We start from the raw sequence: 72,089 nt of genomic DNA, 5'->3' as shown, positions 1-72,089 counted from the left end.
CGCATGGAGCATTGGAAATGGTTTTCTAGTCTTGGTACTCAAACCTGTGCCACCTCAGCTTACACCGAGGTATGCGTAGTCTGAAGAGGATTTCCTCAGGAGGGGTTTTTATTTATAACAATAGAAAGGCGGTTCCATGACGCCAGTTCATGTCTTTGCTCACAGGGGCGTTTCCGCTGACTAGTTAAACTTTACAGGGAATACAATTCTCTCAAAATTAAAGGTTTACATCACATTACATAATTTCACAAATAGTTTCATCTTTACTCATTCATTTTATACAATAACTAGATGCAAACACCATAATTGAGAAATCTACACATTCAGAGATTTGGCTATGTGTGTTTCCTGTCCTTCGTGAGATTACCAAATGAAACACACTCAACATAACTGTCCGTTAAGTGTCCATGGACCCTTCCCACATTCTCACAAGTGGAAATATAGTTTCATTTTCCCCATTTTGGGGATTTAGGAGTTCGGCCACGTGAAATCCTTTGTTCACTCTGTGGTCTCTCTCTCTGCATGAAAAGGAGAAGAGAGTCTCCGCCAGGAATTTAACACCTGAGATAACAGAACCTGGAATGTAGGAGAGAGTGAGAGAGGGGGAAGCGACGATCTACACCAGAAAGGGCCACGTTATGACACATGCATTCTCAAAACTAGGGTTATATTCATTAATAATGGAGGTTTATAAGCCCACAAAGCTCACCATAGTGGAGACGGCTTCCGTCTTTCCTTTAAAGATCTAGCAGTATTATCTCATTACTATGTATCTCATGTGTCGACCGTCCAGAGTTTCTTTTAGCAATTACAAACTGAGAATTAGCAGTGTTCAACATTACCTCATCTCGTGTTGATAATGTCAGAGTGTATCACAATGAGCTGGAGTAGTGTGTTATGATTGGCTGACCATCATGGAGAATATGCCAATGAATCCCCTCGCTGACAAGCGGTTGATGGATGCCATTAGAAAATGATATAATTGCAGTGACATTCATCTCCTCACAGTAATTTGTCCACATGTTCATTTTAATATGTTTCCCCACGGAGTCAAACGACAAGATGCCAAATTATATAGATTATCGAAAACATGACGTCCAGCTAGAATATAACCCTGAAACCAATAAGGACATGACTTAAACTCATCATCAACTAAATTAGTGAGAGAAGGTTGACATTACCATCCTAAGCCTATTACTTCTTTCCTCAAACCTAGAAAAAGTCCCCACAGGAGGTTTTGAAGAGAAAAACATTAATAGACAGAGTGAAGATTTTTCTATTTTAGGAATGTGGTCCTAAGTGGCCAGGACACAATGTTCATGAGCCATTTAGTTGTAAACACATCACTTCTGATGCCATCTGTTTTCCTTCAGGATGAAATAAAATCCCCCGCATCGCTCTGGTTTGTGAAAAATAATAACATTTAAGATATCCACGGGAGTCCCGTACTCACATGGTAAGGGTTCTCATGTCATCGTGACAAACTTGATCTAAAGGACAAATGTTGTCAACAAGTCGTTTTGACAACTTTCAAATCCGACCTACTTCAAATCTGTTGAACAAATCTAGTTTTCCCTAAATCATCCGTGGCAGATCAGCCAGTTGTCAAGTTAATTAGTAACCTGAATAAGCAGTTTATTTTTCATAGTCAGAGTTTCAATTCACAATACCAACTATGAATGGTGAAACATGGGGGGAAAATAAACGCTGAAAAACCCCACGGGGGCCAAGGGTTAAAGCTCTGACAAGCAAGAACGATCATTTCTGGAGCCAAAGAATGTGAATAATAGTCATTGTTGCAGTGAAAGATGAGGAGGAATCATCATCAGAAAGTGAAAACAAGTGGAGAGAGGGGAGACGGAAGTGGAGCAGGTGATGGGATGGAGGGAACAGGGGAGGGAGGAGACGGTTGGAGAGATGAGAGAGAAGAGAACAAATTGGATTGCGCCTTCGACGGGTATTGATGGTTGCAAATTGTGTAATAGTTGGGAGAAAATGTGAGGATTTAAGGGTTGAGGTGTTGAAGTGTGTGATGAAGGAGGGATGATGAGGAAAGCTGGAGTGATGGCAATCAGAAGTGAAGAAACTTGTTTGGATCTCCCTCGTCTCTCGTTTTCAGAGGGAATGCAGCCCTCTGCACGATCCGGCTTTCAACCGGCCAGTGGGATCCTGAGAGTGGGAGCTGGAAAAGCAAAAGAAGTCTGTTGAGGATACAGAGAGACCACATTGGCTATGACAAAAGTGTGAGAACACCAGCTAAATCACAATGATGAGGATATGATAGGAGCGGATAGAGAGAGAGAGAGTGAGCCGGGGTTTAAGATTGTTGCCTGGATAGGACTAGAGTGTTGTTAGAAGTGAAGAAGGATACTGTGAGGCAAGAAAGTCAATAAATGTGTTTTGACATTAGAAAAATGTGATGTAACATTGTCTTGCTCTTTTGGATGGAGAAGGTACTGAAGGAATCAATTAACTTGTTGAAATGGGTTACTGTTTTTCCAAGGCTTATTGTGCTGTTAAAACAGTATATTACAGTCGATTAATAGATATTCTATTAATAAACAGGCCTTTTTTAAATAATAAATGATACACTCATCAGCCATTGAATGCCGTCACCATATGACACCCATAGATTTTAATTCACAATACATTTTCAGTCCTCTCATCTCCTTTGTACAACCACAACGTATAGTGCTCTTACACACGGAGAGAGAGAGAGTCTTGGGTCTCAGCAGTTGTAACATGAAAGTAGTTTTTGTGAATGTAATGGATTCATTAATGCTCTACTCACATTCAAGCCCAAGGCAATGTTTAGTCACTTCATTAAAATGGGACACAAACGGACAGTCCTGTAGTTTCTGCTCCATTTGATTCTGAGAAGTTCAGCTGGAATTGTCCTACTAGAGCTACACTAAACATCCAGTGTCTTTGAGATTCTCTACTGGAGAACAAGGGTGATGTGAAATTATTACAACTCGTGAGAGATATGAAGCTAAACAGTTAATATCTATGTGTAGAGATAGATATGTTGTTTTCAAAATTCTCAACTTAATAACATAACTATGCTAATATAATAAATATATGAGTAAAGAGCAATACAGGGGCTTCCTTGAAGATTCTTTACTCAAGAACTCTGATTATGCAAAATGATCACAACCCTCAACTTATGAAAGATTGAGAATGACATGAAAAATCTGTGTACCGAGAGTTCACGATTCCACTTTTTCCAATATGACAGGGAAAACAGAATGCATTGATCTTTTCATTTACAACCCCTTGGTAAATGGCACACACCATCTGTTCCCAAATCCAATGAATTACCTTTCAGGGGAATGCGTGTTGAAATGCCATGGCTCCCAGTTTCCCAGAGGCACGGAGCATCCAAAGCCTTTCTCCCCATGTTCCTGGCATGGTTTGGGCAGGAAGTCGCCAGTGCCAGAAAGTTGGTGTATGGAAGTGGCGTGGTTTCATCTCTCTCTCAGATTGGATTATAGAATTGATTTGGGAGTGTAAGGCTGTGTAAGACCATAGACGTGCTAGATAACCTCACCCTTGATGTTGTCTTGGTGTTGTCTCCAAAGTCTACATTTAATCCATTAAGTTTATCTTTCTCTGAATCTTCTGATCATTAAAACAAACATATACTGTATGCTGGCAAGACGCATCTCAAGAACCTCAAATGTGTCTGAGCTTGTAAAGAGACTTCCAAGAATCTGTATTGTGTGTTTTTCATATCAGAGTGTAGCACTGGAGAAATATAGAGTGGGTTTAAGGTCATTTTTAACTCTGGATGGAGGTAGTATTTTGTGATATATACTGCTCAAAAAATAAAGGGAACACTTAAACAACACAATGTAACTCCAAGTCAATCATACTTCTGTGAAATCAAACTGTCCACTTAGGAAGCAACACTGATTGACAATACATTTCACATGCTGTTGTGCAAATGGAATAGACAACAGGTGGAAATTATAGGTAATAAGCAAGACACCCCCAATAAAGGAGTGGTTCTGCAGGTGGAGACCACAGACCACTTCTCAGTTCCTATGCTTCCTGGCTCATGTTTTGGTCACTTTTGAATGCTGGCGGTGCTTTCACTCTAGTGGTAGCATGAGACGGAGTCTACAACCCACACAAGTGGCTCAGGTAGTGCAGCTCATCCAGGATGGCACATCAATGCGAGCTGTGGCAAGAAGGTTTGCTGTGTCTGTCAGCGTAGTATCCAGAGCATGGAGGCGCTACCAGGAGACAGGCCAGTACATCAGGAGACGTGGAGGAGGCCGTAGTAGGGCAACAACCCAGCAGCAGGACCGCTACCTCCGCCTTTGTGCAAGGAGGAGCAGGAGAAGCACTGCCAGAGCCCTGCAAAATGACCTCCACCAGGCCACAAATGTGCATGTGTCTGCTCAAACGGTCAGAAACAGACTCCATGAGGGTGGTATGAGGGCCCGACGTCCACAGGTGGGGGTTGTGCTTACAGCCCAACACCGTGCAGGACGTTTGGCATTTGCCAGAGAACACCAAGATTGGCAAATTCGCCACTGGCGCCCTGTGCTCTTCACAGATGAAAGCAGGTTCACACTGAGCACATGTGACAGACGTGACAGAGTCTGGAGACGCCGTGGAGAACGTTCTGCTGCATGCAACATCCTCCAGCATGACCGGCTTGGCGGTGGGTCAGTCATGGTGTGGGGTGGCATTTCTTTGGGGGTCCGCACAGCCCTCCATGTGCTCGCCAGAGGTAGCCTGACTGCCATTAGGTACCGAGATGAGATCCTCAGACCCCTTGTGAGACCATATGCTGGTGCGGTTGGCCCTGGGTTCCTCCTAATGCAAGACAATGCTAGACCTCATGTGGCTGGAGTGTGTCAGCAGTTCCTGCAAGAGGAAGGCATTGATGCTATGGACTGGCCCGCCCGTTCCCCAGACCTGAATCCAATTGAGCACATCTGGGACATCATGTCTCGCTCCATCCACCAACGCCACGTTGCACCACAGACTGTCCAGGAGTTGGCGGATGCTTTAGTCCAGGTCTGGGAGGAGATCCCTCAGGAGACCATCCGCCACCTCATCAGGAGCATGCCCAGGCGTTGTAGGGAGGTCATACAGGCACGTGGAGGCCACACACACTACTGAGCCTCATTTTGACTTGTTTTAAGGACATTACATCAAAGTTGGATCAGCCTGTAGTGTGGTTTTCCACTTTAATTTTGAGTGTGACTCCAAATCCAGACCTCCATGGGTTGATACATTGGATTTCCATTGATTATTTTTGTGTGATTTTGTTGTCAGCACATTCAACTATGTAAAGAAAAAAGTATTTAATAAGATTATTTCATTCATTCAGATCTAGGATGTGTTATCTTAGTGTTCCATTTATTTTTTGAGCAGTGTATAATGCATTTACACAATATTCACTCTTTGAAATTGACAAAGGAGTAGAGGGGAAGGGAGAAACTACTCAGAGAGGAGGTAAATATGGTTTAATGTGAGAGAAGACAGCAAGGAGGTGGAGGTCACCCTTAGGTGGTTGGCAGAGACAAACAGGAGGAGAGTCTGTGACCAGCATGATAGAACGGCAGACAGAAAAAAAAGAGCGGAAAATGAAACAACAAGTTGAAGAAGTACACAAGTATCAACTGCATAGGAGTGATATGAGGCAACTGGGAAAGGCAGTGAGATGGACCAGTGAGTGGGCATCGACTGAGAAAAAACAGAGGGCCGAGAGCGGAGCCCAGGGGTACAACGGTGCACTGAAGGTAATGAGCAGAGTGATACTCTCCAGGAACCCAGAGGAAGTGAATGCCATTGGAAGAGTGGAGAGGAGAGGAGGCCTGCATTTAGCCTACTGGCAGGTTCAGAGATCTGCACCACAGTGAGAAATTGAGAGCAAAGACCAAAAATAGTAATTTATGGCGGTTTTCAAAAGGAAAGGTAAAATGATTGTACTGCACACCCCTATATTTTGAAGGACATAGGGGTCCATCTCACTCTTGGATATTCCCCCCCCCCAGTATTAAAGTGATGAATGGCAATTAAATCACTGAGATTTGATGACACTGCATGTAAGTTCACGCAGTGCAAAACGGTCTCTTTGTACAAAGCATTAAAATAGCAGTAGAAAAGCTCTATTGAGCATTCCCCAGAGTGCTTCCACAACAACAACAAGAGTAACAACAAAGGCATGCAAACATTAATTATATTAATGTTTCACACACACAGTCGTGAGTAGGACCTAGTTGCCACAGTTCCGGACAGTTGGTGACTTCTCGTGTGGGGATTTGCTGCTGTAATATACGCGCACTGAATATGTGAAGAAATTATGGAGCATTTGTAAATGAGCCCTGTTAGTCGTTTGTTGCATTTAGTCTGCATGTTCACACAGTGAGTTCATATTGTCATGCTGACATTCAAGTTACATTTAATTTTGCGGTGATTGAATGTGAGATCAAGTCACCCAGGGTGAGCCATATGAATTGGGTCCCTGTTGTGGCCCTGGAACTGCTCCATGTTCTCATTTCCTCTCTCTTTCATTCACATTTAACTCATTTAGCAGTAGAATGGGAAACTAAATAATACAAAAAACACAGTCCTGCAAAATGGACAATGTTTTCTCACCCCTTCTTCTGCTAGGTTGCCAAAACAAAGATAGTTACCAAATTGTTGAAGCACGAAGTACTAACAACGTCGCTCATGGCTAAGTTCAACCTTTTCCCTCTAGAAGGGGGAGAGATGTCTGTTGAGTTCTTCATTGTTTATAGGCCTAGTTGTTGAGGAGATTAACTGGGAGCAATCTTGCTTGGTAGAACAAGAGAGAGCCTGAGGGGTGAGAATATATTTTATCTTTATTCAAATTGCCCCCTTGTTCCTACCAGCAAAATATTCTGCACAAATAGACCTACTTTTTAGAAAAGAAATAGGTAATCAAATGGTCATAAAGACATTATATTTGTTCAAGTTAACATTACTATCAGGACATATTATATTATTGTACATAATCTTCATAATCTTAAAATGACATTCATTATTCATTCCCCATTGTTTTTCTTTTAACCAGGCACTGATGCAAAGTTAGGGAGGGTGCACTGAGGTGTGATAGCACCATCAAGGTCCACATTGAGGTGAGAAAATGATCAATGCAATTGACTAAATGACAGAGCGGAACATATCCCTTAAACCTCCTGTGGGACAGGTGTTAGCTTGAGTGACAAGTCACAATTATACCCCGACTAACAACGGACACTAATTAATTCCTCTGAGATTTCAGATCAGGTAAAAAGGAATAAAAACCAACCCCAAACTATGTTTTAACCTGTGAAAGTCGGTCACTGTGTAGATGTAAATCACAGTGTTGAATGTGTTTTAGTGACAACAGAACCTAGAAGTTACTCTAAGACTCTTCAATCTAATTGAAATACCTGCAGCCTTCATCACACTTTTGTTGCTGACATCAAAACATAGTTCTGAACTTCTGAATTCTACAAAAAACAGAAAGGTTGTCTCAGGTTGCGATCGTACTCGTTGTGATGCAACATATCCCTATTGATGTCAGCTGCTTTGGAAGTGTCGCAGTCTCGCAGTCACACCGACTGGTTGCACTTGACCTCTTAAGGCGCTCCTGTCCATCTGTCTCTGTCTAGCAGACATGGAAAGCAGGTGGTTGACAGATGATGGGTCTAGCTAAATTGGGTAAAGAATGCTCCAGATCCCAGTAATGAGGTACATGAGAGGGATTGTGTCTTTCTCCTTCATTTGACTTTAACACAAAAGTATTTTAACAAAGCTGTTTGGATTTTATCTGGGTTTTTCTTTGTTTCTTCTACTTTGAGGCTAAAGAGAAGGAAGTGTCTCAGAAAGGTCTCATAAGGTGTTTTCAATTATTATTTTTCATTGCCTTTCATCCATTTCCCCAGCTGGTTAAATGTACACAACAGTGTTTTTCAGTGTAGCTTTTTTTTGCTTTGTTTCCAGACTAGAAAACCAGTAACATTTAAATTAGGCGATCATGTGATATTGAATGGCTGTTTTGTGGATAGTATGGGTTTATGGGTAATGCCATTTGACATAAATCTCTGATCCACATCAAAAAGAGAATAATCTATCCTTCATACTGCATAATACACCCTTAGTATTGTGATGTAATGGACATTTAAATAACTAAACAAACTCCATCCTCATCACCACATCTGTCATTACGAAACCCTAATTATTCAAATAATTACATCACGCATCCTCACACTTCGTAATTGGAATCCAACTAGACATCTACAGTACAACAGGTTTTGCTTTGAAGAAGTAAAAAAAAACAGTATAACATTTATTTAAAAAACGGTGGCAGATTACTGTATCTTGACAGATCCTCGTTGGACCCTGGTTAAGAATGCATGATGATAGAGGAGAGTCCCAAAAACAGTGATTCTCTGTGACGTATGGACATCAGATGAGGATACACACTAAATAGACACACAAAGTGGTTTTCCAAATTTCTCGATGACTCCTTCCTTGTTCGTACATGTAGATGTCAAGGAGTAATGACTGAAGGTGATTTAGCTGCAGGCTTTTAAGTAACTAACACTCCCTTACCCCCATTGGTTATTTTAATTCAAAATTATTAGACTTTCGTAAGTATTTGGAGTAGTCATGAATTGATAGTCGTTAAGAGGTTTTAAATTATTCATAACACACCAAACACATGCAAATAATATTTTTTTTTACCTATAATTCTGTATTTGGAGATCAAGGGAGGGAAAGTCATTTCCAGTTTGATGTGTGATGTTGTACAGGTGCACTGATACATTGCCATTCTCTGCCCTAGTTTATAACTCCTTTGTGGCTGATGTGTTTCTTAAGGACATGAATATTGCTTTGAGGCAGCCTCTGTGACCTAGACACAGACACCTACTCCATTTGAACACACACACAAACATTACATTTTAGAACACACGCACATGTGCACACACTCACGCACACACTCCTATGCCTCCTCTATTTACAATCTCTTCCTTATTCGTGGGAAAATTAGCGAATAAACAGTTTCTCTTCCCACAGAACAATCTCATTAATAATTCACAGAGATAATGTATTTCTCTTAACTGACTGCCTGTCTGTGTAGCTAGGTTGAATATGGCCTTATGCTCTGCCTCTCATGCAGATTCATCTTGATAATGTTCCTTTTTGTGTCATATTTAACCTCCATTTGTTAAAATGCAATTCCGCCACTTCTCAACCTCATATTCATCATCTCCAGCACCAAACCAGTGTCTACATACTGTATGTGAACAGCCCGTTTCATATGATCTGTGGTTAAAAAGAAAAGAAGTAAGGTCCTAAAAAAAACAAATATTCTCTTTGACATCACACGGTAAGATTAAAAGTAAAAACCTGTGATTTTCTAAACCTGCAACAAATTTCTAGCCCAAGGTAGAGTATTTTTTTGCTCCCCACTTCACGGCAAATCTCATAGTGTTTGAAAATCACATTTTTTTTAATCTTTAAACTTTGATGTCATCGGGTAAAACTTTTTAACTGTATATTATTTTCTACAAAACTTAGAAATGCGCTTTTTTCCCATATGTTGACGCTGGTATTATGCAGTATATAATGAAAATGAAGCTGAAAAGTGATGGAGTTTCCCTTTAACTTTCAATTTAATAAAGAGGCCAGTCGTCTTCCAGGTGGCTCGCCAAGCGTTTCTCCTCTTTTATTATCAAAGGCCAAAAGAATAGGGGGAAGAGAGAGAGAAAAGGGAGATGAGGAGGATGAGAATAAGTATTTTGTTGGCGACACTATATGAACATTATTAGCATGAGTGAAAACCTGAGCCGAGGCAGGAATGATGGTGGATTGTGACCCCAAGGTTAGAAGCAAAGGAAGTGAAGAAATAAGTAATATAAAAACACGTCTTCATGATTTCATTCGTTTTACCGAGAGGCACTGGAGCTTGTTATGTTGTTAATGGTGTCATCTCTGACTCTCTCTTTCTCTTTGCTCACGGCGCTGTTTTAGCTGCAGAATAGAGTTGGAATGATCCATTTAATACTTGAGGGTGGGTTCACAACCTCTTTCCTCTGAACTCTCCCCATCAGCCGTCCACTGTGGCAAGAGCGGACAAGGTTTGTGGCCCTGGTTAGTGGTCTGTTTTCTTAACCTCTTGTCCAGCAGAAGGAACCAGTCTAGGGGAAGGTTGCCAGATTGGATTTGTCTGAATACCCCTTTTGTGTAATGCTGGTGGTATCGGGGCAAGCAGGGTGTTAAAAATAAAATAAATTATCAGGATGGTTCCGTTACCATGGAGTTTTGCTAGTCTCTACATAATGGAATCTCAGAAAAATGTCAATTGCCCCGAGCATCATGGGGGCTGTGGAATTTTACTGGGACTGGGAATAAAAAAATGGGGGGGGGGGTTAGTATTTTATACTGCATATATAATAAGACTATATAAAACATTCAGTGTCACGCTCTGACCTAGGAGAGCTGTGTTTTCTCTGTTTAGCTAGGCCAGGGTGTGATAGGTGGGTGGGCATTCTATGTTTTGTTTTCTATGATTTGGCTGGGTATGGTTTCCAATCGGAGGCAGGTGTCACGTCCTGACCAGCAGAGGGAGTAATTGTATTAGTTTTGGTCAGGGCGTGGCAGAGGGTTTGTGTTGTGTATGAATTTCTATGGTCTGTCTAGTTTAGTTTTCTATGTTTAGGATTGGGTGTTGGACTCTCAATTGGAGGCAGGTGTTTCTAGTTGCCTCTGATTGAGAGTCCTATATAGAGGTGTGTGTTTGGTTTGGTTATTTTGTGGGTAGTTGTATTTGCACTGCTTATAGTTATAGCCTGCAAATCTGTTAGCTGTTGTTCTTTGTTTATTGTTTTTCCGTGTTTGCTAAAATAAATATAATTATGAGCACGCAACCCGCTGCGCCTTGGTCTCTACATTACGACACCTGTGACAGAACTACCCACCACAACAGGACCAAGCAGCGGAGGAAATCTGGCGAGGACCGGGGAACACGGCTGGTAAGGGAGCCTGAGAGGCAGCCCCAATAAAAAAAATTGGGGGGGGCACAAGGGCAGTTTGGCGGGGCGAGAATGGAGCCCCAGGCCAGCTCCCCGTACCCTTTTTGGGCAGAGACATACTGGACAGGTCCCGTGCTTTGGGGTGGGTGCTGTGGTGAGGCCTGGTATTTTCAGGCCGGTACGCGCAGTACCAGCGCCCCGCATGTGCAGGGGAAAGTGGGCATCCAGCCAGTGGGGGTAATGCCAGCTCTGCGCTCGAGACCGCCAGTGCGCCTCTACGGTCCAGTGTTTCCCGCTACACGCACTAGCCTTGAGGTGTGTGTCTCCAGGCTGGCACGTCCAGTACCAGCCCCACGCATCAGGCTTCTAGTGCGTCAGCCCAGCCTCGCCAGTCTGGAGCCGCCAGAGCCGCCAGCCAGTCCGGAGCCGCCAGCCAGTCCGGAGCCGCCAGCCAGGCCGGAGCCGCCAGCCAGGCCGGAGCCGCCAGGGTCAGCAGCCAGCCGAGCGCAGCCAGGGTCGCCCGCCAGCCGGGCGCAGCCAGGGTTGCCCGCCAGTCGGGCGCAGTCAGGGGCGCCCACTAGTCCTCCGGAGCAGCCAGGGGCGCCACCTAAGTGGGCGACGCCGAGGGTGGAGCGGGGTCCACGTCCCGCACCTGAGCCGCCTCCAATATCGGTGGGTTGGGGAGGGGGGTGTAGCACAGTGCCGTCGTTGACGGCAGCCACCCTCCCTTCCCTCCCTGTAGTTTAGGGGGATTTTTCTGTTTGTTTTGGGGTTTTGTGTGTCTTTCTTTTGAGGTGCATTCAGGGTCTGCACCTTTAGGGGGGGGGGGGGGGTGGTGGTACTGTCACGTCCTGACCAGCAGAGGGAGTAATTGTATTAGTTTTGGTCAGGGCGTGGCAGAGGGTTTGTGTTATGTATGCATTTCTATGGTCTGTCTAGTTTAGTTTTCTATGTTTAGGATTGGGTGTTGGACTCTCAATTGGAGGCAGGTGTTTCTAGTTGCCTCTGATTGAGAGTCCTATAGAGGTGTGTGTTTGGTTTGGTTATTTTGTGGGTAGTTGTATTTGCACTGCTTGTAGTTATAGCCTGCAAATCTGTTAGCTGTCGTTCTTTGTTTATTGTTTTTCCGTGTTCGCTATAATATATATAATTATGAGCACGCAACCCGCTGCGCCTTGGTCTCTACATTACGACACCTGTGATAGCAGGTGTCTATCGTTGTCTCTGATTGGAGGCCATACTTAGGCAGCCTGTTTTTCCTTTGTTTTTTGTGGGTAGTTATTTTCCGTTTAGTTGTTTTACCTGACGGAACTGTTGGTCGTTAGTTATTTTGTTTAAAGTGTTCTCATAAAATAAATCAAGAATGAGCACTATACACGCTGCGCCTTGGTCTAATCCTTTTGACGCCTGTGACATTGTCTATGCTCTTGACACTATATTAAGACTGTTGTTTCATTAAGGAACATATTCATACCTAAGTACCACAGAACACCTCACAAAACCACACGATTGCCATTCAAGTTTAATAAGACTGCCAATCAGATATAATTTTTTGCGTCATGTTATATGTCCTTAATCACTATAACTGTACTGCCTTTCACTTTCCATCAGCAGTTTCTGATCTGAATTTGACTTTCAGACGAAAGTTCAGCCTAGAAGCTGGTAGGAGCTTGTAGTCCGTCAGGCTTGATGAGGTGTCATTAGAGAGTGAGTTAGGATGATTGATATCTTCAAATGGAAATGTGGCGGTGAGAAAAGGCAACGTTTCCCCCTCAGGCTGACGTCTGTATTAATAAAACATTAGTAGGAATAAATCACCAACTCTGTCTGTGCCCTCAGAGGTACTTAATGATTGTTGTTTTACCTCACGTAGGTATAAGTGTTTAGATGCGGTACTAGCACTTCTAAAAGTCCTAAAAGGAAAAATCCTGTGAACTTTACCCACAAGTCACATTTCAACAAATTATTCCTTGGCTATCTATTTCAAATACAACCATTTGACATATCAATCATTTGTCACTGGTTTCTAAAACCATGTTCATTAAATTGGATGTAAATTAAATCATTATGGTGTTGGGGGAGACAATGTTTTGGCCGTTATTTTGTGGTGATATTGCGGGAGCTTGTCGTTTTGTTTACCGGAAAGCCATTTGGAGGTAATTAGTTGTGCAAATATTTCTGATTCAATCTATATTCATTGTCCCGACTTGCTGTCTCTTTGTATTGTGCCTTTACATGATGAACAGGGTAGTAATGATGAGGAATTCAATTCTGTCTGCACAGCAACATTCTAAAGTAGATTCACACACTAGTTAAAACAAAATAAATCTGAATTTGTCTGTCCTTGTAAAAACTTCAAATTCATGTGTAGCCTACTTAGCTCTGTGTCACATTCATTACAGAGGACCATTTCCTTTCCTATATGGATAATGTTGACTGTGTGTCCTGTATGATAATGTTTTTAAAGTAATGATCAAGGTACTGTAATAGAGATCAACGTGATTCTTGTTTTAATAAAGCCTATGACCAAAAGCTACTATATAAATGGACAGAGTGTACCCGGATTTAATAAAATGTGGAACTACAACCACGCTGCACTTTGGTCCGATCCTTTTGACAGCCGTGACACCATGTTTCTTTGTCCATTTGTTATGTCTTGATTGTTCACACCTGGTTCCCATTTCATTATGATTACTTCCCTATTTAACCTCTACGGGCTACTGGGCAGTATTGAGAATTTTGAAAAAAATTCCCATTTTTAACTGCCTCCTACACCAACTCAGAAGCTAGGATATGCATATTATTAACAGATTTGGATAGAAAACACTCTGAATTTTCTAAAACTGTTTGAATGGTGTCTGTAAGTACAACAAAACTCATATGGCAGGCAAAAACCTGAGAAAAATACAACCAGGAAATGAGAATTTTGTGGCTGTACTATTTTCGAGTCATTGCTAATAGATCACACAGTGACAAAGGATTCATTTCGCACTTCCTACGGCTTCCACTAGATGTCAACGATCTTTATAAAGTTGTTTGAAGCGTCTATGATGAACAGATACCGGATGAAAAGGAAGAGAAGTTGACGTCCCTGGGATGTCGTCACTTCATTATTGCGTGCACCTGCGCGTTCATGTGAGGCAAGACATTTTTCAAAACGTTTTTCAAGAAACAGGAGAGGTCGGGTTGAAATATTACTGATGTTTCACGTTAAAAATGGCCCTAAAGATTGATGCTAAACAACGTTTGACATGTTTGAACGAAGGTAAATAGATTTTTTTTTTTACTTTTCATTGTGACTTTCCCCCCCCCCCCCCGCCCTACTTTTGAGGAGCCTACCGAAGTGCTAACAACATGGAACAACTTGGAGTTATTTGGACATAAATTATGAACTTTGTCGAAAGAAACCACATTTGTTGTGGACCTGGGATTCCTGGAAGTGCCTTCTGATGAAGATAATCAAAGGTAAGTTATTATTTACAATAGTATTATTGATATTAGATGGTTACAAGATGGTGCTCACCTGTATATCCTAGCCTATTGTTCTTAGCTTAGCACCCCGTTTATTGCAAAGTGTGATTTCCCAGTAAAGTTATTTTGAAATCTGGCAATGCGGTAGCATTTACGAGATCTTAACCTCTCTAGGGTAGGTGGAACGAATATCGTCCCACCTACTCAACAGCCAGTGGAATCCCGTGGCGCGTTATTCAAATACCTTAGACATGCTATTACTTCAATTTCTCAAACATATGACTATTTTACACCATTTTAAAGACAAGACTCTCGTTAATCTAACCACACTGTCCGATTTCAAAAAGGCTTTACAACGAAAGCAAAACATTAGATTATGTCAGCAGAGTACCCAGCCAGAAATAATCAGACACCCATTTTTCAAGCTAGCCTCTTACATCTACACGTTCCGCTAGCGGAACGTCTGCTCCAATATCCAATGATGGGCGGGGCGCGAAATTCAAACTCCTCTAAATCCGAAAACTTACACTTTTCAAACATATGACTATGTTACAGCTATTTAAAGACAAGACTCTCCTTTATCTAACCAAACTGTCCGATTTCAAAAAGGCTTTACAGCGAAAGCAAAACATTAGATTATGTCAGCAGAGTACCCAGCCAGGAATAATCACACAGCCATTTTTCAAGCTAGCATATCATGTCACATAAACCCAAACCATATCTAAATGCAGCACTAACCTTTGATGATCTTCATCAGATGACACACCTAGGACATTGTGTTATACAATACATGCATGTCTGTTCAATCAAGTTCATATTTATATCAAAAACCAGCTTTTTACATTAGCATGTGACGTTCAGAACTAGCATTCCCACCGAACACTTCCGGTGATTTTACTAAATTACTCACGATAAACGTTCACAAAAAGCATAACAATTATTTTAAGAATTATAGATACAGAACTCCTCTATGCACTCGATATGTCCGATTTTAAAATAGCTTTTCGGATGAAGCACATTTTGCAATAATGTAAGTACATAGCCCGGCGTTACAGGGCTAGCTATTTAGACACCCACCCAGTGTAGCCTTCACCAAAATCACATTTCCTATAAGAAAAATGTTCTTACCTTGCTTGTTCTTCATCAGAATACACTGCCAGGACTTCTACTTCAATAACAAATGTAGGTTTGGTCCCAAATAATCCATCGTTATATCCAAACAGCGACGTTTTGTTCGTGCGTTCTAGACACTATCCCAACGCTAAATCTCGGCCACGAGCATGACGCAAAATATGACAAAAAATTTCGAAATATTCCATTACCGTACTTCGAAGCATGTCAACCGCTGTTTAAAACCAATATTTATGCAATTTATCTCGTAGAGAAGCGATAATATTCCGACCGGGAATCTGCCTGTCTGTAAACTGAGGAAAAAACCAAAAGCCGGGGGCGGGGCGTGTCACGCGCCTAAGGCTTAGTCCATTGACTGACCACTCAGCATTTGCTCTCGTGTGCTTCAGCCAGGGCTTTGAATGACATCATTCCTGTTTTTCCCGGGCTGTGAGACTCCATTGTTGACGTGAGAAGTGTCACGTAAGAGCAGAGATCCTTTGTAAACGATAGAGAGAATCAAGAAGGGCAAGAAATGTTCAGACAGGGTACTTCCTGAACAGAAGCATCTCAGGTTTTTGCCTGCCATAGGAGTTCTGTTATACTCACAGACACCATTCAAACAGTTTCAGAAACTTTGGAGTGTTTTCTCTCCAAAGCTAATAATTATATGCATATTCCAGTTTCTGGGCAGGACTAATAATCAGATTAAATCGGGTACGTTTTTTATCCAGCCGTGAAATTACTGCCCCCTAGATGTAAGAGGCTAGCATATAATGTCACATAAACCCAAACCACAGCTAAATGCAGCACTAACCTTTGATGATCTTCATCAGATGACAATCCTAGGACATTATGTTATACAATACATGCATGTTTTGTTCAATCAAGTTCATATTTATATCAAAAACCAGCTTTTTACATTAGCGTGTGACGTTCAGAACTAGCATACCCACCGCAAACTTCCGGTGAATTTACTAAATTACTCACGATAAACGTTCACAAAAAACATAACAATTATTTTAAGAATTATAGATACAGAACTCCTTTATGCAATTGCTATGTCCGATTTTAAAATAGCTTTTCGGTGAAAGCACATTTTGCAATATTCTGAGTAGATAGCCCAGCCATCATGGGCTAGCTATTTAGACACCCACCAAGTTTAGCCCTCACCAAAGTCAGATTTACTATAAGAAAAATTGGATTACCTTTGCTGTTCTTCGTCAGAATGCACTCCCAGGACTTCTACTTCAATAACAAATGTTGGTTTGGTTCAAAATAATCCATAGTTATGTTAAAATATCCTCTGTTTTGTTCGTGCGTTCAAGACACTATCTGAAGGGTGACGAAGGGTGACGCGCCCAACGCGTTTCGTGACAAAACATTTCTAAATATTCCATTACCGTACTTCGAAGCATGTCAACCGCTGTTAAAAATAAATTTTTATGCTATTTTTCTCGTAAAAAAGCGATAATATTCCGACCGGGAAACCCTGTTTACATTCAAAGACAGAGAAAATAAAAACATGGTGTCGCCTCGTGCAATCGCCTCAGTCTCATTGTCCTCTGATCGACCACCATCCAAATGCGCTAATGTTTTTCAGCCAGGGCCTGCAAAGACATCATTCAGCGGTTTGCCGCCTTCTGAGAGCCTATGGGAGCCGTAGGAAGTGTCACGTTACAGCAGAGATCCTCAGTTTTCAATAAAGAGAGTGTAGAAGCCCAATAAATGGTCAGAGACGGCACTTCCTGTAAGGAATTTTCTCAGGTTTTTGCCTGCCATATGAGTTCTGTTATACTCACAGACACCATTCAAACAGTTTTAGAAACTTTAGGGTGTTTTCTATCCAAAGCCAATAATTATATGCATATTCTAGTTACTGGGCAGTAGTAATAACCAGATTAAATCGGGTACATTTTTTATCCGGCCATGCAAATACTGCCCCCTACCCTAGAGAGGTTAACCCCTGTGCGGCCTCCGTCCCGTATGGACATCCAGCGAAAAATCCTATCGCCATTAGCATAACAAAATGTAATAATTTTTTTTAATTTTTTTTTTTTCAAATTATAGCGTTTTATAGATACACCTCTCCTGAATCGAACCACGTTGTCCGATTTCAAAAAGGCTTTACAGCAAAAGCAAAACATTAGATTATGTTAGAGGAGTATATCGTGAAAGTAGCTACATAGCCATTTTCCGACCAACCACATGCATCACAAATAACCAAAAAACAGCTAAATGCAGCACTAACCTTTTACCAACTTCATCAGATGACACACCTAGGACATCATGTTACACAATGCATGCATTCTTTTGTTCGATAAAGTTCATATTTATATATAAAAACAGCATTTTACATCGGCACGTAACGTTGACTAACTATTTTCCCTCAAACTCATCCGGTGAAACAGTGCTACAATTTACTAAATTACTATTCGAAAACATTTTTTAAATGTAATATTGTCATTCTAAGATTTATAGATGAATATCTCTTGAAAGCACCTGTAATGCCAGATTTAAAAATCACTTTACTGGGTAATCACACTTTGCGATAAAAGGGGATGCGATACTCAGAACAATAGGCTAGCAATAGCAATAGGCTAGCCATTTTGGAACAATCGCATATCAAATCTAGTCTTGTATACTATTGTCAATAATCCCTTACCTTTGATTATCTTCATCCTTAGGCACTTCCAGGAATCCCAGGTCCACAACAAATGTATTTTCATTCGAAAAAGTTAATCCTTTATGTTCCATTAGCTTGTTGTTGTTAGCGCGTTCTGAAGGCTGAACCAAAAGTTCCAACGTGCGCGGGGCTACTCTTTCAACAAAATACATTTTTTTCTTATTTAGGTTCGTTCAAACATGTCAAACGTTGTATAACATAAATCTGTAGGGCCTTTTTCAACGAGAGCTCCAATAAGATTCGAGGGGGACGATTGCATTGTGTTTCAAAACGTTTCGAAAGGTGGAGGGTAACCAGGGGCGCCGGCGTCATAATGGTGATGGCCCTCTCCGTGTGACCATGTTCCACAGCGTGTCATTGTGTCAGTTTTCACAGTAGGAGACTCAAATCACTTTGTAAAGACTGGGGACATCTAGTGGAAGCAATAGGAAGTGCTCAATGAACCATAGCTCACGGTGTGATTAATAGGCAACGTGATGAAGTTGAGTTCGCAATTCAGAATTCCACTTCCTGTTTCGATCTGTCTCGGGGTTTTGACTGCCATATGAGTTCTGTTATACTCACAGACACCATTCAAACAGTTTTCGAAACTTTAGGGTGTTTTCTATCCACAAGTATTAATTATATGCATATCCTAGCTTCTGAGTTTGAGTAGGAGGCCGTTTAAAATGGGCACGATTTTTTTTCAAAAATCGCTGTAGCGCCCTCTATCCTAGGGGAACGCCAAGACGTTAATCTATAATTCTTTGAATGACAATATTATAATATACCAATGTTTTCGAATAGTAATTTTGTAAATTGTAACGCTGATTCACCGGAAGCATTTGAGGGGGAAAAAAATCTGAATTTCACCGCTACTGTAAAATGCTGTTTTTGGATATAAATATGAACTTGATGGAACAAAAAATGCATGTATTGTATAACATAATGTCCTAGGAGTGTCATCTGGTGAAGATTGTCAAAGGTTAGTGCATAATTTTAGCTGGTTATATGCTTTTGGTGACGCCTGTCTTTAAATTGACAAAACATTACACACAGCTATTTTCAATGTACTCTCCTAACATAACCTAACTTTATGCTTTCGCCGTAAAGCCTCTTTGAAATCGGACAATGTGGTTGGATTTAGGAGATGTTTATCTTTCAAATGGTGAAAAATAGTTGATTGTTTGAGAAATTGAAATTCTTAGATTCTTGCAGTTTTGAATTTCCCGCCATGGTCTCTTGACAATAAATCCCAATACCGGGATCAGGTCCTCAACAGGACCCTCTGATATTCATGATGTTTTGTGCGTTATTGTTTTACTGTTCGTCATGTTCGTTGTATGTATCGTTATTGTTTTATCCCTGCGTGGATTTTGTATGATGAACTTTTCCTAGAGTAAAGACGTATGTTTTACTCAGTTCGGTGTCCTGCGATTGACTCTATTTCTCATCTCCTATACACGGACACTGACAGAATAACGCACCACTTATGGAGTCAATAGGCGCCTCAGTTCCTCCGGTACCAGTTGAGGAACAAGTCCAGCAGCACGCGACAATGTCACACCATCTCGGCTCAGCCATGGATCGCGTGCTGCTCACCATGGAGCGTTGGGAAAAAGACGGTTTTCCGACGACTCCATCCACCTCACCTCAACCAACACCACCGCTGCCCACCCCTCCGTCAAGTGGACCCAGTGGGATTAGGCTCTCGCTTCCAGGGGCTTATGATTGAACGGCTGCCGGGTGCAAGGGTTTCCTGCTACAGATGGAACCATACCTGGCGACCGTTCACCCAGTGCCCTCGGGATACGTGAGTGTGTCTACCCTCATCTCCTGTCTGTCTGGGAAAGCCCTTGAGTGGGCCAACGTGGAGTGGGGGAGTATAGACGCTACGTTGGTTCGCTACGAGGATTTCACCCGTCGCTTTCGGGCCGTCTTCGATCATCCACCTGAGGGGAGAGCGGCGGGTTAAAGATTGTTCCATCTCAGACAGGGGATGAGGAGTGCTCAAGAATTCGCACTGGACTTTAGGACCCTGGCTGCCAGCGCGGGATGGAATGAGAGGGCCCTGATCGATCATTACCGATGTAGTCTACGAGAGGACGTCCGTCTGGAGCTGGCCTGCAGGGATACCAATCTTACCCTCGACCAGCTGGTGGATTTATCCATCCGGCTGGATAACCTGTTGGCTACCCGCGGACATCCAGATCGGGGTTCGTTCGTTCCATCCCCCAGTTCCTCCGAGGCTACACCAATAGAGCTTGGGGGTACTCCTCTAAGGGAGACCGGAGGGGGAGCTATTTCCTGCACCATCTGTGGCCGCAGAGGACACACTGCTGGTCGGTGCTGGAGAGGTACCCCAGGAAATCGAGGCAGCAGGCAGGGTGCTGGTGGATCATCCCAGGTGAGTAGGCACCAAACTCACCCAGAGCTTCCTGTTGTGCATATGTTTCTCTCTATAGAGTTCCCTGAGTTTTCCCCGAATTCTCAGCATAAGGCGCTAGTAGATTCAGGCGCATTGATTGTGTGTTTGCTCGTAGTTTAGGGATTCCTATTGTTCCTGTTGATGTGCCCTTCCCTGTACATTCTTTAGATAGTCGTCCTTTAGGATCAGGTCTTATAAGGGAAGTCACGGTTTCACTATGTATGAGAACATGGGGGGGTCATGAGGAGAGAATTCGTTTTTTTCCTGATTGATTCTCCTGCGTTTCAAGTGGTATTGGGGTTTCCCTGGTTAGCTTATCATGACCCCACTATTTCGTGGCAACAGAAGGCTCTTACAGGATGGTCACATCAGTGTTCAGGGAGGTGTATAGGTGTTTCCATAGGTGCAACTACGGTGGAAAGTCCAAACCAGGTCTCCACCATGCACATCCCCTCTGAATATGCCGATTTGGCTCTCGCCTTCTCTAAAAAGAAGGCAACTCAATTACCACCCCATCGACGGGGGGACTGTGCGATAAATCTCTTGGCAGACACTGCACTTCCCAGGAGTCATATGGAAACATATGTCACCGAATCTCTGGGACAGGGATACATTTACATTTAAGTCATTTAGCAGACGCTCTTATCCAGAGCGACTTACAAATTGGTGCATTCACCTATAATATCCAGTAGAACAAACACTTTACAATAGTGCATCTAAATCCTTTAAAGGGGGGGGGGGGTTAGAAGGATTACTTTATCCTATCCCAGGTATTCCTTAAAGAGGTGGGGTTTCAGGTGTCTCCGGAAGGTGGTGATTGACTCCGCTGTCCTGGCATCGTGAGGGAGATTGTTCCACCATTGGGGTGCCAGAGCGGCGAACAGTTTTGACTGGGCTGAGCGGGAACTGTGCTTCCTCAGAGGTAGGGAGGCGAGCAGGCCAGAGGTGGATGAACGCAGTGCCCTTGTTTGGGTGTAGGGCCTGATCAGAGCCTGAAGGTACGGAGGTGCCGTTCCCCTCACAGCTCCGTAGGCAAGCACCATGGTCTTGTAGCGGATGCGAGCTTCAACTGGAAGCCAGTGGAGAGAGCGGAGGAGCGGGGTGACGTGAGAGAACTTGGGAAGGTTGAACACCAGACGGGCTGCGGCGTTCTGGATGAGTTGTAGGGGTTTGATGGCACAGGCAGGGAGCCCAGCCAACAGCGAGTTGCAGTACTCCAGACGGGAGATGACAAGTGCCTGGATTAGGACCTGCGCCGCTTCCTGTGTGAGGCAGGGTCGTACTCTGCGAATGTTGTAGAGCATGAACCTACAGGATCGGGTCACCGCCTTGATGTTAGTGGAGAACGACAGGGTGTTGTCCAGGATCACGCCAAGGTTCTTAGCACTCTGGGAGGAGGACACAAGGGAGTTGTCAACCGTGATGGCGAGATCATGGAACGGGCAGTCCTTCCCCGGGAGGAAGAGCAGCTCCGTCTTGCCGAGGTTCAGCTTGAGGTGGTGATCCGTCATCCACACTGATATGTCTGCCAGACATGCAGAGATGCGATTCGCCACCTGGTTGTCAGAAGGGGGAAAGGAGAAGATTAATTGTGTGTCGTCTGCATAGCAATGATAGGAGAGACCGTGTGAGGATATGACAGAGCCAAGTGACTTGGTGTATAGCGAGAAGAGGAGAGGGCCTAGAACAGAGCCCTGGGGGACACCAGTGGTGAGAGCACGTGGTGCGGAGACAGCTTCTCGCCACGCCACCTGGTAGGAGCGACCTGTCAGGTAGGACGCAATCCAAGCGTGGGCCGCGCCGGAGATGCCCAGCTCGGAGAGGGTGGAGAGGAGGATCTGATGGTTCACAGTATCAAAGGCAGCAGATAGGTCTAGAAGGATGAGAGCAGAGGAGAGAGAGTTAGCTTTAGCAGTGCGGAGAGCCTCCGTGACACAGAGAAGAGCAGTCTCAGTTGAATGCCCAGTCTTGAAACCTGACTGATTAGGATCAAGAAGGTCATTCTGAGAGAGATAGCAGGAGAGCTGGCCAAGGACGGCACGTTCAAGAGTTTTGGAGAGAAAAGAAAGAAGGGATACTGGTCTGTAGTTGTTGACATCGGAGGGATCGAGTGTAGGTTTTTTCAGAAGGGGTGCAACTCTCGCTCTCTTGAAGACGGAAGGGACGTAGCCAGCGGTCAAGGATGAGTTGATGAGCGAGGTGAGGTAGGGGAGAAGGTCTCCGGAAATGGTCTGGAGAAGAGAGGAGGGGATAGGGTCAAGTGGGCAGGTTGTTGGGCGGCCGGCCGTCACAAGACGCGAGATTTCATCTGGAGAGAGAGGGGAGAAAGAGGTCAAAGCACAGGGTAGGGCAGTGTGAGATACATTCAACCTTCCATTTCACCTGCCTCCTCGAGTTTCTTTTTTGTGAAGAAAAAAGATGGAGGTTTGCGCCCATGCATTGACTATAGAGGTTTAAATCAGATCACTGTGAAATATAGTTACCCTCTGCCTCTTAGCCAGTGTGACTGAGTCATTGCATGGGGCGCGTTTCTTCACCAAATTGGATCTCAGGAGTGCTTACAGCCTGGTGCGTATCCGGAAAGGGGATGAATGGAAGATGGCATTTAGTACCACATCTGGGCATTATGAGTACCTTGTCATGCCGTACGGGTTTATGAATGCTCCATCCGTTTTCCAATCATTTGTTGATGAGATTTTCAGGGATCTGTATGGACAGGGAGTAGTGGTGTATATAGATGACATTCTAATATACTCCGCTACTCACGCCGAGCATGTGGCTATGGTGCGCAAGGTGCTTGGTCGACTGCTGGAGCATGACCTGTATGTGAAGGCTGAAAAATGTTTGTTCTTCCAACAGTCCGTCTCCTTTCTAGGGTATCGTCTGTCAGAGTCAGGGGTGGAGATGGAGAATGACCGCATCTTAGCCGTGCGTAATTGGCCGACGCCAACCACGGTAAATGAGGTGCAGCGGTTCTTAGGGTTTGCCAACTACTACCAGAGATTTATCCGGGGCTTTGGGCAGGTAGCGGCTCCCATTACCTCACTGCTTAAGGGGGTACCGGTGCGACTGCAGTGGTCAGCTGGGGCAGACAGGGCTTTTAACCTCTCTGGGACATGTGGGACACTAGCGTTTACTTCGGTTCCTGTGTTGGCTTATCCTGATCCCTCCTTACAGTTCATAGTAGAGGTGGACGCGTCCGAGGCTGGGATAGGAGCTGTACTGTCTCAGCGCTCGGGTACGCCACCGAATCTCCGTCCCTGTGCGTTCTTCTCAAAGAAGCTCAGCCCGGAGGAGAGAAACTGTGATGTGGGGGATCGGGAGTTGTTGGCTGTAATTGGAGCTCTGAAAGCGTGGAGCCATTGGCTTGAGAGGGCTAAACACCCTTTTCTCATTTGGACTGATCACCGCAATCTGGAGAACATCCGAGCGGCGAGGAGAATGAATCCTCGCCAGGCAAGGTGGGCCATGGTTTTCACCCATTTTGTGTTTACTCTATCCTACCAACCAGGTTCCCAGAACGCTAAGGCAGACGCACTGTCTTGCATGTATGACACAGAGGAACGATCCATGGATCCCACTCCCATAATCCCGGCTCCTTGCCTGGTGGCACCGGTGGTATGGGAGTTTGACGCTGACATCGAACAGGCATTACGTACGGAACCCACTCCCACCCAGTGCCCAGTTGGACGTAAGTACGTTCCGCCTGATGTTCGTGATCGATTGGGCTCATACGTTGGGCTCATACGTCACCTTCCTCTGGTCATCCTGGCATCGATCGGACAGAGCGCTGTCTTAGTGGGAAGTACTGGTGGCCCACTTTAGCCAAGGATGTGAGAGTGTATGTTTCCTCCTGCTCGGTGTGCGCTCAGTGTAAGTCACCTAGATATCTGCCCAGAGGGAAATTACAACCCCTACCCGTTCCGCAACGGCCATGGTCACATTTATCGGTCGATTTCGTGACAGATCTTCCTCTGTCACAAGGAAACACCACGATTCTGGTTGTTGTGGATCGGTTTTCTAAGTCCTGCCGTCTCATTCCTTTGCCCGGTCTCCCTACGCCCCTACAGACTGCGGAGGCTCTGTTTACGCACGTTTTCTGGCACTACGGGGTGCCTGAGGATATAGTGTCTGATCGGGGTCCCCAGTTCACATCTAGGGTCTGGAGGGCGTTCATGGAGCGTCTGGGGATCTCGGTCAGCCTGACTTCGGGGTTTCACCCCGAGAGTAATGGGCAGGTGGAGAGTTAACCAGGATGTGGGTAGGTTTCTGCGGTCTTATTGCCAGGACCGGCCGGGGGAGTGGTCGGTGTTTATCCACTGGGCAGAGATGTCCCAAAATTCCCTCCGCCACTCCTCCACTAACCTGTCTCCATTTGAGTGTGTACTAGGTTATCAGACGGTTCTGGCACCGTGGCATCAGAGCCAGATCGAGGTACCTGCGATGGATGATTGGTTTAGGCGCTCGGAAGACACCTGGAATGCTGCCCATGTACCCCTGCAACGGGCCATCAGGAGACAGAAGGCGAGCGCCGATCGCCACCGTAGTGAGGCCCCGGTATATGTACCGGGAGACCGGGTCTGGCTCTCGACCCGAAACCTGCCCCTTCACCTGCCCTACCGGAAGCTGGGTCCGCGGGTTGTGAGGCCATTTAAAGTCCTGAGGAGACTGAACGAGGTATGTTATAGGTTACAGCTTCCTACTAGTTATCATATTAACCCCTTGTTCCATGTGTCTCTCCTCAGGCCGGTGATGGCTGGTCCTCTCCAGCAATCTGAGGTACGGGAGGTTCCTCCGCCCCCTCTGGACATCGAGGGGGCTCTGGCGTATACTGCAAGAACGATCATGGACTCCAGGCATCGGGCTAGGGGTCTTCAGTACCTCGTGGATTGGGAGGGGTACGGTTCGGAGGAGAGAAGCTGGGTGTCAGCGGATGACATACTAGACCCTTCCTTGCTGCAGGATTTCCACCGTCGCCGCCCAGATCGCCCTGCGCCTCGTCCTCCGGTTCGTCCCCGATGCCGGTGTCGTCGCACAGCTGGAGCCGTGCGTCGGGGGGGGGGGGGGGGGGGGGCGTACTGACACGACTTTCGCCGAAGTTGGTGCCTCTCCTTGTTCGGGCGGGGTTCGGCGGTCATCGTCACTGGCTTTCTAGCTGCCACCGATCCATGTTTCTTTGTCCATTTGTTATGTCTTGATTGTTCACACCTGGTTCCCATTTCGTTATGATTACTTCCCGATTTAAACCCTCTGATATTCATGATGTTTTGTGCGTTATTGTTTTACTGTTGGTCGTGTTCGTTGTATGTATCGTTGTTTTATCCCTGCGTGGATTTTGTATGATGAACTTTTCCTAGAGTAAAGACGTATGTTTTACTCAGTTCGGTGTCCTGCGATTGACTCTATTTCTCATCTCCTATACACGGACCCTAAATACACAACATGTAATGATGGAATTGAAACCAGGTGTGTGGGAAGACAAGAAAAAAACAAATGGAAAATGAATAATGGCTTAATGATGGCTAGAAGACCGGCGACACCGACCGCCAAACGCCGCCCGAACAAGGAGAGGAACCAACTTCGGCGGAAGTCGTGACAACCATACTCTAATACGTTATTTAGTTATAGTGTCAGGCAGACATTTTATACCATACTCTAATACATTATTTAGTTGTAGTATTAGGCAGACATTTTATACCATACTCAAAAATTGTATTTAGTTGTATACCATACTCTAATACGTTATTTAGTTGTAGTGTTAGGCAGACCTTTTATACCATACTCTAAAACATTATTTAGTTGTAGTGTTAAGCAGACATCTTATACCTTACTCTAATACGTTATTTAGTTGTAGTATTATGCAGACATTTTATACCATACTCTAATACGTTATTTAGTTGTAGTGTTAGGCAGACATTTTATACCATACTGTCGTGTCTTTGGCTATGCCGGATAAAGTGATATGACATGCTATTCTATAAAATCCTTTGTCTGTAATTAATATTACCTGATTGAGCTTATCATGTAAATGTAATTAACTAGAAAGTCAGGGCACCAGGAAAGAGTGTTTATAGAGCTGTTATCTTCCGAATAAACTCTGAAAGACCTAGTAATATTTTACATCAATAGCAGTCAATATTAATCGTCACCTTATTTCAGTCTCATCTGAAAGTTGTAAATTCTTGGTTATCTTCACGAACCCTGGCTAACAAGTTGAATCAGCAATACAAAATTGGGTGTAATTATTTATTTACTAAATACCTAGCTAATCACACATAATTACATATACACAGAATACAAATTATGTCATACAGAAAACGTCCCTGGTGGACGGAACCTGTATGATGGCTTGTTACACAAAGAGAGGGGGTTGGGCTTGAATGAAAAAGCGGGAAGACTGAGGAACAAAGGGAGAAGCTAAGCTTTCGTAAACACAGTATCTTATGCATTCTAAATTACCGCCCATTTGGAAAAGGAAAATGCAATAAATATTTACTCTGAGCTGCGCTTCGGTAGGTTGGTCGTAGATGCTGGCCGTGTTGGCCAACAGAGATCTTCCTGTCCTCGGAAGAATGTCTCTGGTGGTAAATTGAATACGTTGTAGTATCTTCATTGTGTGTTAGGCTGGATACGTCGTCCGTCCTTTCCTAGCCCACGTTTACAGCTGCTTTTGCTAACTCAACGGCTAGGAGGTCTCACTTCTTTAGTGAATAAGAGTTCAAAGTTCATACCATTCACAACCAAAGCTCACGCTGAGGTTGGCTTAGTTCTGTAGTTGACATGTTAGTCCTTTTTAACGTATGGACCGTCGTCCTATCGTCCTCGGAACAGAAGGTTACATTTTCATTAAGGGCTTATACAGTGGAGGGAGAGAAGGGTGTGTTTCATAGTTTATAACCCATGTCTCTTCACAGGGGCGGGCCACTGATTGAGCAGGGCTCTAACCTTATGAAAACCCAATTCTCTCATTTGGAAGCTAAAATTACATTTAATCTTTTCACAAATAGCTTCATATTCAAACATTTAAATTGCACAACAATTCCATGTGAATCTGATAACTAGAATGTGTAGACTTTCCCAGATACAGTTTATGTCGACCTGTCATCAGTCATAATGCCTCAGATGATAACCGAACTGACATCATATTCATTAAGTACAAACGCATATTTTCAACTGGTTCTATTACCGAAATATGGTTCCCTTCCCCCCACTTGTTTGATGTTCCCAGACTCTCTATGTTTAACAAAGGCTATTCAAGAGTCCTTCAGTAGAGTCAGAGAAAGAGGGAAGGGAGAAAGGTATTTATGAGGAGGTCATAACAACGTTATTTAGTTGTAGTGTTTAGCAGACATTTTATACCATACTCTAATATGTTATTTAGTTGTAGTATTATGCAGACATTTTATACCATACTCTAATACGTTATTTAGTTGTAGTGTTAAGCAGACATTTTATACCATTGTAAAACTGTGTTACAACGGCGCAGTTTAATAATAAAAATCACCGTAAACAGTGCAATCAATACAATGGGTACAAAACCCATCGCACACCAGCATAACGTGCACAAGCACTTACAAATAAACAATTCCGGACAAGGACATGGGGGGAACAGAGGGTTAAATACACAACATGTAATGATGGAATTCAAACCAGGTGTGGGAAGACAAGACAAAACAAATGGAAAATGAAAAATGGATCAATGATGGCTAGAAGACCGGCGACGCCGACCGCCGAACGCCGCCCGAACAAGGAGAGGAACCAACTTCGGCGGAGGTCGTGACAACCATACTTTAATACATTATTTAGTTGTAGTGTTTAGCAGACATTTTATACCATACTGTAAAACGTTATTTAGTTGTAGTGTTTAGCAGACATTTTATACCATACTCTAATACGTTATTTAGTTGTAGTGTTTAGCAGATATTTTATACCATACTCTAATACGTTATTTAGTTGTAGTGTTAGGCAGACATTTTATACCATACTCTAATACGTTATTTAGTTGTAGTGTTAGGCAGACATTTAATACCATACTCTAATACGTTATTTAGTTGTAGTGTTTAGCAGATATTTTATACCATACTCTAATACGTTATTTAGTTGTAGTGTTTAGCAGACATTTTATACCATACTCTAATACGTTATTTAGTTGTAGTGTTAGGCAGACATTTTATACCATACTCTAATACGTTATTTAGTTGTAGTGTTAGGCAGACATTTTATACCATACTCTAATACGTTATTTAGTTGTAGTGTTAAGCAGACATTTTATACCATACTCTAATACGTTATTTAGTTGTAGTGTTTAGCAGATATTTTATACCATACTCTAATACGTTATTTAGTTGTAGTGTTAAGCAGACATTACATGCAGACATTTTATACCATACTCTAATACGTTATTTAGTTGTAGTGTTAGGCAGACATTTTACACTGTTTACTTTAAGTGTCAAGGGAACATAAGAGGCCTGTTTGCTACTTTGTTCATACAGCAATGTCCTTAAAGGGCAAATGGGATTAGGTTGAGTAAACGCATGTCATCATCCAGTAATGAGTCAACAGTTTACTGTGGTGGGGATTCTTGGTGATCTAACATCACATCACATCTTAACACAAGAGCCAGAGCAAGATCCTTTAATTAATCTTAACATGTTGTATCAACATGGCTGTGCCTCTTTGACACTCTTGCCCTCTTTCTCTCCCTCTCTCTCTCCCATACACAGGCGCACATGGACACACACGGGCAGGTCACACAAACACATGCCACACAAACACACACACGTGATACAATGACATGCACACTTAGACACACAGCAAATCCTCTAGCCCCACTTTAATAAAGAAGCCTATTCAACCCTTGAATAAGGCTAAGAAGAAAACACACACTGAATTTCACCTCTCTGTGTGCCTGCCTTGACTGCTAAAGAATTATGGCATTACATTCAATTTGACCGACTGCTGGACTGTGAGTATGCTTTAGCTCTGGACAGCTGTCTAGCCCACAGTGAAATGTGATGGATGGATAGGGGAGCTATGGGGGACATATGGAAATACCCAGGCATGAAAGAATGGAAGAAATTCTCTCTCTGGGCCTTTGTTTCACAAACTCACTCAAGGTGAATTGCCTATATATATTTTTTCTCAGCTTCTATTAGGGACGAGAAAAAAACTAGGTTGCCGATCGTTTAAAAAAACAAAATCAAGAATCAATCAGGATTTTATCGATGGCGAATAATTGATTTTCTCCCCTTTTTCCCAAACAGCTCCTTAGGGGTCATTTGTAAAGATTCACTGGCTAAGCAAACACATCGAGATGCAGCTGGCTGCTGTTTAAGAGACATCTGTACCTCGTTTGCATTCATGAACAGTACGGAGGGTCACCCACGGCGGTGAGCGGGGTGATGTCTGTGATGACAAGTGGTGGACATTAAGATTGATAAAGTGGATCATTGCTTGTGACAGAGTGGCAGCCTGGCCTAATTCACCAGTAACTCACCATATATGGCGACACCATGAATCAGCTAGAAGGCCTTGGGCCATTAATTCAGGAGAATTGATCGGGAGAGAGTGTGGTGTATTATATGTGTGTGTTGAGAGAATACTGCTAATGTCAATGTACACTTACATGCATGTGTGAATGTGAAACTCAGAGTGTGTGAGTTGTGTTCACCTCTTCCATGAGAGCTGGCTGAATACAGAGCTAACGATGAGCCTACAGTAGTCTTCACATGGCAGGCTGAGGTTGAAAAGGTGACAGGGGGTTGGCGTGTGTTAACCATCTTCTAAAAGCCCAAGGCCGCCAGAAGAACCCTTGACAAGCACTTCTTTGTCACCTTATCTTTCACATTTCAGATAGAAGGCTTAATAATTAAACATAAGAAAGAAGTTTTCACTTTTTAATTGACCAGATAACTTTGGTGAAGTGACGTGCAGACTAGCTGTATCATCCAAAGGACAAAAGGAAACTGTCGAGGGGTCTTGGTTTGGGTTTAGGTAACCTCAGGTTAACACAGAACTAAAGTTTTTTGTAATTGGTCAGATGCTCTATTAAGTTCTGAGTTCATACGTGTTATGAAAAAGGATAGAACAAAGAGCTCCACCCTCTCTCTTTGCAAGTTATGGGCAAGACAATGGGACAAATGTTCAATTCCTTTCTGAAATATGAAAGATGTTAACACCTGCGAAATCCTGAACTGTCCAAGTAACCAATGGAAAAAAAACCAAGCACCGAAAATAATGCTACTGATCTCACGCATCCGGTTATATCGTGACAGGTCTTTGGTACTATTTATGGTTACATAGTCTGTCCACAAGATATTAGGGTTCAGGCAATACTGTCAGGAAACATGGCTTACTTTATTAAGTTTGTTATGTCTTTTCTGCCCAATTGGCAAAGCAAGGACCAGGCTCAATTTTTTACTGACCCTCATCGCTTTTTGAGGTTATGAGGTTTTTACCGGATTAGTCTAAAACAGTTGAAGTCGGAAGTTTACATACACCTTTGCCAAATACATTTAAGCTCAGTATTTCACAATTCCTGACATTTAATCCTAGTCAAAATCCCTGTTTTAGGGCGTTTAGGATCACCACTTTATTTTAAGAATGTGAAATGTCAGAATAATAGTAGAGCGAATTATTTATTTCAGCTTTTATTTCTTTCATCACATTCCCAGTGGGTCAGAAGTTTACATACACTCAATTAGTATTTGGTAGCATTGCCTTTAAATGGTTTAACTTGGGTCAAACGTTTTGGGTAACCTACCACAAGCTTCCCACAATAAGTTGGGTGAATTTTGGCCCATTCCTCCTGACAGAGCTGGTGTAACTGAGTCAGGTTTTGTAGGCCTCCTTGCTCTCACATGCTTTTTCACTTCTGGCCACAAATGTTCTATGGGATTGAGGTCAGGGCTTTGTGATGGCCACTCCAATGCCTTGACTTTGTGGTCCTTAAGCCATTTGGCACAACTTTGGAAGTATGCTTGGGGTCGTTGTCCATTTGGAAGACCCATTTGCGACCACACTTTAACTTCCTGACTGATGTCTTGAGATGTTGCTTCAATATATCCACATCATTTTCCTCCTTCATGAAGTCATATATTTTGTGAAGTGCACCAGTCCCTCCTGCAGCAAAGCACCCCCACAACATGATGCTGCCACCCCCGTGCTTCACGGTTGAGATGGTGTTCTTCGGCTTGCAAGCCTCCCCCTTTTTACTCCAAACATAACGATGTTCATTATGGCCAAAAAGTTATATTTTTGTTTAATCAGACCAAAGGACATTTCTCCAAAAAGTACGATCTTTGTCCCCATGTTCAGTTGCAAACCGTAGTCTGGCTTTTACATGGCTGAGAGTTTGCGCTACGTGCATTTTCCTCCATGGTCCAGTGCTTCTGTTTAATTTATTCTCTCAATGTACATTCATTTATTTCGGCTTCCTGCATCTCCTTCGTCAAACACAGTGAGGTACATGTAAATGCATTTTAAAAGAGAGACCCTTATAGTGTTACACTTTCCAAAAAAAGTAATTACTCTTATGTATTTAAACATCTATTTTCCTTCATTTATTCTAATTCAACAAATCTTCCGTAAATCCTCCCTAATGTATAGATTATATTGTCTTAACAAGACTGCAATGTATTTAGAGTTATTTAGTTATTTAGATCTGAAAAGTCAGTCAGACAAAACCAACCTTCAGGCTAGGGAACTGAACCAAAAGAAGAGCAGAAAAAAGGAAAATCAGTTGTTTGCATTGGCCCATCTGAAAATGTCTGCAGGCGCAAGAACCAAAACCACCTTCCAGGTCCACAGAGACAAAGGCTAGAGCAGAAGAGGAAGATGGGAAAGAAAACAAACAGGAATCCACTAAAGGAGCTTGTGCTAAGACAACGGGTCACCTTTTAAATGTTAATGATGATGATCATTGTATAATTAGGACGAGGTGACAATGCCAATTTGTGTACGTGACTGCAGAGCCTTTTATACTCTACTGGTGCATTCAGAACCTCCTCCTGTTAGTAATAAGGTTGTGGTCAGGATAACTTGTTTGGTTTTTGATGTTCAGTAGATGACTAATATGAGACCCTAATAATGTTGTAGGCAATTCCTGAGAGTAGAGTATGACACACATACTAATAAAGTATTTTTATGTCTTTTCAACCAGGGAGTTGTCTGCAATTTCTGAAATTGTTAAGATAATCAAAGTATAATACAAAGGGCCAACGTTTTATTTCTTAACATAGCAGCAGGTGACACTGAACGAATCAATCACGTAATTGACAGCATATCCAACACACCAGACATCACAAAGCTACCAGCTACCTTTACTCCACAGAAGAACACCCACCCACTCTCAATTCACAGACTGCAACCCTTAAAGCTCTGAAGGCAAGGTGCCAGTTCTAATTCACTGCAGTCTGCAAGCCGTCCAATTGGTTGAGAGAGAGAGCCCTGGGAGCAAAGTCACTGAAGAAGGCGTTGATCTTGAGGAGTGAGAAGTATGTCCTAATTGAGCTGTCTTGGAGCCTCTGCGTGACCGAATTACCCCTGACCTGAAAGCTATCCGAGAGCATGCCTACACTTATACCCCCTTGTATTTCTTCCCTGATAACGAGGCCTTTCCTTGGAATGATACATTAGCCTGAATGGATATATAGACACATTGCCATAGCTGTCATTCTTCATTGTGATTGTGATGCTTTGACAGCTTTATTAACCTGCATGTTTGTCTGGGTTTCTATTTATAGTAAAGGTAACTTAGGAGAGGAGCAGGAGGAGAGATAGTCAGAGATGCAGAAATAATCAGATATTGTACTATAGCTGCAGCAAGACAAGTGCGATTCTTTGCTATTTCTAAGAAGTCATTGAAAAGGAAACAAAGGGCATTAATAAGCTGTAGGATACTAGGCTTCTTGGGTTATGAACAAGGCAATACCAAGCGTTAGTTGTGTTGTTGTTGTGTACTCGCTGTTGTCATGAATAAAAATGGCTGCTCATTTAGAAGTTATACATCTTCTTTGGCATTTACAGGATATCCGTCCCTGATGTTGATCTATTCCAAATGGATGTTTTTTCTCTCAATATATCACTTTCTCTCCTTCCCTCCTGACATCCTGGTGTAGCTACAACATCGAAATCACGCTTCGCGGAGTGCATCCATTGCATAAAACAAAGCTTGTTGCAAACAATGCATCAGAAGAAATATTCTACCCCTCTCCATCAATTTAAAGGGATTCTTTGGGATTTTGATAACGAGGTCCTTTATATACTTCCCCAGAGTCAGAGGAACTAATGGATACCATTCTTATGTCTCTGTGTCCAGTATGAAGGAAGTTAGAGGTAGTTTCCAGTTATTAGCGCAATGACTGAAAGTCTGTGGGTATCTGCTAGCATGCTAGTGCCAAAATCCAGAAGTATCCCTTTAAGAAATTAGGAATTCATGGAAAGGCACTGACTCTGGGGCGCGTCTGACAAAGAAAATAAATTTGCTCTTCATTGTAATTATCACTCTAAGCCCAGTCGGCGCTATCTCCGTAGCATGCGGAATATTAAGGAACACAGCACACAGGCCCATGCCGACCAAATCACAGCCACTAATGAGATTTAATAGTCTTAATTTGCCTTTCTCAATAGGACATCCTTTATTTTCTAGTACACACTTAGAGCTATAAAGTGGAGAGTCGTAACAACAGGAGGCCGGATATTTAGGTATTTTGATGTTACAAAGGAGATAGTACTAGCTTGGAGGATTGTAATTTGGGCCGTTTAGTTGTTGTAGGCATGTTATTTACATGAAAGGGTTGCATAAGCAGTGATTCTTTACTTTAGAAAAATATTTCAAAGTATTAGGCGAGATGATTGTAGAAAATGACATGTTCTTTCAATGGGGTTGAGTTTGTTGTGGAAAATCATTTTCAAAGTACACAAAAACCTTAGAAGAAGACTGTGGTTTAGCGTGTTATAGAACAATCATATACAGTTGAAGTCGGAAGTTTACATACACCATAGCCAAATACATTTAAACTCAGTTTTCACAATTCCTGACATTTAATCCGAGGAACAATTCCCTGTCTTAGGTCAGTTAGGATCACCACTTTATTTTAAGAATGTCACGTCCTGACCAGTAAAGGGGTTATTTGTTATTTGTTTAGTTCTATGTTGTATAGTTCTATGTCTGTTCTATGGTGTTTAATTCTATGTTTAGGTATTTGGGATTGGGGCCTTCAATTGGAGGCAGCTGTGTATCGTTGCCTCCAATTGAAGGTACTATAATTAGGATTATGTTTGTTTTGGGGACTGTGGGAGGTTCTTTGCACTGCTGTATTTAGCCTGCAAGACAGTTAGTTAGTTAGTTAGTTAGTTAGTTAGTTAGTTAGTTAGTTAGTTAGTTAGTTAGTTAGTTAGTTAGTTAGTTAGTTAGTTAGTTAGTTAGTTAGTTAGTTAGTTTATTAAGTGTTCACAAATAAAGTTAAGATGAGCACTCGACCCGCTGCGCCTTGGTCCACTTACTACGACGATCCTGACAAAGAAGGTGAAATGTCAGAATAATAGTAGAGAGAATGATTTATTTCAGATTTTATTTCTTTCATCACATTCCCAGTGGGTCAGAAGTTTACATACACTCAATTAGTATTTGGTAGCATTGCCTTTAAAATTGTTTAACTTGGGTCAAATGTTTCAGGCAGCCTTCCACAAGCTTCCCACAAAAGTAGGGTGAATTTTGGCCCATTCCTCCTGACAGAGCTGGTGTAACTGAGTCAGGTTTGTAGGCCTCCTTGATCGCACACACTTTTTCAGTTCTGCCCACACATTTTCTACAGGATTGAGGTCAGGGCTTTGTGATGGCCACTCCAATACCTTGACTTTGTTGTCCTTAAGCCATTTTGCCACAACTTTGGAAGTATGCTTGGGGTCATTGTCCATTTGGAAGACACACTTCAACTTCCAGACTGATGTCTTGAGATGTTGCTTCAATATATCCACATAATTTTCTTCCCTCATGATGCCATCTATTTTGTGAAGTGCACCAGTCCCTCCTGCAGCAAAGCACCCCTACAACATGATGCAGCCACCCCCGTGCTTCACGGTTGGGATGGTGTTCTTCGGTATGCAAGCCTCCCCTTTTTTCCTCCAAACATAACGATGTTCATTATGGCCAAAAAGTTATATTTTTGTTTCATCAGACCAAAGGACATTTCTCCAAAAAGTATGATCGTTTTCTGGAGCTATCCAAGCTGTTTAAAGGCACAGTCAATTTTGTGTACGTAAACCTCTGACCCACTAGAATTGTGATACAGTGAATTATAAGTGAAATTATCTGTCTTTAAACAATTGTTGGATAAATTACTTGTGTCATGCACAAAGTAGATGTCCTAACAGACTTGCCAAAACTATAGTTTGTTAACAAGATATTTGTGGAGTGGTAAAAAAACAAGTTTTAATGACTCCAACCTAAGTGTATTTAAACTTCCGAATTCAACTGTACCTGTAATCTTTCATCATTCGACACTAGTAAGCTATACTTTCTGAAAATTACATTTAGGTGCTTTAATAAGTTATTTCAACTCTAATTGTGTTTGTCAAGAGTAGAACATTGAGAATGAAGAAAAACTACTTAACGTATACACGCTGTCAGATCCTTCAGAGCCCAATCTTGTTAATAAACCCATGTTCCTCTCCACTCCACTGCAGACATCTCAGATAGAGAGAGGGAGAAGAAAGGAGCAGAGCTCTCACATCATGTCAATTTAATTGCTAAGTGAAAAGCCTGATGATAAAAATTTGAACATGGGCCCATTTGGGTTTTTATCTTTCCCCCTCCAAGGCTATGACCTTTTAGACTTCTAATTGGTTAATAAAGAGTCTCTCTAACACACGAGTATTGCAACTTCACTAGATGACTGTTCAGTTAGAGTATTGAAAATATACCCGAGGTTCAAATGACCTCTTGTAGGACCAACACTTTGTTAGACAATTCAATCAACTTTCTGTATCACGGAAATAAAAGTTGTAAAATGTTTGTTTGACCTTTAGCACTCATAGGCCTACAGTTGTGGTAACTCCTATCTATCTCTCTGCAACTCAATGGCACATACAGTACAGCTGATACCATAGCCTTCAGCCAACCCTACTTCTTGTTTGATGCTGTTGTAATGAATCATATATTGAACCTTGGTCACCCACATGACTCAAGAGCAGACTGCCTAGCCTTTAGCGTTAGGGACTAACTAATCGGCCTTTAGTGGCTGTCCCCATTACATTGTAGCCATAATTGACCTCAAATCTCCCCAAATCCCCATAGCTCCATGGTGATCACCCTCCAACCCTGCTAGGGTAACTCAGGATTTTCTGGGGTGACTCATCGGATGTGCCCTGTGAGGTCACTGGATGACCACGGATGTCTGAATGGGTCATACCATGCAACTAATGGCAAAACTGTTTGTTAGGGCTGTCTGGGACTGGGTGATGCCGACTGTGTAGAAGTGACCCATGCCAGACCTGAATGAGCCAATGGCTAGACCTACAGGGCCCGTGTTCAATAGTGACAGCTGAAAGTGACTTTCTGCATGACTGAGTCACCATGTTTTCCAATTTACATCAACTGTGTGTATTATCTAACATCAAACTTTCACTGAGTTACAGTATGCTGTCCTAATATGGACATCATAGAAATATATATTGTTGTTGGTTCTGGCTTAGTTGTGTTTTTAAGAAGGACAGATAGAACTCTAATAAAACAATAACTATATGATTTTGAATTAAATCTCCTAACAATGAAAAAACACTTTGCTTGTTTTCTTAATCTCAATACTCCAAAATGCAATTAATTTGGCACTTAATCGTTGTCAGGTCTGTTTTAACCAAGAGGGCTCTTTTGAATTGTAAACATGGAGTTAGATATTCATTTTCTGCCATTTAAATAATTTACAGATTTGCCTGCAGGACCATGTCTCTCAACAGGGGAAGATAATGGAAATGAATCTGTGACAGACAGACAGACTATGTTACAGTAAGTGTATAAAACACACTGTTTTCATCCCATCTGTGAATAACTAACATCTCTCATCTTTAACCTGGAAAGACATAAATCGTAAAAAGCGCAAAAAGCAACAACAGCCAAAGCGATTCTCCAAAATGGCTGATCAATCATAAACAGTTGCAAAAAATGTAGCAATAATGGATGGCGTCATGGCTGGTGGGATGGTGGGAGAGGATTGTCACGGTAACGCACACCAGCCGTCATCTACCACCCTGACACTGCTTTATCAGGATGTTAATGCTGAGGGACAGATGTAATGACATAGGCACACTATCTGTAGCACTCCATTTTTAAAAGTGTTATCTTAATTTATTTGTATTATTATATATTTTTGGTATTTTACCCAATTTTTCTCTCCGATTTCGATCTTGTCTCATCCCTAAAACTCTGCAACAGGCTCGGGATGCAAAGGTCGAAACCCTCCAAACTGTGCTTCTTAACACCTGCCCGCTTAACCAGGAAGCCAGCCGCAACAATGTGTCGTTCAACTGATGGCCAACTGTTCAGCTGAAAAGTTAAACTGATAACACCCGCCACAAGGAGTCGCTAGAGCACGATGAGCCAAGTAAAGCCCCACCGACCAAAACTTCCCCTAACCCAGACGACGCTGGGCCAATTGTGCACTGTCCTGTGGGGCTCCCGATCACAGCCTGTTGTGATACAGCATGGGATTGAACCCGGTTCTGTAGTGAAGCCTCTAGCACTGCAATGCAGTGCCTTAGACCGCTGTGCCACTCGGGAGGCATTACCTTAATTTATTTCTCCTCCATATTGGACACATCAGTCTGCTGTTCCAGCAAGGTGACTGACAGGAAGACAACGTTGAAAAAATATAATTACATTTTTTTAGGAGATGCGGCACAGAGTTAATCAGGTGTCCTGCTGTCGCCTCACCGTGTCACCTCTGAGGAAGATTCACAATGACACACACTGGTATGCCTGTGGTGAAGAAAAACTCCCTCCTTCTTTCCCTCACATCTTCTCTACCTGACAGGGGGAACAGAGTAAAATACCAGAGCTGTGAAAAAGAGAAAGCAAAAAGAGGAGAAAAAAGACTCCAAACTAATTCCTGTCCGTCATTTGATGAATAAAGTAGAATATGTCTCAGTAACCAGAAATTATATGTCAGTGGTTCAATTAAATGGGAAAGGGCAAGTGTTCGGGATTTGTTGCAGCGGTTGGAAGGAGGCGTTCGGTCAGAGAAGACGTGGAAGATTAATATAATTGCACTTTGAAGAATATATTTAGACCATTCAGTTGTCTTGCTACTTCTATTGTAGTGTACTCTCCACTTATGGCCTTGTTCTTAGACCCTAGCCTACTTATGTCTTCTACCCTGATGAACACTGTGCATTAGACCAGACCAAAGCCCCAGTATATCTCCAAACCTGGTCTCACAACACATCATCCTGCATTTTCTCTGTCCCTTACTCCTTAACCTTCTTGTATTTTAGTCCTTTACTCTTTTAGTACTTGTCCTATTATAATGTACAGTACTGTGAGAGACATTGAAGTCTCTGGCCAGAGGTTCAAGGGAGAGAAAAAGAAGGAGATATCTCACCACTCAAGACAGGAGATAAGATGGATTCAGAGAGATGGAGAGTGTCTGGGACCGCCAGGCCTTGCTTGTGCTTTTATCCTTCTTCCTCAGTGTGCACGCTCAAACCCCCGCAAAGGATTCTCCTGGGCAGCCAGATAGCGTTTGATTAATTTCACTTACTCCAAGGGCTATTGCCAGCCTGAGAGCCAGTTGCACCATGGGAAAGGAAGAAGGGTGACCGTAATGTCATGTAAGAGAAGGAAGCTCTGCAGCTTGTGCCCTCAATTTCAAACATATAGAGCAGGTATAGGGAGCATTGAGAGAACACATTTGATGACACTTTAAATTAGAATTAAGTTAGCTTTTCCAGAGTTCCTGTTTGCCAGGGATTAGGAATGTATTAGTCTGACTGATCTGTTTGTGCTGTACAGTAAACTCATATGTTTGTTATGTAGTTATACCTGCTGTTATACCTAGCATTTGGTCTGTGTCTGATTAGATGAGAATTAATGATGAGACATATTGGATAGAACATGAAATATGAAATACTAGTATGACAATCCAGCACATATCATCATGCATTGTTCCCACACGTCAGACCACCGAATCATAAAACATGTAGAAAATGTCTCCAGTTTGGACGATAGGGTACAAACTGGTCATGGTGACTTTTGTTGTGAGCATCAGCAGCTGTGACCCAGTCTCACCAAACGTCATGGTCTGGTAGAGAGTTGTATCCATCCCAATGCTAGCTGTGCATGGTTGAAGGTTTCTCTTTGGTTTGTAGAAAATATCCATCCAAAATGGCGCTGGGTGAGTATTTAAGTTCAGACACTGGTTGTTATCGTACCACTCTATTGTTGGACTATGAAGTTGAAATAGGAAAAGTGTTAATGACAGATGATTATGAAATGGAATGCCACCACATTATTTATTTTTATTTAACCTTTATTTAACTAGGCAAGTCAGTAAAAAAACAAATTCTTATTTACAATGACGGCCTAGGAACAGTGGGTTAACTACCTTGTTCATGGGCAGAACGACAGATGTTTACCTTGTCAGCTCAGGGATTCGATCTAGCAACCTTTCAGTTACTGGCCCAACACTCTAATCACTAGGCTAAAGATAGAAGAATGTTATGTACAGTGAGGGAAAAAAAGTATTTGATCCCCTGCTGATTTTGTACGTTTGCCCACTGACAAAGAAATCATCAGAGGGAGATTGACAGTTCTTTTGTGTTTCTTCCATTTGCGAATAATCGCACCAACTGTTGTCACCTTCTCACCAAGCTGCTTGGCGGTGGTCTTGTAGCCCATTCCAGCCTTGTGTAGGTCTACAATCTTGTCCCTGACATCCTTGGAGAACTCTTTGGTCTTGGCCATGGTGGAGAGTTTGGAATCTGATTGATTGATTGCTTCTGTGGACAGGTGTCTTTTATACAGGTAACAAACGGAGATTAGGAGCACTCCCTTTAAGAGTGTGCTCCTAATCTCAGCTCGTTACCTGTATGAAAGACACCTGGAAGCCAGAAATCTTTCTGATTGAGAGGGGGTCAAACTACTTATTTCCCTCATTAAAATGCAAATCAATTTATTACATTTTTGACATGTGTTTTTCTGGATTTTTTTGTTGTTATTCTGTCTCTCACTGTTCAAATAAAGCTACCATTAAAATTATAGACTGATCATTTCTTTGTCAGTGGGCAAGCGTACAAAATCAGCAGGGGATCAAATACTTTTTTCCCTCACTGTAGTAATATGCCACATAATGGGAACATATGTAAACCAGTTAATCTCTGTTGGTGTGAAAGGTTATATCATCCAAATGTATGAAAAACAGCAATTTCTCTTGAGCTGGTTTTGTTAAATGAAAATAAATATTGACTGTGTTGTGTACGTTTCAGGTGTATTTGTGTAATAGCCTATGACACGTTTTTAAAACCAATACCAGTTGTGATAAGTGAGAACGCTCTCCACATTTCATGGGAGGTCTTTAATTAAAATTCCAAACAGATAAGCACCTCCATTCCGGTTTAATGAGCATTCACTAAATGTACATTGATTTTAATTAGGCCTCCTCCTGGCTGTGTATAACTCTAACTCTACTCCCTTCTGCTGTAGGGAGAGGAAGGAGGAAGAGAGAGAGAGAGAGAGAAAGAGAGAGACAGGATGGAGAGAGAGAGAGAGAGAGGTAGAGGGGCTGAGGTAGGGGGAGAGTGGAGAGGGGCAGGGAAAGAGGGAGTGAGGGCTGTGGAGTGATAGAGAGAAAGGGAGGAATGGAAGGGACAGAGGAAGGGAGGGAGAGAAAGAAAGAAAGGATACGATGACAGAGGAGAGAGGCTTGGATGAGAGAACTAGCAAGAGGGGAGAGAGGGATGTGTGGGAGGGAGAGAGATAGAAATGGAGGGAGGACAGAGGAGGGCAGATAGAGGTGGAGGTAGGGGAAAGAAATGAGTGTAGAAGGGAAAGAAATAGCAAGAAAGAGGCAGCCAGGAGGAGAGGCATGGATAGAGGGAGAGGAGTGTTAGAGGAGAAAGTAGGGATGGATGTAGAACGCCATATTTAAACTTGGCTTGGCTACCTCCCTAGTTCTCCACAAAATAAGACAATAAGAATCATCATCACTATAATGGTGAACAAGTAGAGATCCATCCAGACCTACTCTCTCATACCGTATTTCCTGTCTGTTTATTAAGCTACTTACTCCAGCTGGCAGTATTTAAATAGGTAATGATTTGTAAAGTTAACCTTAGACTGGCTCCACAGACCACTACTGTATATATCTTCCTTTGCCATGAATGAGGAGAATCAATAAGGATTTTATAAAGGAGATGAGGGCTGTATCAGCTGAAGGCCAAAAATATTAACTGTGTGTGTGTGTGTGCTGGCATGCTCAATATCGTTCTATTTCACCAAACGTTACATTTCTAAGTGAAGGGTTAAGTTTAGTCACTCATTCTGAATGGTTAAGGTAATGGTTAATGTTTGGGATAGGGTTCAACCAAAACAATTTAAACCAATGTCTTCGACTGGCATCGAACACGCATGGTATCCCATGTCTCAGGATCAGAAGGTTGTGTGTTCAATGCCACTGGTTAAACCATATCCCAAACCTTAGCCTTTACCTTATCCATTCAGCATAAGTGGTTAAACTTAATGTTTTAACCATATCCTAAACCTTAACCATTCAGAATGAGTGGTTCAACTTAATGTTTTAACCATATCCCAAACCTTAACCCATGGGATTACGCCCAACCACCACCCCCGTCCACAACGCCCTATCAAAACCCAAGCCTTCTTGATGGTAATACCACTCACTGTTGCCACTAGTGGCCGGTTTTGAAGGCATTTCCAGACGTCCTCAGGACATGGATAGACGTCCAATTTTGACGTCAATCTTGAACAATCTCCCCGTGCGTGCATGTGTGTGTGTGTACATGAGTATGTGTGTCTGTGTGTTTGTCAGTGGAGGCTGGTGGGAAGATATATAGGAGGACGGGCTCATTGTAATGGCAGGAATGATATAAATGGCACGGTATCAAACACAATTAAAAATGGAAACTACATGTTTCACTCTGTTCCATCACAATGAGCCTGTCCCCCTATAGCTCCTCCCACCAGCTTCTACTGGTGTGTGTGTGTTTTTGTGTGAGACCGTTGGCGATGAGAGGGATTGAGGGAATGACTCATGAAATGTACAACGCTGCACAGTATATTCATGTGTTACATTTTAATGGGATATCTCCCACCGTTTCCCCTACCACCTGAGCCGGCGTAAACATGCTACCGAACAGACTTTTTAACAGCCAGCGCTTCCCCTTGTTTCAGCAGGGTTTAGGCGTAGTGCTACAAGCTCATGTAGCTTCTCCCTGTCTCTCTCTCTCGCTCTCTCTCTCTCACACACCCACACACAAGTGTACTCTATTTTCCCCAACACTCACATTCACAGACACTTTTTTCTCTCACTATTTATTTATTTAACACTTATTTTACCAGGTAAGTTCACTGACAACACTTTCTCATTTACATCAACAACTTGGGGAATAGTTACATGGGAGAGGAGAGGGGATGAATTAGCTATAAAAATTGTGTGGGGGCCATTTGAAAGGTGCTTTGTAAATACACTTACTGTCAGCTCTATAGCATAAATCAAATCAAATCAAATGTATTTATATAGCCCTTCTTACATCAGCTGATATCTCAAAGTGCTGTACAGAAACCCAGCCTAAAACCCCAAACAGCAAGTAATGCAGGTGTAAAAGCATACATGTCAGTCAAGGCAAATTATGACAGGAAAAGGAACCTGTTTTCCAACGACAGATGCCATAAAACACACACACACACCGCTCGCACAGAACCATCAAACCTCTCTATTTATGGTGTGTATGTCCAGAGAGAAGATGTTTGATGGCTCTATCTCCCTTTCTCATAAACAGGCCTCTCCCTCCACTTGATGGAGTAATTGCTTGGCCCCTGACACGTTACTGAAAGGCTGGGGGCCTTAATCACTTTTGGATGTTTTCATAACCTACATTACTCATCTGATATGTATATACTGTACTCTGTACCATCTACTGCATCTTGCCATCCTGATGTAATGTATCACTAGCCACCTTAAACAATGCTGCTTTATGTGTTTTCATACCCTACAATACTCATCTCATATGTATATACTGTACTCCATACCATCTATTACATCTTGCCTATGCCGTTTGGCCATCACTCATTTATATATTTATATGTACATATTCATATTCATTCCTTTACACTTGTGTTTACAAGGTAGTTGTTGTGAAATTGGTAGATTACTTGTTAGATATTACTGCATGGTCGGAACTAGAAGCACAAGCATTTCGCTACACTTGCATTAACACCTGCTAACCATGTGTATGTGACAAATACATTTGATTTGATTTGATTTGATAAAGATCAGCGTTTCGTTTGGCTGCCATTTTGGTGTCATCTGTTCTTACGTTTGATTTGCAAGCTCTCTGCTGCTTTTTTGGTGATTTGAACGTGGCTTTCAGACTCTGTGTCTCTGTCTATCTCTCTTTCTCTGTCTGGCTCTTCTCTCTCTCTGCATCAGAGTCAAATGGTGCTGTTTCTGGGGCTTAAGAGTAGAGTGGACCTGATCAGTAGTGTGGTTATGGCGGGTATAGAGAGTAGCTACATTCTAAGTATGCAATTAAGTAGAATAGCTACTGAAGTCTTTGAATGAGAGGAATCGTTGTTTTAACAAGCAGAAGTCTCATTAACATACACTTATACAGGTGTCTCAAAAAAAAATTATTAAAACAAATGGTCAACTAATGTTCCCCACACTACATTTAGGTTTTAATGATTATTTTTTGACATGTGCCATGTTCAATAACACAGCTTCTGTATGGTTAATGCAACCATGATGCAACACTGTCATCACATGCAGCGCCAGTTATCCACAAGGACACAGACATTCTGAGGTGTTATTTTATTAACCAGGTGTTTCCGCCACGCCACACTGATTTAACACTCCTGAGGGACTAGATACTCATTCAGTATTCACTATCGAAAAGCACGTTTAATTTAGATCGACACCAGCAATTCGTTGGGCTAACACAATTTAACTTCTGACTGGCTTCGAGGAGAGATGAACTGTTTTCTCAAAGTCATTAGCGACCTATCATTAGCACACCTCAGAACTAAACCAGCATTAAAATTTGCGTTAAGCACTTTGAATTGGTCTTTGTAGACATCGGACATTTAGTTATGCAAATAGTAGGTTTTCGCCACAGTTGTTTAATTGCGAGGCAACAAGCTGACATTTTCTTCCATTCATTGCGGGTCAACTGGGGTTTTGAAGAGGGAAGAGTGTACTAGAAAAATGTCCGCCTTGTGAAAGGTATTTGTTTACAGTTTGTGCCATCTGTATTGCATTGAAATCGTTGCCCTTTCGACTAAACAGGACCAACAAAGATCGGCACCATGTAAACAAACTTGACAATATGTTACAAGGAGTTGCTGAAAGTTTAGTATTTTTAGCAACCGCCCCACATTTAATGCTTTCACCATATGTATATCGTTTGTGGTTGGGGGAGCAAGGCATTCTCGGAGACATGATTAAGATTTTCATTAGAGTGATACAAGCTGACAGGACAAAAGTATTCTCTGGGATTTCAGCTGGTGCCCCAGTTATTCAATGTGAATTTTCAATTTATACTGTCATGGAGGGGGACTTCTTCCTGTCTTTGTGGTGCCACCCCCTGGCAGAGGAGAGCGAGCTTGTCTGACAACATCAGACCCCTGCAGGAACCTCCACACACACATACACACTATTAAGCAAGAACACACGCACGCACGCACGCACGCACGCACACACACACACACACACACACACACACACACACACACACACACACACACACACACACACACACACACTACCAACACTCCAAGAAAAACTCAGTTTTGCTTTGCATTTTACAGGCATGGCATGAATCCAATTTTCTTCTTCTATGTTGTTCTTCCTCTCTCTCTACATTGCCCTCTCTGGCAGTGCAATCTTGCCCGGCCCGAACCATTTGCTCACAGTCTTAGGAGGAGGGAGGCTCCGGGGTGGTGGCACCATCTCACAGAGAGAACCATCAGTGGCTCCCCAGTGAGGTCCAGGTCAGTCCTTGGGGCTCTTAAGGCCCAGCCAGGCTAGTGAGACCAAGCCTGGAGTCTGTACAAATGGACCACTGGGGTCAAGTCTAACAACTGGTGTTGGCTTTATTTCCTTCTCCCTCCTGAGTTCCATTTCCTGATGTATATCTCTAAATGTAGTCAGACAAGACGAAGAGAGACAGCTAGCGAATCACCTTGCAGCGAAATGACTCAAGTCAGGCTTGTCTGTTCACTTTAAGGTAACATCCGCTTGGCACAAAGGGGAAGAAACTAACAAGAGACAAGTATGCAAATAAAAAAGCCAGATTCTATTTGGTTTGTAGCATTAGAAAACAAAGTGAATGCTGTGAAAATAGCATTGTAGCATTATAATGTGTATTATAAATAAAACATTTTCAGGGGTTGATACATTTTTTGTAAGGGAAAATCAAGTTTGAAATTTCAAAGTGGAAATTACAAACTTCATAAGCCTTTTTAAACCTCAAATATTCTGCAAGTTTAACATTTCCTACAGGGAGCCTAGGGAGGAGGTATAGGGGTTGATTTGGGATTCAGTGATAGATGTCACCTCAGGCTTCATCGAGTCAAAAAGCCACTGAGTTCTCTGGTCCTCTGTTTTGACTGGGTCTCTAGAATATGGTGAGCCATCTTGGTCTGTGATCCACCTGTCACCCTGTTAAGTGGGTTATTAACAAAGACCCCCCTTCCCTCCTCTCTCTCTTTCCAGCTCTACAAACCGCTCAGATCAAAGCTATCGGAACAGAGACTGACTGAAGGGTGGTGCTTCTCAGAGGCCAAGCCTGGCAGCACTGAGGGATCAATAGAGAGAGAGAGGGTTCAAAGTGGGCATACAGGCTGGCATAGTGTCACTTGACTAGTGTTGTGTTGGGTACAGAGCTGAAGGGACATTCATAACATGCCAATGTATCGACAAAAATCTATTTTTGTTGTTTTTGCTGCCCAGTCGCTCATATCCTGTGGTATTCTTAAATGTTTCTGTTTATTATCTAAATGGTTTGAGTTAATCAATGTCTTATTACATACGTATAACACATGTTATGTCTGTTTTGTTTCCAGGTGATCCTGATTCTGACCAAACTCAAGGACTTTCACCTGGGGAGTGTTACAGAGACAGTAGCCTTTCTTCATATCTCCCTCTCTGTCTCTCTCACTTCCTCTCTCCCTCTTTCTTTCCCTCCCTCCTCTGACACATATTCAGATTCATCATAGGAACAATAGTGCAGTCTCTCTCCAGCCTCTTTCTCTTTTCTACTCAATTCAATTCACGGGCTTTATTGGCATAGGAAACATATGTTAACATTGCCAAAGCAAGTGAAGTAGATAATAAACAAAAGTGAAATAAACAATACAAATTTACAGTAAACATTACATTACAAGTTCCAAAAGAATAAATACAATTCAAATGTCTTATTATGTGAAAGGACCGACACTGGAGATGAGAAGCAGGTACAGGGAGGTAATAAACAGGTGATTGAGTCCAGGTGAGTCCAATAATCGCTGATGCGCGTGATGGGGGAAGGTAGGTGTGCGTACCGAAGGTGGCAGGAGTGCGTAATACTGGGGAGCCTGGCACCTTCGAATGCCAGGGAGGGGGAGCGGGAGCAGGCGTGACATTATGTCTATACACAGTGTTGTAACAATGTGCAAATAGTTCAAGTACAGAAGGGGAAAAGAAATCTACATAAATATGGGTTGTATTTACAATGGTGTTTGTTCTTCACTGGTTGCCCTTTTCTTGTGGCAACAGGTCACCAATCTTTGTGGAGCTGTGTAATCTGAGGGAAATATGTGTCTCTAATATGGTCATTCATTTGGCAGGTTAGGATGTGCAGCTTAGTTTCCACCTCATCATTTTGTGGGCAGTGTGCACATAGCCTGTCTTCCCTTGAGAGCCAGGTCTGCCTAAGTCAGCCTTTCTCAATAGCAAGGCTATGCTCACTGAGTCTGCACAAAGTCTAAGCTTTCCTTAAGTTTGGGTCAGTCACAGTGGTCAGGTACTCTCTATTTAGGGCCAAACAGCATTTTAGTTTGCTAAGTTTTTTTGTTAATTATTTCCAATGTGTCAGGTAATTATATTTTTGTTTTCTCATGATTTGGTTCGGTCTAATTGTGTTGGTGTCCTGGGGCTCTGTGGGGTCTGTTTGTGTTTGTCAACAGAGCCCCAGGACCAGCTTGCTTAGGGGACTCTTCTACAGGATCATCTCTCTGTAGGTCATGGATTTGTTATGGAAGGTTTGGGAATCGCTTCATTTTAGGTGGTTGTAGAATTTAACGGCTCTTTTCTGGATTTTGATAATTAGCGGGTATCAGCCTAATTCTGCTCTGCATGCATTATTTGGTGTTTTACGTTGTTCACAGAGGATATTTTTGCAGAATTCAATTTGGTATTTGTCCCATTTTGTGAATTCTTGTTTGGTGAGCAAACCCCAAGCCTCAAAACCATAAATGTCAATGGGTTCTATAGCTGATTCAAGTACTATTAGCCAGATCCTAATTGGTATGTCAAATTTTCTGTACCTTTTGATGGCATAGAAGGCCCTTCTTGCCTTGTCTCTCAGCTCGTTCACAGCTTTGTGGAAGTTACCTGTGGCGCTGATGTTTAGGCAGAGGTATGTATAGTTTTTTATGTAGTCTAGGGCAACGGTGTCTAGATGGAATTTGTATTTGTGGTTCTGGTGACAGGACTTTTTTAGAACACCATTATTTTTGTCTTACTGAGATTTACTGTCAGGTCTGACAGAATCTGTGCAGAAGATCTAGATCTAGGTGCCCTACTTGGTTGGTGACAGAAACACCAGATCATCAGCAAAACAGTAGACATTTGACTTCAGATTCTAGTAGGGTGAGGCTGGGTGCTGCAGACTGTTCAAGTGCCCTTGCCAATTCGTTGATATATATGTTGAAGAGTGTGGGGCTTAAGCTGCATCCCTGTCTCACTCCACGGCCCACTGGAAAGAAATGTGTGGTTTTTAACATGTGTATATGGATTTTATGGTGTCGTATGTTTTTCCCCCAACACCACTTTCCATCCATTTGTAAAGCAGACCCTCATGCCAAATGAAGGCCTTTTCTCTTTCTCTCTCCCTCATTGCTTTTTACAAGACTGCTGCATGCAAAGCAGCATTGCACTACTGAGCACTGGGCAGGGTGCCCCAGGTGAACAATGACTAATCTCTGTTCTTGTGTAAACTGACTGCATGTTTAACATGATGTACCACTGATGTACCTCTGTCCCCCTTACACTTTCCCAGGGAGACTAACACAAAAACAACACAGAGTAACAACACAAAGTGCATTAAAAATACACTGACAAAGGAGAGGTATACAAGTCCCTTTTGAGTCAATGGGAAGCTATAAGTCATAACCACCATCAAGATATTTTTGTAACGGACAGGTTGTCTCCATTCATTACTTTCATTGCCATTTTTCTTGTCATTTTGCTAGGAGTTTTATTTTTTATTTTACCATTATTTTACCAGGTAAGTTGACTGAGAACACATTCTCATTTACAGCAACGACCTGGGGAATAGTTACAGGGGAGAGGAGGGGGATGAATGAGCCAATTGTAAGCTGGGGATGATTAGGTGACCATGATGGTATGAGGGACAGCTTGGGAATTTAGCCAGGACACCAGGGTTAACTCCCCTACTCTTACAATAAGTGCCATGGGATCTTTAATGACCTCAGAGAGTCAGGACACCCGTTTAACATCCCATCCAAGAGGCAGCACCCTACACAGAGCAGTGTCCCCAATCACTGCCCTGGGGCATTGGGATATTTTTTTAGACCAGAGGAAAGAGTGCCTCCTACTGGCCCTCCAACACCACTTCCAGCAGCATCTGGTCTCCCATCCAGGACCAACCCTGCTAGCTTCAGAAGCAAGCAGCAGTGGGATGCAGGGTGGTATGTGACTGTAGTGGTGACACAGCAAGAGCTTGCAGTCCTTTCAGGCAATTTGGTGTGTCAATACAATGAAAGTTTAATGGTTCTTGTAAGATTATAGTGATGCGGCTCCTGCGTGAGATTGTGGGACCCAGATAGCTAGACTGTGACGTGTGTAGAGCACTCTCCTGTTGAGTGAGTCAGGCTGACGAGAAGGAAGAGAGGGAAGGAGAGAGAGGGAGAAGAGAGATAGAGAGAGATGAAACAATGAACAGACTTCACTAATTTAATGTTCTGTTATTCCAAGACCTACATTTAATGAAAACTATAAAACCCTTGTTTCTTTCCAATGTGTTGCAGTACAGCATTTGTTTTCCATTGGGTAACAAGAGAGGATTCAATCTTCATCTTTTTTTTTGTTCAGTTCAATTCACATTTGTATTATTGTTATTACACAAAATACTGCACCATTTTTGACTCCAGTACAGACTCCAGTAATTGGGCTTGTTTAGATTGCCAGCTGGAACACTCTAACTGTACGTGGCTATGGGATTTCAAGGTGAGTACCTCTCTTCAGAGCACAAAACAAATCCACCCTTAATGGTTGAGTAGGTTTTCAGACAGACATTCAGACTAAAGACTAAAATAAATCTGACAATGACAACTGGTATGTAGGGTTTTTCTTTGAGGCTAGAGAAAGCGAGCTGGTTTAGTTGTACGAAGATTAGCAATGTCCTTTAAATGTTCCTGTACTGTTGAATGTCAAGGTATGAGTCAGATGCTAATGAAAACAGAAATAATGAAAACAAAATCTTACAAAATAGATATCCAGTATCTAACCTAAGACATTGTTAAATCGCGAAGGTCCGTTTAATTAGTTACAGAGCAGAGAAAAATCCGCTTCTGCGAGTCAGTCTCCAACAATAATCCAAAATGAATTGTCTTAGAAAATAGATATTTCAACATCTAAATTACATCATCCGACAGTGAAGCTCTTCAAAATGAGTTACAGGGCAGGAACAAGGATAAATAAGCCAGGTGTTTTTGTCAGCATTAAAGGTAATTGAGGTCAGGTGTAGTCATTAAAAGGAGTAAATAGTCCTGGGTGTTAGGAGAACATTGACATCCCCAAGCCTCTGAGATGTGCCCTGGCATTCATTCAGCCGAGTCATATACCTCCGCCGTGAGAAGGCAGTTAGAGCAGTAACCCACCCGTTGTATGGGACTTGCCCTGCTTGGCTGGGTTTCTGATATGTCACTGTGACGCTTGCCAATGTGCTAGGATTCCGTAACAACGAAACCAGGGCACAAAAGATCATATTCGACTTCGTTCAAATGAGAACTGGTGGGACCGAGAGACACTGAGGGAGGTTGAGAGAGAATGAGTAGAAAGAGAGTTAGAGAGAGATCAATCTAAATACTAGTCAGAAACTTCCAGAACATGATAGTTCATACCCATAAATCAACAAATGATCGCACCCATAAACTTTGCAGTCTCTGCATTTGTTTTGCTCTGTTCCTCTCTGTCCATAATATTAATTGCTAATTGAGATCACAGCTCTGCTAAGAAGATTTTGGGTCTGGAGAGACCGTTAGAGTCTGTTTATACCACGGCGTCCATGTTGTCACCCAAATGGCAGGACAGATGCTGAATTTTCAATAAAGGTCAAGACACCAGCCAACGCCTTCAAGTAACTGAAAGTCAGCCTGTCAATTTTAATGAACGCTCTGACCTTAAACAACGGAAGCAGATCAGTTATTCCTGTGAGTAATATTCAAAGGAGTGGTCCCATATCTCAATTAGATGCTTAGGGATATGAGCGAAATGAAGGCAGACTGTTTACCGTGTACCCCAACAATGATAATTGAACTCTTGCAATAATACTTTCTTTTAAGTTATTCAGATCTGCCTCATCTTTTCATCTAAGTCTTCTGAGTATCTTCCCTTGGCGGTTGAGCAGTTTATTGCTCATTAATTATTCAGTCTTAGCAAATAGGTGCACAGGTATAGACACACAGAAGCGTTTGATATGCATTGTGTGATGAATTGCATATTAAGCGCCCAAGTGGGAAATTTCATTAGCATGTGATCAATGGGGAATTTGCATTGGTGGACCCTTTTCAACTTTTGTGTAGGTAGCCAAAAATGATTTCCCATACTGGAGATCCTAGTTCCTCAGGGCGTTTATAGTATGCTTACCGAAGAAACACTCACAGTATGTGTACCTTGTCACTTAATCGCTCAGTCTGGAGGGAATTCAGAAAAGTTATGTGTTCGGTTGGGCTACTGCAGCAGAGCAATGTGATGTAAAATTACAGCCTACAGATGCCTGGATGCCAGATGCTGAAACCTCTTAGAGATGAGCCTGTCTGTATGTATCTGACTGACTGTTAGGTTTTGATTATGAGGTAGGTGAAGGAGTCAAGCACAGGAGAGCAGAGATGTCCAAGGAGCTTCTTTTAATAGGCAAGTCCACAACAAAAAGACAGGTACAATACCAATAACAATGCCCACGACAAAAAGACAATACAGTTACTCACGGAAGGAGGAAAAAACAACGCTCTTCAAACAAACGAAAAAAGAAAAATGGATCGGTGACGGCTAGTAGGCCGGCAACGCCGACCGCCGAGCACCACCCGAACAGGGAGAGGAACCACCCTCGGTGGAAGTCGTGACACTGACTTCACACATCATACCCCTGACTCCAAACCACCTCAACAGGACCAGCATATCGTACATATAGAGGCTGCAAAAACACAACACCCTCAATATAGCTAGACAGAAACCTAACTCGTAGCTTTTGACTGTTCAATCCAACATATCTTCTAGGAAAATGTAATTCTTCTTACACAACATTATTTTTTTAACTTCAACTCAACAGGACCAGTATTTTGTACAGAGGTTGTGAAAATACAGCACTCTTAGCTAACATAGCTGGCAAAATCCCCAACATAACACAACATTCTCAATGTATCAATGTATCTTCTTAATCAACGTATCTTCTAGGGAATGTCATCTCTGCAAGTCTTAGTCTCTCAGTCTCTCCAGTTCATTAACACACATTTTCACACCAAATGATCATGATGCATTTGAGCTTAATTGTTTTCATCTAATTGGCCTCATCCTTGCCTCGAGTGCAATTGTTCCTCCATCTGATTCTGTAAGCATTCTCCTCGCTCCTCTTCCCTCTCCATTCCCTTATTAGACGCTTGATTGTGGTCTTAATGATGTGCTGTATGGTGAAGTCATATGATGGAATTTGTGCTAATAAAGTGACACGACATATAATGATCTGAAATGGGATTGCACTGTACAAGTGGATCTCGAATGCAGTCGACGTCGAGTCTGGTAATTATTTCATGTTGTGAGAAGTGTGAAGTGGTACTGTTAGGTTAGACTAACTGTGTAACTGTGAAATTAAGTGTACTGTATAATACAACATACAGTATTTTCTGGGCATTTGTATTGATGAGTCTCTGTTGTAGTAGTAATGTTCTCATGTCACACGTTTCTACGAATACTTTCCCAACTGAAATGTATCATAGTTCAACACATTGTTACACTCTCCTACTATTAATTAGTTGGGGTCAATTCACTCCTTAATTGGTCCTAGAAAGAAAGAAAACCTTTAAAATGACTGGATAGGCTGCTATCAGATAGGCTGGTATGTCGACTGGCAAAAAAGTGGCTACTTGGAAGGCATCAGTGCCATGGTGAAGGGTATATTCTCTGAGCAAAGCTCTGGCTGACTAGACATGCAGGTCTTCTGAAGGTAACATCTAGTGAGTTGGAGTGGAGGGGATTCCCGTGCAGTCACACAGCGGCAGAGGGACAGAGAGAGAGACGTGAGAGAGACGAGTGAGACAAAGACAAGATACAGAGAGAAAGACAAGAAATAGAAAGACAAAGCGAAAGGTTAATCTGGGCCATCCCTTCCATCTCTCCCTTGCCATTTAGACCCTCCTTCCCCCTATCCCCCACTCCCAATGTACTACCGTGGGGTCATGCTGGGGTGAGGAGTGACATCCTTTCAAATGACATAATTTTGCAGAGTGAGCTCACTCACAGGCTGGCTGATATTTCACAAATAATAAGGCCTGTGTCGCGGAGAGAAGGGTGTCCTGATGTCTCTGACCTATTACAATTGTACTTTGACGTTACCTCAAAACCCCAGAGGCGCTAAAGAACTTGTTATTGGAATCTAATACTTCCTCAAGTAGGAAGTCTACAAAAAGGGCTATGACTGACATCTGATTTTGATAGTCTCAAAAACGGTATGGGTTTTCAGATCTATTCTCATATATTGTAGAATATCTATGTTTATCATATTGTGTTATCCTCAAGTCAAGGACCATACAGTATATTCCATATCAAAGCAGCTCAATCTTGACTATTCATAAGCAGATGTCATCCAGGACTCAGCTCAAAACATATGATTTGCCAACATAGTCCTTTGGGTCAACAGATAGGCTTTAGTCCATGGCATTGTAACGATTTGAAAGAATCCCTTGATACATCTACATCTTCTGTTTTATGAAAAACACTCTCATATTGTAGTTTTGCTCTCCGTATAGGGTTTCTAGTCATTTCAATGTGTACGTACTTCTCGCCTTCCAATTTCCTGGTGTCTGATACATTAATCACTCTGTCATAGAAGAGGTCATTTATGTAGCTCCTTTCTCACAATATTTAAATTTGTACCTATTGAAATTACATCATCTTGGGGTTTCTCCCCATGTCCTGAAGAACACTCTAATTTACATTCTGTCATAACAGTAAATGGTTGGATTTCATCACCAGCTCTAAATGCCAGCAGGCTTATATTATGTTTTTTTTTCAGCACAATTGCAACACAATAGCAGCTCCCTTTTAAAGCCGCAGCTCTCGGTTTTGTTTGGTGTTATCAAGTTAAAATCTCATCAAGCTGCCACATGTGACAGTGATTAAGGCTAAATTATTGATCCTCTTGAGCATGAATGCTTAATTGATTGTTGTTTTTTTCGTGCGGCACAGAAGTTGTCATTCGATCTCTACGACCCTCTACCCCGTTGTTGTGATACTAGGTTTTTATCATTCCATGTACAGGCCAGTGTGTACTAGTACAGATTGTACACTGACCAGTGCAAATTACAGAAATACTACAAGAAAGGCTCTGACAACCGTTTTGAAGGGTCCTGATTGGTTGCCTGTGGTTGCTAGCTGGTGATGTGGGCATCGGTGCGTGTGTTGAATTTAATTACCTATTGCCACTTCTGCACGATAGTGAACAAAGCTGCCATGGATGCCAAGGGTTTAAATCCATTGAGATTATGGATGGACTTTTGCCAATGCTGTGACAGAGTTCTGAGAGCATTCTGGGGACTGATAGAAGGTGATAGGGATGTGTCAAGAAAGAACAGGAAGACAGCCTCAATGCCAGCCGGACTTCTCTGATTCCTGTGAACCTGGCCTGGAAAACAACATTATCCATTTCAATGAAAAAGATTAGTCATAATGTAACTTTTTCACACTTCTATTCCTGAAGTTTTGGGAAGTTTTTTCCCCTTTTTCCTTCTTTTTTTCTTTACTTCCTCCTTCAGATCAACTCAGCCCATCTCCTCATGCCTGAGTTATAATTTCCACATGATTGGCTCTGAAACTACTTCTAGAGAGGGAGAAGGAGGAAACAGATAAAGGATGTAAGAGGTGGAATATGGTTTCCTCTGTGATAGTCTATATCTCTTTGGAGAGTTGCTGGAAACAACAAAACACATACCCTTTGAGGGGAACACAGCACGATGTAAGGCAGTGAATGTGTTTGATAGTACACTATCAAACACACCTTTTAGAAAGCAAGAATGGAGACATCTTATATTTCTGCATTGCATTTTATCCATATTATATAACCCCAGATCCCAGCACGAAAAACAACCCTGTTTGCAGTTTAACAATTACATGTGTGCCATTCATTCCACAATGTTATTTATACTCGACAGCGAGGGGGGAATTATTTAGTTTTGGATTCTGCATACAGAGTATGATGCCCATCAGCCAACCAGAGTTATGGCTAGATATAAATCAAGAGTTTGTTTGTGGCCCCTCATTCATTATGACATGGCTTTGAAAAGCCTGGCAAGATTCTCTGCAATCATCGTAAATGCTAAAGTGCACACGGAAAAAGGGACAAACCATTTATTTCCCTCACTTACTCTGAGTAACTCTATTTTTGTGTGATTTCTCAAACGTTTTGAAAGAGTGGCAGACTTTAGAGAGGCGTGGAGATACTTCGGAAGCATGCAACTAAAGGGAGGTGGATTATTGACTTACCCAAAATGCCAAGGAGCAGGTTAGAACAGATGATGTGTGAAGTCATACACCTTTTTCACATCATCCCCGAAGGCTTATAGTGAAGAGAAATGGAGCCTTGAATTCTTCCATCCACAAGCGAAAGCAGCAGAACTGGAGAGCAGTAAAAATATCCTTAAAATTGTCACAGAAACAGTCTAAACAGACCGATGTTCAAATCAATCTTGATGAAAAAAGGAATTTAAAGAAGAGGTACAGGTAACTGCCAATATAAAGGAAACACGAGCATAAAGTGTCTTAGTAGGGCATTTGGCCACCACAAGTCTCCAGAACAGCATCAATGCACCTTGGCATAGATTCTACAAGTGTCTGGAACTCTATTGGAGTGATGCAACACCATTGTTCCACTAGACATGTTGTTGATGATGGTGTAAAAACTCTGTCTCAGGCGCCAATCCACAATCTCCCATAAGTGTTCAATTGAGTTGAGATCTGGTGACTGAGACACACACAGGCGTATGTTTATTTTACTATCCTTGTGGGGACCAAACTATTGATTCCTATTCAAAATCCTATTTTTCCTAATGTCTAACCCTAATCCTTAACCTAAAACTAACCATAACCTTAACCCTAACCCTAACCTTAGCCCCAAACCCCTCACCCTGAACCTAACTCCTAACCCCTAAACCTATATTGAACCCTAATTCTAATCCTGACCTTAAACCTAACCCCTAAGCCTAAAACAGCCTTTTTCCTTGTGAGAAATAGCGAAATGTCCCAATTTGTCCAAATGTTCCTTGTTTTACCATCCTTGCGAGGACTTATGGTTCCCACAAGGATAGTAAAACCAAACACACTCTTTAAACCCCCTATGCTCCTTTGAGACTCCTCTTTCAAAGTGATTGAGATCTCTTCCTCTAGCCATGGTAGTCAAAATAATGGGAAACTGAAATGTTGACCCTAAGCATGATGGGATGTTAATCGCTAAATTAACTCAGGAACCACAAATGTGAGGAAGCACCTGCTTTCAATAGACTTTGTATCCCGAATTTACTCAAGTGTTTCCATTATTTTGGCAGTTACCTGTACATTACATAAGAAAATGTAAAACTGAATTGAATCTACTGTATCGTCCTTTGTTATAACTCAACTAAACATTCCATTGAACTCTTTAGTATACTCTCTACACCCCCAGACCCAGACACTTTATGGTCAGGATCCTTCCTCACTAGAGAACTCAACTACATCCTCACGTCTGCTTAAAGTCCATTCCTCTGACCCTGAGGTTTCACTTATCATCAGTAACAACACTCCTGAGCATGGTTTGTACCAGTTCACATTCATACCTTTACTATGCAGCTGGCAAATGCAATATCCTTAGCTACGGTATTTCATAGTTCAGCATTAGCCCCCCCCAATGCCTCTGCCTCAGCTTCCTCTAGCTCTAAATAATGAATTGGAATCAGTTGTGCTCGTGCCGTATCCGCCCAGCCAGAGCAAAGATCCCACCTGAAGATTATACCCCATAGCCTGCTGCTGTGCACTGACCCGAGCGTGACTCCACCAAGTCACACACAACAACCTTAATCCATTGTGAGGAAAGGGCAGAACGCGTGTTCGGGTGTTGTCAGGTCAGAAGAGGTTACGAGGTGACCACATGATGAGTCAACACCTTTGCATTTCAGGTCAGTGCTGATGCTTGGCGATGAGCGGAAAAAAGGCAGATGTCGCTGACTCGCTCGTGGATTTGTCGCCGTGTGACCTAAAACGCTGTCTTCAAAAAGAATCATGCCTGGAGGGGGAATCTCAAACTTTTATATGTTTATTGAAAGATTTGTTCTGGAAAAGAGCTTTGTGGAATGTAGAGAACAGGGGAGAACACGAGGTCAAGCTAAGACGCTTGAAGATGCACAGTCAGGAGTGAAAGAGGAATGTTGAACGTGACAGATATATCAACGAGACAGTATGTGAGGTCACTTAAAAAGATCCTCCAAATGTCAGCGTTTCTTCCGCTATAGTTCTTCAAAGCACTTCAAGAGTGCATTTGTGAATGAAAGCAGTGACATGCATTCATGCCATGAAGGCCATGCTAAAAGTGCCATGAAAGAATGACTTAGGTCCACAGTGAGATTTAAACTTTCATGTCTCGTAGATGTTTTTCACCATGTTCAGTAGCTTGTCACAAATACCTTATCTAGTGTTTACTCATGGTTGTGAAAGGAAGCATGGATTGATGTAATGAATGCCTAAAGTGCCATGGAAGTATGATTTGTGAAATTTAAACGTACATGTCTCATAGTTTTCCCCCTGTGTCCAGTATCTTATGACACATGCTGTATCTTGTGCTCACTCTTGGTTGTTATATTCATACAGTTGCATGAAAGTTAGGGATAGGTACATTGGGAGTTTTAAACTTTCCTGTCTCATAGCTTTTCTCTTCCACACTGTGCTCAGTAACACTTGACAAATAATAATAATACATTTAGGGGGTGTTTATATTTGTCCTGTTACAAGTGTGTCATGGAATGTGTTTCTTGCATAACTCCCCCTGAGACACCCGCAGGGAGTGGAGTTACAGCCAAGGTCACTATTGTCCCTGGAGAAATATTGGGTTAGGTGCTTTGCTGAAGGGCCCAGTGACAGATTTTTCACCTTTTTGGCTCCAGGATTCAAACCAGCGACCTTACCCAATGCTCTAAACCTCGAGGCTACCTGCAGTAGCTATACAGTATCTATAGTGCTTTCTCTTGGTTCTTATCTAACATCTTCATTTCACAGTGGGAATATTTATTGACTTCCTAGTTTATTATCTGAAATCCAGAGAGCCTAGGTGGTGTAGTGAATCTGTTTGTGCATCAGACACATTTCCCTATTCCTGCTGTTGTGGTTTTGTTTCATGCGTGGACTGTTTCATATTTCTCCAGTGTCGAGAAAGAAGAAAAAACACATCTCCTCTCACCGACCCAGTCTGTAAATGTGAATGTTTTTCCCTCCATTATTCATTCACACTTGAGTTTCCACCCTCCTACATGTCTCTCACCAATGATCTACTGTGCTCTTCCGGCAAACACCTGCAAATATCTTTCCGTACCCTTATTGTGGCAATTCTCCAAAAGTCATTTTCAATTATGCTTCAATGGATTATACTATTGGAGGAGAGATTCTGCTGCAGCTAATGTACCTTAGGGGTGAGAAGTGTGTGTGTGTGTGTGTGTGTGTGTGTGTGTGTGTGTGTGTGTGTGTGTGTGTGTGTGTGTGTGTGTGTGTGTGTGTGTGTGTGTGTGTATATGTGTGTCTGAATGCCTCTAAGTTGTGTATATGTTCAAACAGATAAACACTCTGACAGCTTGTACAATGCTGGTCCCTTTCCTGAGATAAGGTATGCTGATAGTAGCAGGGATTAAGATTTCTTAACAGCTTCTACCCCCAAGCCATAAGACTCCTGAACATCTAATCAAATGGCTACCCAGACTATTTGCATTGTCCCCCCTTCCCACCAACCACAACATTTTTGCGCTGCTGCTATTCTCTGTTTATTATCTATGCATAGTCACTTAAACTCTACCTACATGTACATATTACCTCATTTACCTCGACTTACCTGTGACCCCGCACATTGACTATGTACCAGTACCCCATGTACATTATCTCTCTTCTGTTATTTTAATGCTGCTCTTTAATTATTTGTTCATTTTATTTTTATTACATTTTTTACTGATCCATTTTTACTTAACACTTATTTTTGGTTAAGGACTTGTAAGAAAGCATTTCACTGTAAGGTCTATACCTGTTGTAATTGGTGCATTTGACAACTAACATTTGATTTGATTTGATGATTAAAAACTACAGTTGCTGCCTTTGCCCTCTACACCTTCCTCTACTGATGCATTCTCTTCATTCTTTTTCCCCTTCTTCATTTTCTCCTCCATTTCTTTCTCTTTCTCTCTCTCTGTTTCTTTCCGCGCCAGCGGAATGGATTTTCATAGTCATCACAAAACTTTCAGCTCAGCTACTGTCTCTGAACTCAAAATGACGGCAGTTTGATGATGGGAGGCTCTTGTTATTTATCTTGAGATGTCATTGTTAATGGTGTATATTAAGGGTTTAGATTAGTCTGAGACAATGTGCTATCACAGTCCCTTTTACTGTGGGCCTTATTATCGGTTTACTGTTTCTTTATGGGCCCCCGACTCTGCAGAACATTTTCTACCACATTCTCTGTGTTGACTGCACTTCTCTAAGTTGTTTTTCAAGGTAGAGATGGTTTTCTTCTTTTTGAATTTGAAACACATTTATTCCAGCATCTCACAATGTGATCTGCTATAAGGAATGATAATGAAGAGTTAGAGCAGGTTGGGTGTTGAATAGTTCCATTCAGCTTTTTCCCCTTAATTATTCACTTATTTCCCTTTCAGTTGGTAATTGCATGACCTTTTCACATGAACTCTCTTCATCTGTCTCTTTTTAAGATCACTGGCCCAACAGTCTCTCTGCTTTCCAGTACCATCTGTCAGAGCAATGAATGTAGGGCATAACCCAATTCATGGCCACTGCGGTTTGCCTCTGCCAACCAAATCTCAGTCGCTAAGTTCTCATCTCTCATTTTCCTGTGTCGTCCAGAGGTCTCAGCATCCATCCAGACAGTTGATTCATCGGGTCTAGGACCTGGTGTTTGGACCCATATTGCATCTGTCATTCCCCTGCAGTCTGGCTAAGAACAGAAATGACTAATATTAACACAAACTATAGCTGTAGAAATGTTTCACAGTGGATTCAGACGTTGGGTTCCGACCCCTTTAAGACTGAATGCTTGGGCTTCGTCTATGCTCAGAACAATGTTTAAGCCTATCAATCAGAGGAGAGATCATGTTTAGTGCCTGAAGGCTTGATCTTGCCTCAGGGTCTTCAGCTAAGAATTTTTCTGTTTTCTCTCATCTCTCTCTCACAGTTGCAATGTCAGGTGAAGTTGTTCCTCTTTGCTAATCCCACTATTGTCACCAACAACCTGACCATGTCCAATGTTTGGGCCCCGGTGGAATTTTTGACAGGGTTTTCCCAGTTTTTCTCCCTGGCTAGTCTGTTTAGTGTATTTGTTATTCAATCAAGCAGTTAATATCTCTTTGGTGTGGTAAGCGGCCAGCCAAGTCAGATGCAAGAGACCAAGAGAGACATTAGTCTGTGAGCTAGCTGTGCAAGATAGATCACCAACCTTTAGTTTCGCTGCTGGAACAATACAGGAATAGGACCTCTGAGTCAGTTGCGCTCCTGAACGCCCCAGGCTTTTTCTCTTCTGTTTTGTATGTTACGACAGACTGAGGTGATTTGGTTTGGGAGTTTGGTCGCACTCTCGGCTTTTAAGCACTGGGCTTTTTCCTCTCCCCTAGAGCCTGGTCTCCACACAGTGCCCCTGTACACCAACTACTTATTTATTCTGCTTTACAAACAGCCATCTGGCAAAGCCTCACAATGTCTAATGTGATTTGTGGTCACTGACTTTTTTTTTTTACTGTTAATTTGATGTTCATGGTGGAACATGCACATTGTTTTCCCCCTCCCTCTCGCACCTCTCTGAAATTGATTTAGTTATAAAAAAGCTTTATGTCAGTGCAGATGGAACTTGGTCAAAACGCTGGGGGGTTTGAATTCTGAGAAGAAAACGAGGTATTCTGGTATTTCCCTGGACTGCTACAAATACACAACCGGTCAAAAGTTTTAGAACACCTACTCATTCAAGGGTTTTTCTTAATTTTTTACTATTTTCTACATTGTAGAATAATAAGGAAGACATCAAAACTATGAAATAACACATATGGAATCATGTAGTAACCAAACAAGTGTTAAACAAATCAAAATATATTTCATATCTGAGATTCTTCAAATAGCCACCCTTTGCCTTGATGACAGCTTTGCACACTTTTGACATTCTCTCAACCAGCTTCATGAGGTAGTCACCTGGAATGCATTTAAATTAACAGGTGTGCCTTCTTAAAAGTTAATTTGTGGAATTTCTTTCCTTCGCAATGCATTTGAGCCAATCAGTTGTGTTGTGACAGGATAGGGGGGTATACAGAAGATAGCCCTATTTGGTAAAAGACTGGAAAATGTCAAGAACTTTGAAAGTTTCTTCTAGTGCAGTCACAAAAACCATCAAGCACTTTCATGAAACTGGCTATCATGAGGACTGCCACAGGAATGGAAGACCCAGAGTTACCTCTGCTGCAGAGGATAAGTTCATTAGAGTTACCAGCCTCAGAAATTGCAGCTTAAATAAATGCTTCACAGAGTTCAAGTAACATACACATCTCAGCATCAACTGTTCAGAGGAGACAGTGTGAGTCAGGCCTTCATGGTTGAGTTGATGAAAAGAAACCACAATTAAACGACACTAACAATAAGAAGATAATTTCTTGGGCCAAGAAACACGAGCAAAGGACATTAGACCGGTGGAAATTTGTCTTGTGGTCTGGAGTCCAAACTGGAGATTTTTGGTTCCAACCGCCATGTCTGTGTGAGACGTGGTGTGGGTGAACGGATGATCTCAGCATGTGTATTTTCCACCATAAAGCATGGAGGAGGAGGTGTTATGGTGTGGGGGTGCTTTGCTGGTGACACTATCTGTGATTTATTTGACTTGCCTAGTTAAATAAAGGTTAAATAAAAAGTAAAACATATCATTATTTAGAATTCAAGGCACACTTAACCAGCATGGCTACCACAGCATTCTGTAGCGATACGCCATCCCATCTGGTTTGGGCTTAGTGGGACAATCGTTGGTTTTTCAACAGGACAATGACCCAGCACACCTCCAGGCTGTGGTAAGGGCTATTTTACCAAGAAGGAGAGTGATGGAGTGCTGCATCAGATGACCTGGCCTCCACAATCCCCCAACCTCAACCAAATTGAGATGGTTTGGGATGAGTTGGACCGCAGAGTGAAGGAAAAGCAGCCAGAAAGTGCTCAGCATATGTGATAACTCTTACAAGACTGTTGGAAAAAGCATTCCAGGTAAAGCGGGTTGAGAGAATGCCAAGAGTGTGCAAAGCTGTCATTAAGGCAAAGGGTGGCTATTTGAAGAATCTCAAATATAAAATATATTTCGATTTGTTTAACACTTTTTGGTTGCTGCATGATTCCATATGTTTTGAATAGTACAAATAAAGGAAAACTATTGAATGAGTATGTGTTCTAAAACCTTTGATCAGTAGTGTACATGTTACTTATTGGGCAATCTGCAGTATGAGGTGCATGGCTTTAGTGTTTACGAATAATCTCTACATGAATCTTCAAACAAGATTTAGCCTCACTGTCTTACCTTTTTAATGTATATTACCCCTCAGTGTTTACTTTAACACAACAATATTACTTAGTACTTAGACACTAATCTCTTTCACTGTAGGTGTATTGTATTATGAAGCAACTGCCTTTCATTGCTTGGAAAAGAAAGTTCTTGGATTGAAGCTCCTAGTATATGAGAGTTTAACTTTAGGATGTGAGAGAGGTTTTCTCTTGCCTCAAACTGTGTACAATTGGAATAGATGATTAAACTTCTTCAAGCACTCTTATTTACCTTCAAGAACTGAGTTCTTTACTATGGTGAAAGCATTTCATCACTAATATCCACACTACCTCAAGGTTTCTTCCTCGATGCAGGCAGACACAACAACAGCAGACAATGTAACTACTGCAGTACCTAACCCCCTCTTTGATAGTCAAGGAATATTTCAGACTGCTGCTATCTTCCATCAGCAAGCCAAAACCCCATTAGTTTCAGATGCCTGGGAAGCGTTGTGATATTTCATAAACTGCTACTCCAACAACAAGAGTGAGTATTACCTCTGCTGTGCTGCTGAAGCAACTTCATTTATGTTTTCTATTTTTCTCAGACTCTCCGTTGACTTGCAGCAGTGCCGCTGGCTCTCTCTGTCTCACTTTCCCTCATAACATTTTCTCCAGACCAGAACTTAGACATAAACACCTAAAGACCAAACACCAGATAAACAACCATCTCGGTGGACAGGGGCTGTTGAGGATGAAATTACTGAATTAAAAATAAGGAAGGAAGAGAAACACCTATTGTATGGTGGTGTAGCCAGGTTGAAACACTGTAATTGCATGCATATTATGAGTACAGCATCCTTCCCCACAGACATTCATGAATATGTAGTCATTCTAGGTTTTGGAATAAAAAAAAGGTGCCTCAGTAATCAGACAAACTGTAGGTTAGTGTGCGTTATGGTTTGGAGGTTTGATTGTCTGTGACACTCTCACACCAGAGCTTTAGTACTTGAGGATAGAACTAAGCGGTGAACATTAAAATTGATGCGTAGCCTACATACAATACCACACAGCAGCTAGCTATCTCTTCAATTTAAACTTGACAAGCCATGCAGGCAGCATTCTGTGTCTGGGCTGTAATGAGGACTGCCACAGGAATGGAAGACCCAGAGAAGACTCAAACAATATAACATGGCCCTTGGGATCTCCCTAGTGCTCGGAGGCCCCTTTCACATGATATTCTCCTCTCCAATCAGTCATCGCCCCATTCAATTTCCCAACTCTCTTTTAATATCCTGTAGAAGATATAAGCATGCCCTCATGCAGTTTCTGTCTCTCGTTATTCTACTTTATATTCATCGTGACCGTCTCTCCCCGGCACTCATGAAAGAACTGGAATGAAAAAAGGTCTTATTGTAATTTCAATCGAAACTCTATTACTGGCAGAGCTGCACTACTCTCTGCCGACTACGCCATCAGGAGAAAAAGACCCTGAAAAGCTATAAAATAATAATCTGTTCCCATTCGTCTTTCCTCACTCATACTGTAAATTGCACCACACATCCGAAGGGAGTTACTGCTGAATGGGTGTGGATTTTTTCAGTCTTCAGCCAGAAATAATTAGGTAATCACAGGGAATATGGAAGCTATTCTTAGGCTCACTTTAACCTGCACACACAATCAGTGTGAAAATGTAACCTGTAATTACAACTATAACAAGTGATGCACTTTCAAAACACAAGAAATAAAGGTGTTTTACACCTGCATTTTGAGCTCAAAGTCATTCATGTTAGCAGCCAATATCATATATCACGTCACTTCTCTGGAGTCCAGAGCAAGCAAAATCATATGTCCGATTTTTTTTTTACGGTGGTTGCAGGATCGGATGGAAAGGAAAGTATGTTCTGTCTGCACTGGGCCAGCATCCCTGTGGAAAGCTTTCGAAACCTTTTAGAGTCCATGCCTCGACGAATTGGGGTTAGTCTGAGGGCAAAAGTGGGGGGGGCTCAATATTAGGAAGGTGTTCTTAATGTTTGGTATATTCTGTGTTTTTTTGGGGGGGGCAGGAAATTATACTACCACTGAAAAGGGCAATTTGGAGACTGGAAGGGCAAAGGGGCTTCTGCACAGGTAGAGCCCTATTTGTGCACGTGTCTGTTAGCTAGCAGCTCATTCCCACTGCTAAATTATTCAAGCCTCCTGGATTCAGGGCACATCCACATGTTTTTGCATTCATCATATTTCATGGTTGACATATTTAGTTTGCATGTTATAGGATCAAAGGCCCTCGAGCACCCTAGATTCCTGTAGTTACAAGGGTGAGATAGCCACATACTTTAAGATGTACAATAACAGGGATATTTCACATGACATGGTTCAAAGCCAAGATCTTTGAATTAGGTCAGCAACATACCTTAAGATGTGGTTGTAAGCAGGTGTTGGAACATAACCAGTGTCTATAAGTCTGTATGTCTGTCTGTCTATACATTGAACTGCCTGTCTGTCTGTCTGTATTTCTCTCAGTCTAAACACATTTCTTTTCATTTCCAGATCAACAGACTATGGATCCACCTATGAGAGGATGAATGACAAAGTGGGATCTAAGACTGTGCTGAGTTACCTGTATGTCTGTCCATCCACCAAGACAAAGGTAAGACAAACTTCAAAAGAGTGAATTTCAATAACACAATAATGATTGAGACTTAGAAGAACGTAATTACATTTAGTTGAGTTAACTGGAACTGAACTGTTCATTGTCCATTCTCTGCTGCCGCTATTTGTTCTTTCTGATCAAATCAAATGTTAACTCGAAGTGAAGGTTAGAAGGTAGACAAACTATAAAATAAAATAATAAAATAAATATTTTCTTTAAAGCATTTAAATGTTTTTGTAATTCGTGAGATGCCCAAAGTTTAATGACCTTACAGTGCCTTGCGAAAGTATTCACCCCCCTTGGCGTTTTTCCTATTTTGTTGCATTACAACCTGTAATTTAAATGTATTTTTATTTGGATTTCATGTAATGGACATACACAAAATAGTCCAAATTGGTAAAGTGAAATGAAAAAAATAACTTGTTTCAAAAACCGCAAAAAAATTTTTTACGGAAAAGTGGTGCGTGCATATGTATTCACCCCCTTTGCTATGAAGCCCCTAAATAAGATCTGGTGCAACCAATTACCTTCAGACGTCAATTAATTAAATAAAGTCCACCTGTGTGCAATCTAAGTGTCACATGATCTGTCACATGATTTCAATATATAAACACCTGTTCTGAAAGGCCCCAGAGTCTGCAGCACCACTAAGCAAGGGGCACCACCAAGCAAGTGGCACCATGACGACCAAGAAGCACTCCAAACAGGTCAGGAAAAAGTTGTGGAGAAGTACAGATCAGGTTTAGATATTAAGGAGCTGCAAAGTTCTACAGGAAGAGATTGGAGTATCTGTCCATAGGACCACTTTAAGCCGTACACTCCACAGAGCTGGGCTTTACGGAAGAGTGGCCAGAAAAAAGCCATTGCTTAAAACCTGTTTGGGATAGGGGGCAGTATTTTCACGGCCGGATAAAAAACATACCCGATTTAAACTGGTTACTACTCTTGCCCAGAAACAAGAATATGCGGAACACCTGTCCCTAACAGTGAGAGACAGAATAACAACTCAGGAGGGATTTTGTCCCACTCCTCTTTGCAGATCTTCTCCAAGTCATTAAGGTTTCGAGGCTGACGTTTGGCAACTCGAACCTTCAGCTCCCGCCACAGATTTTCTATGGGATTAAGGTCTGGAGACTGGCTAGGCCACACCCTGACCTTAATGTGCTTCTTCTTGAGCCACTCCTTTGTTGCCTAGCGGAACGTCTGTCCCTAACAGGTTAAAGAAAAAACTAAGCAAACACCTTAGGTGTTCGCCAAAAGGCATGTGGGAGACTCCCCAAACATATGGAAGAAGGTACTCTGGTCAGATGAGACTAAAATTGAGCTTTTTGGCCATCAATGAAAACACTATGTCTGACGCAAACCCAACACATCTCATCACCTCGAGAATACCAAGGACAATGGTGGCAGCATCATACTGTGGGGATTTTTTTCCATCAGCAGGGACTGGGAAACTGGTCAGAATTGAAGGAATGATGGATGGCGCTAAATACAGGGAAATTATTGAGTGAAACCAATTTCAGTCTTCCAGAGATTTGAGACTGGGATGGAGGTTCACCTTCCAGCAGGACAATGACCCTAAGCATACTGCTAAAACAACACTGGAGTGGTTATAGGGGAAATATTTAAACGTCTTGGAGTGGCCTAGTCAAAGCCCAGACCTAAATCCTATTGAGAATCTGTGGTATGGCTTAAAGATTGCTGTACACCAGCAGGAACCCATCCAATTTGAAGGAGCTGGAGTGGTTTTGCCTTGAAGAATGGGCAAAAATCCCAGTGGCTCGATGTGCCATGCTTGCAGATACATATCCTAAGAGACTTGCAGCTGTAATTACTGCAAAAGGTGCCTCTACAAAGTATTGACTTTGTTATGCATGCTCAAGTTTTATTTTCATTTTTTTGTCTTATTTCTTCTTTGTTTCACAATAAAAAATATTTTGCATCTTCAAAGTGGTAGGCATGTTGTGTAAATCAAATCATACAAACTCCCCCCAAAAATATATTTTAATTCCAGGTTGTAAGGCAACAAAATAGGAAAAATGTCCAGGGGGGTGAATACTTTCGCAAGGCACTGGATTTAGTTTACATTGCCTTATGCTGGCGGCTTGACTTAGAATTTCAATTCACGATTGTTACGAAGCAAAACTTACTCATACTGTAGTTATAGCCTCAGAACATTTACCATGACATAGCACAGAGACCAGAAAGACCTCTTAGAAAGCCAAAACGTATTCAAGACTATTGAGTATTTTTGGTGTGTAATTAAATGCTGAAGGAAAACTAATTAAACTCTTAAGGATTACCCACTTTTTTTCAATTTTCGCCTAAAATGACATACCCAAATCTAACTGCCTGTAGCTCAGCTCCTGATGCAAGGAAATGCATATTCTTGGTACCATTTGAAAGGAAACACTTTGAAGTTTGTGGAAATGTGAAAGCAATGTATTAGAATATAACACAATAGATCTGGTAAAAGATTATACAATGAAAAAAACAACCATTCTTTTGTATTTTTTTTGTACCATCTTTGAAATGCAAGAAAAAGGCCATAATGTGTTATTCCAGCCCAGGTGCAATTTTGATTTTGGCAACAGATGGCATCAGTGTATGTGCAAAGTTTTAGACTGATCTAATGAACCATTGTATTTCTGTTGTATCAAAATGTTGTATCAAGACTGCCCAAATGTGCCTAATTTGTTTATTAATAATAACGTTTCATGTTCAAAATTGTGCACTCTCCTCAAACAATAGCATGGTATTCTTTCACTGTAATAGCTACTGTAAATTGGACAGTGCAGTTAGATTAACAAGAATTTAAGCTTTCTGCCAGTATCAGATATGTCTATGTCCTGGGAAATGTTCTTGTTACTTACAACCTCATGCTAATCGCATTAGCCTACGTTAGCTCAACCGTCCCGTTGGAGCATCTTCTCTGAATTAAGTTTCTTTTTAGTTTGGGAAGCAGACCACCTATTCCACATTATAACACAGGTGTTTCAGTCTCTCCTGAACCTTTTTAAGGGTCATGTAATGGTCCCTCACTAGCAAACCGTCCATTAATAAACTTTTTTCTGTTGGTAATGTGAAGGGAAAAGGGCCCCAGCTGGCTTTCTGGGCCTCCTGAAGAGAGTCAAATCAGTCCATAGATCACTAGCGCTGACCCTGAAAATCCCTCTATGGAAAGAGAGGGTTTGTGGGATACTGAGCTGATGGACTAAACCTGCGTCAGCATTGGACTCAGTAATACCTCGGTCTGACCCTGTGACTATTTTCCCACTGGCCAGACGGATTTAGCAATAGAACCTATGGTGTAGTTGAAGGTTGAGTATGCCCATTCAGCACATTTCCCAGGTACAGAGATGAAGGCTAACCAAGCCAAAGACACACAATATATGTGGACAGGCAACAGATTTGCTGCAAGGGCCTTATCATCTCCTTTTTATGGTGATAGACTGAGGATGTTGTAGTTTCGTTCACCCCAGTTAGGGAATTACATTGTAGTAGAAGCTAGTCACGAGATCCCGTGATGTCCAGATGCCCTTGTTAGGGCCATGTTTTGTAGACAACCACTTTTGACCTCTGGCTTCCACCGACCCACAATCCTCCTCACCTTATCTCTTATCTCATTATGGATGGATGAGTCCAACTCTCTACTGGATAACCTGGGACTTGTTTTTCCCTCATTGTATTCGAGTGGCCAAGCATAACATCTGTGTGTATAGCATGACAAAAACACATAGACGGTTATCTCTATCTCTGTTGAGATGAGGCAGTAATGACCCTTAAATCACTATGACAATATATTTGTGTATTTAATGCCTCAAGGGTGTTTTTTTCTCCTATAAGGAAATAAATAGCCAGAATGACAATCGATTGTTTTCCACACAACAAGATTCTGTTAATGCCACTGACTATATTCTCACGTGTTATCTAAAGTAAAAAAGCCAGAGGCATGACTTTCTAAGAGCAGGTAATATATTTGAATGATGATGCTGACATTAACCTTCAAGCTTTTCAAGAAGACACTCTTATGCATTTTCAGCCTTATTCCAAGGTCTTCTGCACAGTTTGACTCACAACCACTGCTAATACTTGAAGAGTCTAGCATTCTAGACATATATATATAATTAATAGAGATAGAATTAATAGACATTCTATTTCTACGGTTGTAACTAGGTTGATGTCCCAATTCACTGGAAATGAGCCTAAATATACCTTTCCTATAGAGTGCTCACTCACAGATAGACCGCAATTGATCTGGGATTGAGAAGATTAATCTGCTGTGAGGCATCATCTACTCCTCTCTTCCCTTTGTTTGCGGTCATCAGATGGCCCAAGCACCGTCAAAGAGCAGGCTTCAGCCCCTCAGACAACACAGCAATGACTATCGCACTCCTCGCATGACGATTAGCTCTGTCGCTGGACTGTTGTTGGAGGTTATCCCTCCAGCCTGTATTGATCTAAGCGTTGTTACCAACCTCGTTCGTCTTTGTTCCTCTTTGTTCCTAGTAGATGCATTGGTGATCAATTGCCAAGTGGATATGGAGCAAAATCTTAATTACCTTAATTATGTTATATTTGATGACGTGAAAGTTATTGACGATGATGTGAGCTGTTACGTAACCTCCCCTCTGTCACGTCCTGACCAGTAATAGGGGTTATTTGTCATTGTAGTTTGTTCAGGGCGTGGCAAGGGTGTGTTTGTTTTGTGTTGTCGGGGTTTTGGGGTTTTGTTCTGTTTTGTATTTCTATGGTTTTTCTATGTTGTATATTTCTTTGTGTTGGCCGGGTATGGCTCTCAATCAGGAACAGCTGTACATCAATGTTGCTGACTGGGAGTCATACTTAGGTAGCCCTTTTTCACCTGTCGTTTGTGGGAAGTTGTTTTTGCATAGCTGTGTTTAGCCTGCAATACTGTGCGTTCGTTCGTTTTGTTGTTTTGTTGTTTAAGTGTTCAATAAAAGTTAAAATGAGCACTCAACCCGCTGCGCCTTGGTCTACTCCGTACGATAGTCGTTACACCCTCGTGGAACTTAGTGCCTGTTAAAACTGATTCAGGAACAGATGGACATGCCCATATCCATATGAATCCACATAAACAATGTCAGAAAGGAAATGAATTCAATCTACTGAGAGATGGGTTATGAGAATGCTTTTAGTCCAGTTATGGTATTTGTCCAATACATTTTTTCTACAGAGAAATTGTGTGAATAGGGTTTATTCTTGAATATGTCACATGGCAAATAATATTTACCGTGCAGGAAGTTAAATCAGGTTGGTTTAAGATGAATCATCTTTGGCAGTTAATTACGCCTTCCAAAAAATGCAGCAGTGATATATGGGATATACAGAGTACAGCTATACCCACAGCTATACAACAAGCCCTCAGTAGAGATGGGTCTAAATATGAAGTGTATTACAGTAAATATAAAGGAAGCCTGGTTGAAAAGGACTCGCCTAAATTATTATTAGAGAGCTGAGAAACGTTCAGTGTCTCCCTGTTCAGTGGTGAAGAAACATTGATCCACCCAGACCCTTCAAGGACTTCTAGCATTTGTACTTTCCCCTCTAAGTGGTGAGACAGAGAGAAAGGGCCTGACAGAATATTCAAAAATGCAAGGTGAAAAGCAATTTCCACTCATAATAAATGCTGTCGCTTAATACAGCATTATAGGAAATGATTAGACCTGACCTTACAAACTATAAATTACATGTGACAGGGCCTTAGAATTTGGGAGGAATAGAGGGGGCCCTTTGTTGTCCCTCAGTGAGGGTAATGAATGGCAAGGTCAGGCAAACAACAAAAAATGTATGGGAAAATAAAAAAGAGAGAGAAACTGGCACAGAATCCGCAGATTGTTTATTGACTGAAAACCAATGTATCTAAATCCCCACCAGGGAGGATTCCTAGTTAAAGCTGGGGAAAGAGGGGTGGAGAAGATTCCTAGTTAAAGCTGGAGAAAGAGGGGTGGGGAAGATTCCTAGTTATAGCTGGGGAAAGAGGATGTTATTTTTGTCAATGAAAAATGCACTGCTGCTTTTTCCAATTCAAATCTGTTGCAGTGAAAGAAAACAC

This window comes from Salmo trutta, chromosome 38, assembly GCF_901001165.1.
Source record: "Salmo trutta chromosome 38, fSalTru1.1, whole genome shotgun sequence".
Lineage (NCBI taxonomy): Eukaryota > Metazoa > Chordata > Actinopteri > Salmoniformes > Salmonidae > Salmo > Salmo trutta.
This window is presented reverse-complemented; position numbering follows the sequence as displayed.